This window comes from Manis javanica, chromosome 4, assembly GCF_040802235.1.
Source record: "Manis javanica isolate MJ-LG chromosome 4, MJ_LKY, whole genome shotgun sequence".
In the NCBI taxonomy this organism is placed as follows: domain Eukaryota; kingdom Metazoa; phylum Chordata; class Mammalia; order Pholidota; family Manidae; genus Manis; species Manis javanica.
In genome coordinates this window covers 9,741,633-9,813,536 of record NC_133159.1, presented here as the reverse complement: position 1 = coordinate 9,813,536, position 71,904 = coordinate 9,741,633, and the positions used below count along the sequence as shown (strand labels likewise).

The 71,904-nt window shown below is 45.2% G+C and overlaps 1 protein-coding gene and 1 long non-coding RNA gene across 3 annotated transcripts; one reads left to right on the top strand and one right to left on the bottom strand.

Annotated features, from left to right (window-relative positions):
* Positions 1-19,935: 19,935 nt before the first annotated feature.
* Positions 19,936-45,087, bottom strand: PDPN (podoplanin). 2 transcript variants are annotated; one of them, XM_073233229.1, is made up of 6 exons: positions 44,793-45,087; positions 27,972-28,105; positions 26,375-26,507; positions 23,191-23,229; positions 22,517-22,622; positions 19,936-21,700 (listed from the first exon to the last, which is right to left on the bottom strand). In XM_073233229.1, exons 1-6 carry the CDS (start codon positions 44,857-44,859, stop codon positions 21,694-21,696), a joined length of 486 nt encoding a protein of 161 aa, XP_073089330.1. In that variant the 5' UTR covers positions 44,860-45,087; the 3' UTR covers positions 19,936-21,693. The 2 variants fall into 2 exon arrangements, with proteins under 2 accessions (XP_073089330.1, XP_073089329.1); XM_073233228.1 differs by having other exon boundaries at positions 22,511-22,622; positions 44,793-45,082.
* Positions 45,088-45,134: 47 nt separating this feature from the next.
* LOC118968610 (uncharacterized) lies at positions 45,135-54,776 on the top strand. Its single transcript, XR_005056339.2, has 4 exons — positions 45,135-45,268; positions 47,526-47,819; positions 49,383-51,316; positions 51,702-54,776. It is a non-coding gene; the product is annotated as an uncharacterized lncRNA (long non-coding RNA).
* Positions 54,777-71,904: the final 17,128 nt, after the last annotated feature.

The window sequence follows — 71,904 nt, the reverse complement described above, 5'->3', positions numbered from 1 at the left end:
ACAGGGCGTGGTGCAGTGGAGGGATCAGACCACCATCACCTGATCCCAGGGACCAATCTGGGCATCACTACATAGAGGACAACCAGATTAGGTGCCCTTTGATGAGATGCCATGGAAAGTACACCTATAAATAGAAAACAATAGAAAGAGCCACTGTAACATGCTCTTGCTGAAGAGGCTAATCAAGCCTCTAGACCTGACTTCCAGTTTCCAGGAGAAGCCAGGGACAAACCAAGTTAAATGACTGCAGAAGAAAATAATGAAACAAATGGAGAATGTGGGTCATCCTGTACAAAAAATTGCCCCAGTTTCCAACACAAGTCAAGGCCATGAGGAACAGAGGGTGGAGGGGGGCATTATTCTAGATGGTGAAAAAGACAAGCCGTAATGATAATTAATAATTCTAAGCAGAATAATAATGAATCATTCTTATTAAGGAATTCTTACTTTAAGTTTGATGAGAATGATCATAATGTAGAAAATGGCCTTATGTTTTAGAAATACCTACAGAAGTATTTCAAAATGAAATGGTATGATATTGAGATTGCTGAAGGAAAAAGAAGAGAGGAAGGAAGGAAGAGAGGGAAAGAGGGGTAAAAATGGTTAAATAAAGCAAATGCAACAAAATCAAAATGTTGAAAATTGCTAAGTCTGAGGCATGGGTCCACAGGGGTAAATTATCCTGTTCCCTGGACTTCTGCAATAAGACTGTTTTTAATAAAACAGCAATCATTGAGGCACTTTGCCAAAAATATTTCAGAGGACCGATGTGTCACATCTGGATAGACCTTCTGGTCAGTAAAGTTCCTGCACCCTGGTGCTGAGTGACCTTTCCGGGTGGACCAAAGAAGGGAGCCACGCAACGCCAGGGGTGAGAGGTGCTTCAGCAGGCCACACAAGCTGCTGTGTCTTCACTATACAGTAAAGAAACATTTTATTTAGGAACTTCCCTTTCTTTTAACTAAACAGACTGATTCAAGCAGTTCATTTAGCAAAAGTGTCCCACAGATCCCAAATATACAATGTGTAAAACCAGGAGATGAGGGTCATTCTTTCCCAGAAAGGAATGTTTCTTTAGCAAAGGCACGTAAAAAGGCAGATGTTTTTATAACCTGGATTCAAAAAAAGTTAACGTACAGAAGTGAGGAAACATATTGGACTGGAAATGAGAAGAGCCAGGTAGTACAACTAATGAACCGTGTGGCCTTTGGCAGGTCTCGTACCAGTGTGTAAGACGGTGTCCAGAGGACCCCCAACTTCCTGCTTCTTTAAACACACTGTCTCATGAGGTAGCGAGGGTCCTCTCACAGATGGTGCATGAACCAAACGTGAACTATGAGACAGAACATGGAACAGAAAGATAATGCTAAGGTCCCTTTGGACTCTGAGATCCTGCGATTCTTGGACTCAACTCAATAGCCAGTTTGATACATGCATTGCTGATCAGAATGTCAAAATGGATATTTCAAGCCAAAGGGCAACATGGAAGTGTGTTCACAGGTAAATAAACAAAGCTTCAGGCTCCTGTTCTCTGACTGGCTCAGCCACTTTACCTGTGCCTGGAGTACATCTTCTCTTATGTGGGTATATATATATGTGTATATGCATGGATGTATCTCCTATGTATTTATCTCTTCTATGCAACACAGTAGCTTGTCTCTGGACAGCCTGCTCAATATTTAGTTTTCTAGACAGCGATTCGAGAGTGCACTAGAGAGTGTAGTCCAAGAATTCCTGAGGGATCCTGGAAACCCTTTGGGGGGCGCCTCCTTTTTCCAACCTGTGTGTGGCAGGCAAGATTTTCTTTGTATATATCAACCAAAAACCGATGGAACGGATGCAGAAGCAGATTTGAGAACCCCGTTGCCCTCTATTACGCCAAACATTTTGCAAAAATATACAAAGCAAGCCACTCTTCTCACAAAATCGCTCTTGTTTCGGAATATATAGTTATGTTTCATTTAAAATGTGCTGCTTATGGTAATGTGCAATGCGTTTATATTGTATTGGAGATGAATAGACAAATAGTTTCTAAGTTTTTCCAATTTTTATTTCTAATATGGTCAATATTGGCAGATACACCACATAAACAAAAGCTCTTTGTGGTCCAAAATAATAATCGAGTGCAAAAAAGTCTAAGATTCAGAGAAAAACAAATACCATACGATTGCACTTATCTGGGGAGTATAAAAACAAAGCAAAACAGAAGGGATAAAAGAGCAGTAGACTCACAGAGACAGAGAAGGGACTAGCGGTTACCAAGGGGGAGGGGTTAGGTAGGTGGGGGAGGGGAAGGGGATAAAGGGCCCAACAATTCCCAATCACAGTATGAGTTGGTCACAGGGACGGTAGCACAGCACAGAGAATATGGTTAATGATTCTGTAACATCTTACTACATTAATAGATAGTGACCACACTAGAGGGGGTGAGGATTTAATAATGCAGGTAACTGTTGAACCACTGTATTGTGTATTTGAAACCAATATAAGATTGTATATCAGTGATACTTTAATGAAAAGAAAGTCCTGAGATCAAAATATTTAAGAACTGCTATTCTAGAGAAATCTGACCTCATTGTACTTCTAGCCTATTCTTAATAAGCATGGAACGTGATCCTACAGCAGCTCTTTACGGAAGCTGCAGATGAAGGAGGTCTCAGAGGCAAAGTGCCTTGTCCAGAGGTCCCCAGCGCCAGCAGGCCTCTGCTATCTTTGAAGCAGACAGGATTAGTTTCCATGCCTTTTCTAAATCAGTCCTGGGTAAGGAAATGGGATCCATGGTTGATTTAGACCAGTTGCTTTTAGGGATAATGGATACTAAGGAGTCAACCTCAGATTGTCCATTCTCTCCGTAAATGTCCAGTCCGTACAGTGACAATGGCCAGAGAAAAGTATGGTATCTCAATATGCATCGGGCCATTCTTACCCACGACAGCACTGCTCACCCCATGAGGTTGACTCTCAGTGCCTGGAAACGATCACCAAAGAGCTGGGAGACAGCACAGCAGCCCAGATGCCCACAGTGCGACCTCTGTGTCCATCTGCCCTTTGACAGCCAGGCTTGGTGCTTTAATGACTGCTGCTGGTGTCAAAGTCCTTTCAGTACAACTTGAACTGATTTCCTAATGACATTGCCCTGGCAGGCAAATCTATAGCTGTTGACTATCCCCACAACAGCATAAAATGTTGTAATTTCCAGAGCAACAGTTTAGTGGAAAGAATGATCAAGTTTCTCCTTCCTGAAGGTACATTCAGAGGCAAGAAAACCGTGTTTGCTTTGAAGAAAGTTTAACATCAATTGTAGGTTATATTAAAAGTCGCCTGACAAATTTAGGAAAGTTAATTCACTCAAATATTTTTTGGGTTCTCAGGGCTCAGTGCAAGGCCGTAGACACTTAACTTTTATTCTAAAGGACCCTCTTTGGATTACTGATAGATGTACTGAATTTCATCCAAAGCTCAGACCCAGAGCAATGCTGCCTGGCCACAAATTGCTTCTCCCCGACTCCTCATGGTGTTATTTCTGGAGGAGTGGTGGGTTGGCAATTCAGAGCACACGCTGACCTGTAAGCAAAAATAATGAGGTGTCCTTTGGGGACCTGGTTCTATTCCCATCAACCAACAGTCCTTTCATTTTACGACGCAGCTGATGTCCCAAGTGGATATGTTACCTTGATAGGAAACAAACACAAAATGAATGAGAAGATCAAGAGAAAGCAGTGAATCGGTATTAATGGGGTCCAATGGCAGAACCAGGAAGCCGGCTTCCCACTGACTCCAGAGTAAAGAGCCGTGGGGCCTGGCCCCAACCGCCAGCCCAGCCTAGCCTTCCCGCCTCAGCCCCTTCCTGCACGCTGCTCCCTTCTCCAGGATTCTCCTCTCCCCTGGCCCTGTCTGACGAATCCTACTAGTCCCTCAGACCAGACTAGTTTTCAAGTCCCTGCGATGTATTTCTATCTCCTTCCCTTCAATGTACTTAACCCGCCTGCACTGCCTAGTTGGGAGTGAGATTATTTCTCCACTGCCTGTCTCTCCAGAGCCCAGGACAGAACTACCACACAGACAGACGTCCAGGCTGTGTGGTTTACTGCTCAATTTCTAGTATTATCACAGTATACTTGGCACATAGCTGGCTCTGAATGAATATTTTTTGAATAAGTGAATGAATGACTGATGTCGGCTTCACGTGCTCCTGCCCTATCTGAGAAGGCATGGATTATTTCCTTTTCAGAGACTATTTTACTTACAGCAGGAAATGGATCATCACTGGACTATGCCAAGTATTTCTTGTGACAGCCAGAGTGTGCCTTCTGCTCCACCTCCCCTGGTGCACCTTTCATCCTTTCTAGAACTCTCACTGACACGGGTTAGGATTAGCATCCTTCTCAAAACACTTACTAGTCACCTTCATGTACCAGAAAACTGCTTTTTCAGGATCCCCTATCCTTCATGCTGCTTTGATAAATTAGTCTTTGAGATTCCAAAAATGTTCCCTGTATTAGTTATTTATTGTTGCATAACAAATTACTTCAAAGGTTACCATCTTAAAAGACCCATAAATACCTACTATTTCATAGGTTCTGTGGATGGGGCGTTTGCAGCAGCTTAGACGGGAGGTTCTCTCATGAGGTTGCAGTCAATATGTCGGCCCAGGCGGCCGCCCACTGAAGCACTGGCTGGAGCTGGGCGCTCCATTTCTGGGATGGTTCCCTCACACGACTGACCAGTCAGTGCTGGCTGTTGTCGGGGGGACTCAGTTCACCAGCACACGGACATCTCCATAGGGGTGTCTGAGCATCCTCGTGACATGGTGCTGACTTCCCCTGGGCAAGTGACCCAAGGGTGAAAGCAAGAAGGAAGCCACACTGCCTTTTGTGAACTAGACTCTTCCATTTCCAGGATATTTCCCCTGTTACACCAGTCAGACTGGTTCAGTGATGAGGGGGTCCACACAGGGGCATGACTATCACAGAGTCAGGATCATTAGGAGCCATTGCTATAGACCTACTCAGCTCTAACTGGACCCCACTCCGTCTTTGCACATGAAACTCACTCCCCTCCTCAAAACGCTCCTTTATTCACTTCATGTAACACACAGCCTGAAATCTAAAGTCCTCACTGAACTTCTGACCTCAAGGTCTGACATGATCTAGCCCCTCCCTCCCTCTCCATCCTCACGTAACTCCTCTCTTCTACTCACTTCTCTCCAGCCACACTGTCCTTCTTCCATTTCTCCAAACCCCAGACTCTTCCCCCTCCCAAGGCCCTTGCATTTGCTGTTTTGTCTGGAAACTTCTCCCAGAACCCCTCATGTCTCCGGCCCATGCTTCATTTCATTTCTTGGCTCAGAGGCTCACCTCCTCCACCTCCTGAGAGAGGCCTTCCATGGCCTCTGCGATTCAGACAACACCCCCACAACACTTCACTCTGTACCTCTCTCCTCTGCTTTGTGTTTCTGAATAGAAGTTGTCCCAACCAAAAACTATATTGTGTATTTGTGTTTGTAATTTGTCTCCCCTACAACAAGGTCAACACTATGAGGGTAGGGACCTTCTCTAAAGTATTCACTACTGTAGCTCCAGTGCCTGGTATGTGCTTGACACTCGACTGCTGTTTGCTGAATAAATGATGATTGAATGAATAAATCTGTAAAAAGAGGGCATTAGACTAGATCTGTTTGTGGACTGGTGTTAGTCAGAGAACTGCTACTGGTCCATGACCAGAAGTACAGAAATTGAGACCAAACATTGAGAAAGCTTTCTGGCAATTTGACATTGCTGTGACATTGAAGGTCATGATCAGTAGAAGTGAGTAGGAAGCCCCCACTACAGACCAGTTTGGTGGTGTTGAATTTCCACGGTGAACCGCATGTGGCATGTGCCATAACTAGTCATTTCCGGCCAGACTGCTTTCAAGCGGAGGGCATTTTAAAGTTAGTTTGTGAACTAGGATCCAAATGCATGTAAAATTCAGATTTCACTTCTTCCACTGAAAAGCTATTTCAGTGCAATCATAGCTTTTTAGGATAAATGTGGCTGATGAAAGCTTGAAGATAAATTCCGGAGAAAAATTCCAAAAATACAGCATCACTTGCTTTATTTAAGTAATATGAGAAGCTTGCATCTTCACATAAAATTGTGTGCTCTGCAGACCTCTGCAAGGCAGACCCTGACTCTCTCAAGACTCAGGCCATGGCTTTGTTTTTCTTCCCAGATAATGCTAAGGCATAATCCGCATGAAAAAGGATACAGTTGGAGAGCCCAGAAAGCAAAGTCCAAGCTTCAGTGATGGGTCAGAATTCATTATGAGGCATCAAAAGAGGTTTGGAGATACCTCCTGGGACTACTGAACTTGGATGCGAAATTGAATTTTCTCAAGTTGCTATTTAAAATGGGGTTTTGCTGTATGTGGGTAATATTTTAAACACGAGTTTAAGTCTTTTTGAAGCCATCGAAGAGTCCACCCTATATCTTATGATCATTGGCTTTTATTGAATCTCTTCCATTCATAGGTTAAAACTGGACAGTGTTTATCCTTTGAGAACTCATCATTAATGTGAAACGAGGTGCTGAGCTCTTTGCATGGGGGCTCCTGCCTGATCCCCATGAGGCAGGGGACAGATTCTTTATCCTTTCTTGCAGCTGCACCTTGCCTAGTGGATGCCGAATGTCCTGCTTCTTGCTTCTCTGCTCCCAAGCGTTCAGAGCCTTAAGAAACCCAAGTACTGACTCCGCTTGGGTGGTAGTCTGGTTCATACCCTGGGTGGTGTTTTAGTTTCCATGACAAGTCTTCACAGTGAACTTCCTCAGCAAACAAGACTCATTCAAGCCTTGAAGAAGGGACTTGGTTGGCCTGGAGGTTCTGTGGAAAGGAGTTGGGATTGAGGAGGAAGGGAGAGCACCTATGTGCTTCTGGAGGGGGGGTGTAAGGAAGTAAACCCACATCTCAGAAGGGGTTCTTTATACCTGCTCTGGCACAGGGTCCCAAATCTTCCCAAATGCCCATCAAGTCTGGAAGCCAGCAGCTCATGTATCCACGCCAGGGCATCCCAACCATACAGTGCCTGGAAAAGTTGCTTGTTCAGAAGGCACACTAACATCACTCTCTGTGATGCTGGCCAGGGAGTCTGGGAGACATGTGGTCCTGAACCAACTCATTCTCCAGACACCCTTCCTGGGAATCTGGGGTCTTCACAAATACACACTGACTCATGGCATGCAGCAAGGAGTCCTGGAGTGGAGTGACTTTCCCCACTCCCCTTCCATGCAGGAATAACTGCTGGAGATTCAGCCTACGAGGGCTACACTAACAGCACCAAAGACACAGAAAAGGAGAATTTTCACATGCTGCGTCTTGAATGTTCTTCACAGAGGGTGTGGAGGCTTCTGCTGGGCTCACAGAAATGCCCTGTGGGGACTCAGAGCCCCGGGGGAGCCTCCTCCTCACTGGGGTACAGCTGGGGATGAGGTGCACAGTTCCTGCTCTTCAAGAATCAGTGGGCTAAATGGTAGCCCCTCCCTTGTCCTAATCCCTGGGACCTGCGAATGTTACCTTATCTGCCAGAGGCATGATCAAGTAAAGGATCTTGAGAGAGGAGTTTATCCTTGATTAGCCAGGGGGCCCCTAAATGCAATTGCATGCATCCTAAAAAGAGAGGCAGGGGGAGTTGGGGACAGACACACAGAGAAGGGACACACACAGAGAAGGCCATGTGAAGACAGAGGCAGAGATTGGGGTGAGGCAGCCCCAAGCCAAGGAGGGTGACAGCCATGAGAATCTGGAAGCAGCAAGGAACTGAATTCCCTGGAGCCTCCGGGGCCAGGGGAGCAGCCCTACCAAGACTTAACCTTGAACTTGTAGCCTCCAGGTTGGGCTGATCTGTTCCACCAGCCCTAGGAAACTAGCTGGAAAGTTTCCAGCCCAGCAGAGCAGATGGGCATTGAAGAACATCATCCAGATCATTACTGGTGCCCAACACTGATGACTGCGATCAAGAGGGAAGGGCATGGGCAAGCCAAGGAAGGGCGACCTGCCCTAGTTTGGGGGTGTTGGGAAGGCTTCCCAGGGATGTGACCCTGAGTGGCTAAGAGCTCAGCTCTCAGCTCTGCCACTTGGTGTTGAGTGCCTTTAGGCTATCCGACTGCCCTATGCCTCAGTTTCTCTTCTATGAAACAGAATAATAGCACTCACCTCCTGGGTTGTTGTGAAGACACATGAGGCACGTAGAAGGATGCTTGGCACATGCAAGGGCCTGTGTGTGTCTGCTATTATTATTATTTGCCATTGGAGTCTAGACCTACAGGGTGGGTAGGAGGCACTGGCCATACACAGTGGGCAGCTCGAAGAGAAGGAAAGCCCCCGGTCTGTCACTCTCCTATGTGTATCTGTGCTGCCCACGGCGGGGGCAGGGCCTGATAGCGTAATAGGCCTGAACACATGCTGATGGAAGGGAAAGGTGACTGAAAAAAGAAATGTGAATTGCCATGGCCTTCTAAGAACGTCAGAAAACTTGTGACACTGTAGGTTTTCCCAACACAGATGACTTTAGCAGTGAGCAAGTAAACACACCCTCTGATTAATACTTACATCAGATAATGTATGAGATGGAAAGAGCCCAGCCTATTCAAATGCCACCCCTAATTTGATATGCACAGGAGTTCTAAGTGTTGCTCTCCTCAGCAGGGAGAAATGAACAAGCCAGGAGTTTGAATGGAGAGCTTTGTACTTTCACCCAACTGTGTTTTCAAGAGGGTCTGTGGGTTTGGTTCAATGCCTAGATCTACAGATGCAGACAAAGAGAGACACATAGCTGGTGCCATGCAGGGTTTATTTACTGAGTGGGCTTGGGCCACGGCTGGACGGCAGGACAAGCCTTTAACTCAGACCCCTGTAGCTGTGGCACCTCCTCCGGGTGGTGCCCTGGGGTGTGCAGTCCGCATCTAGTTCACCCTGGCAGCCCTTCATGACCCATGGGTGGATGACCCAGGGTGAGCTGGATTAGGCAGAACTGATTTCAAGGCTCACATCACTGAGGATGACCCTGTAAACAAAGCATTTCCCCATAAACAGTCATGTTTTACTACTATTAATTAACATGGGGGAGGGGACAGCAGGCTTCGGTCAGAGGTTTGCGTGTTGTGATGAGATGACCACACTTGAAGAGGCTTCTAGAGGATGGCTTGTGGGCTATCCAAAGATGGGTCTCCTCTCCCAGTTTTATGCTAATGTGGCAATGGCAGAAATGCCCAGCACAGGAAGCTGAGGGATATTTGCCCAGTGCATTCATTTCTGTGGCTGCCGTAACAAAGGGCCACAAATTCAGTGGCTTACCTCCACAGAAAGTTATTCTCTCTCATGATCCTGGGGGCTGGAAGTCCAGAACGGAAACATCTGGAGACTGTGTTCCCTCAGGGGCCGAGAGCAGAATCTGCTCTTGGCCTCTCCCACCTTCTGCTGGCTGCCGCGCTCCCTGGCCTGGGGTTCATCACCCCATCCCTGCCTCTGTGCTCGCATCGCCTCCACCTCTCCTATCTGAGTCTTCTCCTCTCCTGTGTCTTATAAGGACACTTCATGGGTTTAGGGCCCATCTGGGTGATTCAGGATGATCCCATCTCAAGATCCTTAACTTAACTTCATCTGCAAAGACCCCTTTTCCAAACAAGCTCACATTCCCAGGTTCTAGGGAGTTGGATGTGGGCATATCTTCTTGGGGGCCATCACTGAACCCACTCCACCTAGACACACGTTCTCTTCCCAGTGTCGTTGGTCCCTTGAGGAAGGCTAGAGACCACAACGCAGGGAAAACAAATCTAACTGCTATCCATCCCGTGGGACAAAGGTTTCTGGGAGAGAGTTAATTCTCTCATTAAGCTGAAGGAGAAGGCTCAGTCCTGGCCCTGTTTATGGTGGTGGGCTGGCTGGCTGACCCCGGGTGCATGGACAGGCGGTTCCTACCATCCCTTAGCCCACAAGGCCTCCCACGCTTCTGTGATTTGATTTGGTTGTTCACCTTCTCTGAAACACCCTCACCTGGACCCTCTGTCTAGGCAATTCTGCCCATTCTTCAGGCTCAGCTCAAATATCCCTTCTTTCACATCAGAATGCCTGCAGTACTTCTTCATCTACACCAGTGATCTCCGGAGTTGGGGGACAGACACAAAGATCATTTTGGGGTACAAGAAGATTTGAAAACTCTTCTTCATATTTATTTTGTTATCTTCAAAAAAGAAATAAAACCAGCCTTTCTAACATACAATATGCAAATTGGCAGAGGCCCATGTACAAGCAATTTATAAGCATATACTGCGTTACATGTCAAATGGTCAGTAGTAGACTATTTTTTTGTCCTATAAAAATGCAAGTTTCACATGGTTCAACCTAATGCCTCTTTGGGAGTGAGTGCTGACAGCGTTTTTACTGCTGGGGATCAAAAGGTATTGGTCAGTATCATCAAATCAGTGCTGTCTTACCTTGCTATTGATTCCCCAAACCCGATCATAAGCCCCGAAGGTGGGAAATGGAGCCCTTAAGGCCTCCCGTCTCCCTTCCACTCCTAACCGTGGCCCCAGGTTAGTGTGGCCCAGGACAAGGCAGAAGCTTGGTAAGTTGGCATTTTGCTCCTTGCGTGCCTCTGCGAGCCTTGGGAAACAGGCGTTATCGTAATCACAGGCACCGGGCTGTGAAGCGTGAATGGAACCTGAGCCCAAACCTAGCAACGTGAGCTCTCCTCCCCAGAACCTCCCTCTACCAGACCCTCCCGCCCCAATTCCCCACCTCCTTCTGGAGAAGCCATGCCACACCCACCAAACAGGGAGACCGGAGGCACGTCAAGGGCACCCAAAGCCCCGGCTGCACTCCCCTCTGAGCAGCGAGGGACGAGCCGGGCAGGCGTCTGCGCGCTCCTGCGCGGCACCGAGGCTGTGCGCCTGCAGAAGGCACCGTTGCGCCAGCTCGCCCTCGCGAAACAGGAGAGGGGGCGGTACAAGCTGGGCTGCAACAAAGAGTGAGACTGACTTACCCCGCAATCCCGATGGGTGACACAGACATCAAAGTGCATGCAGGGGGCAGGGGGCTGCTTCCCTGGCATCATTTCGGGGATGCCGGCAAGGCCTCTGTTCAACAGACCTCTCACCATGGGTGCTTTCCCACTGATGCTGGGTATTTTGAAAAACCTTATTTCTCTAAACGGAACATAAATATTCATCCGAGGGAGCTTCTCCAGATCTAAGAGCTTATGTGTGGGGCACAGTGGCATGGTGAGAGCCGTGTGCCTGGGACTGCAGCTCCTTCCACCTGTTATGGGGTGGTCTTGGGCGATTCAGCCACTCCAGTCTCTGGCTTCTTCAATTAAAAAGGGTCAACAGTAATACCCACATTCCAGGGCTGCTGCAATTGGTGCAGACAGTCCAGCATGTGTCTGGATATGGTGGTTACCAAATAAACAGCAACTCCTATTGTTGTCGTATATTGTTTTATAATTTATAAATCACTTTCACAGGTACTAGATATTCACTCCAGATGCAATCTTATGAGCTGGGCTGGACTGTGTTACTATTTCGATTTTTACAGGTGAGGAAACAGGTAATGGCCTGTATGTGAATTCAAGCCAGGTCTTCCCACCCTTAACTCCATGTTCTGCCGATGTTCCATGGATTGTTCCCCTGCAATGGATCAGCGGGCAGGTGAGGACAGGCCCCTGGCAGTGGGGCACAGTCTGGGAGGCTGAGGAAGAGGAGTGAACCAAGGGGAGGTGGGAGGCGGCCAAACACAGTCTTATTTTTGCCACAACCATCTCTGAAATGGTGTTGCTGTGTTCAGTAATCTGACAGCAATCCGTAAACACCGTTGCTATTGTAAATTAGTCCCATTGGAGATCTATGAATGAAGAACAATCCTTGGACCCCAAATAAATAGTTTCTCTTCTAGGCACAGCCCAAAGGGATATATTTACTGGCACACTTTATGAATTATCAGGATAATTTCATCTCACTGTTCATATCTATGGCGGTGCCCGACTCGCAGGCGGCGACCCGTGAATATTTGCTAAACGCTCCCTCCATAGACATTGGGATTTCAGTCTCAGCAGAGTGTTTCTGACCCCTCAAGGCGAGTGTTGAGTGAGGAAGGCATTTCAGGTGAGTCACCACGAAGGGTGGAGACATCGGTGCAGCCGTGTCTGCCTCCGTATTCCGTTCGCCATGTGACGGTTGGCTGTATCTATTGTTCTAAGGCCACATTTCTGTCACCACGGATTCCTTCAACATTAGTGAAAACTGGAATGACAGCATGGAAAGGGCTAGTGACATGTGTCTGTCACAAAGGAAGCACGGTGGCTGCCAGCCCATTGTTTGGAGGAATCAAGGGAGAGGAGGTCAATGTTGCTTTCCATCTGGGGTGAGCTGGAGGGGCAGGGGGTGCTGCCCTCGGAGATGGGTTATGCAGAAGGTATTTTCCTAGGGCGGCTGTGACAAATCACCACAAACTGGGTGGCTTAACACCACAACAACATAAATGCATTTCCTCACAGTTCTGGAGGCCCCGAGTATAAAAGGAAGGCGTTGGGAGACGCAGCTCCCACTGAATGCTCCAAAGGAGACTTCCAGCCTCTCCCAGGTCCTGGGGGTTCTGGGTAGCTCTAGGCTTGTGGCTGCACCCCCCCACCTCTGCCCTCTGCTTCTCCTGTTCTGTCTGTGCGTCTTCATAAGAACACTTGTTTGGACTTGGAGCCCACCCAGTTGATCCAGGATGAGCTCAACTTGAGACTCATAACTTAATTACAACCACACAGAAACTGGGGATCAGGACTTGGATATATCTTTTGGGGGGCCGAAATTCAACCCACTACTGATGGAGTTGTGTCCAGTTGCTTTCTGCAAGTGATGCTGATAAGGTGATATGTGGAGAAATTCCCAGTCAACATTCAGCATATTCTTTATTCTTAAAAGAGGAAAATGTTGACTTTCATTTAGTTTGCCTAGCAATTCTTTTTTACTTCAGAGAAGTTGCTATTATGAAATCTTTCCGTTGTTGACATCTTCCCCATAAATATTTTGGACTCTGGATCACTGGAAGGATTTTTCTCAGAAACCAGTTTCACATCTGTAAATCCTTCTTTTTCTACATATTGGAAAACCTGTTCCAACATCTGATTCATCACTTTGTACTTAAAAGAAAAAACTTGCTGACTCCAAAATTCTATTTTTCAAATAAGCTCTATTTTTGTTACAAGCAATTAACTAGTTCCAAAAATGTTTTCATGGAATGAAGACATTTCTATAATGAGACATTTCTTTCATTTTGAAAAGAAACAATAAGTGTAGTTTATTAAAATGTTTTCATATAGAAAAAAGATTAGGCGGTCCTCTGAGGGCAAATGGGTGCATAAAAACAAAGGCTCATTGTGATGTTTTGGCTATTTAAATCCAGTTAATTTAGACCTTCTTTCTAGGGGCATCACACACATAAGAAAGATGCCAAGTAATTCGTAAGTAAGCCAGGAAAATTTAATATTCAAAAATTAACTCATTTTTACTTTTATCTTTGCTAGGGAACAAATTCCTGCTCTTTAGAAATACATCAATTCTTTCATCAAGACCTCATTTGTTACAACATTGTTTGAAATTAAAAAATTTAGAAACATCCTAAATATCCATCCATAGGAAAATCATAAGTAATGGTGGCATTGTCATGATCTAATATTGTGCACCAGCTATATAGATGGATTAGAGCTCCATGTATCAGTGAGGATAAATCTCACAAAAATGTAATGTGGATGGAGAAAGCCAGTTATAGAGAATGAGTCCATGCAACTTAAAGCTGAAAACATGTAAAACAATGCTATGTCTTGATTATGGATACATACGTGTAAAATAAGAATAGAAGGAAAATATGCATTTCCAAATGAAATGCACGTGATTCAGGAGAATTGTCCCTCTGGGAAGGGAAATAGGAAGGCACTGATGTCAGGAGGACACCCAAGAGGTGATATGTGAAAGTGTTTATTTCTCAAAAAAAAAAATTACATAGAAAATAGAAGAAAATGTTAGGGTTTGCTGGGGAGCTTTGTTATTACTGTCTGTATTTTTCTCTATGTTTAAAAACATTTGCTTCAGGCAAATCATAACTCTAATTTTAGGCATCCCTTTGAACCTCAGATTCCCCATCTTGAAAATGGGGATTGTCTCTGTCTTGCCTACTTCACAGGGGTGCTGTGAGAGTAGACGAGGCTTGGATCACAGAATAACAAGTGGTTGTTGGAATAATTGCTACTAATTATTGAGCAGTTACTGTGTTTTCAGTCCAGCAGGAAACATTCATCATTTACTGTAAATCTGATAACAATTCTATGATGTTGGTATTATTTTCCATTTTTTCATGTTAAAAATAGTAAGGCTTAAAAACAGGTGGTTTTCCCATGCTCTTCCTTCCAGAACCAACCCCTGCCAACAAGGAATGGACAGGGACTTGGAGGTGACGGTGTCTCCAGTCATCGGTGACCCACGTGGCCCGGCAGAGGGAATCCTGACCAACATAGACCATGGGGAATAGCCAGGCAAATCAGATTCTCTTGGACATCAGAAGTCATGGACATACAGAGTGAGTCCGTTCAGTGGTGTCAGAAACCAAAGTAGAGAGAACATGGAAAACGGGGCCACTGAGGCGGTGGGTAGGTGTGTTTAGGACACACTACTGGCCCATGTGTGATTTAAGTTGTGAGTTAGTGAAAGTTACAAATAAGCAGAAGCCAGGAAGCAGGGAATAGGTAATCGATTTGTTGGTTGGTAACGGCAGGAACCACAAAGGGAGGGAAAACGAGGCGTTAAATTACCCTAATATTTAGCATCAACAAATGCCCATGTGGGAGTGCCAGTCACAGTCCCTGAAGGAAACACATGGCACCCTCGAAAGAGTGATTAAAAATAATTGGATGAAGGGGCAGTTTACTAAGGGCCGTGCAGAGCCAAGGACACCAACAAGGGCCAGCAAAGCCCCTGGGGCGAGCCACCGTGGAGCCCTCAACACCCATGGTCCTAACGAGGAGGGTGAGGGGTTGGTTCCTGGAACTTGGCCAGTTGGACGGCTGTCAGAAAGGGTATCCACAGGAGCTGTGGCTTTTGGTAGAGAACTACAACCACTGGCAATATGTGGCCTGGCAGGGAAGGAGCTGGAGGAATACATACCCAAGCCTGTCCCTACTTATCCTCTCTCGGTGCCTCCCATTGGCCAAACCCACCAGAACCCGGAGAGAAGAGAACTTGGTTGATGTAGACCATTAAGGCCAGCCTCCTGGGTCACAGAGCCTGGTGGAGGAAGGAGAACAGACTCAGGGGACAAATGACAACTGTTCAGCACAGTGGCGGAGGTGTCAAAGTAGTCCGGGATCCAGCACTGTTTATAAAATGGTCGGCTCCTGTGGCTGAGCTGTGCCACTGCATGGAGCTTCCTGCATGATTTGTTCCCCTTGTTTTTATATATCCATGGAGTACACGGCACTGTGTGAGGGCAACCGCATAAGTCTCTGTTTCCTGCAAACAAAAGAACCTAATGACATGAAAATGTTATTTCCTCCACGTTGGAAGTGGGAGACCCTTGGCCGAAGCCACAGCCATCTGGGTCAACAGCCATGCTATTTCCTCTCTAAGGTACTAGATGTACAAACGTGATATAGGTCCCATGATAAAGTATAGAGGCCCTGAGCAGCAAGTTATTTTGTAGGGAACCACTGGAGCATTTTTAGAATGTGGTGGTAACATGTACCAAAAAGTATTTTAGGAAGATCCCATTGGTAGGGTATGGATCAGACTGGAGCGGGGAGAAGCTGAGGGTGGGTGTTTAACTTTGCAGTCATGATAGGTTTTGCTTGAGGACTGAAACTAGAAGGGTGGTGATGTACATGTAAGTGAGAGACTTGCTCACTTGCTATGTGCCAGGCACTGCTCCTGGGGCTGTAGATGGACCTCACAGATTCCTGCCTCCCTGGGGCATCTCCTTATTGAGGCTGCGAGAGTAGATGAGTTCTCCAAGGAAGAGGTTGTAGAGAAGCGGAAAGTGAGCCGTAGGTATGCCTGCAAGGAGAGAGGGGGAGGTGCCGGCAAGGAACAAGGCCAGCGGAGCAGCAAGCAGAGCCAGGAGGGTCAGCCAGGGTGGGAGCGCGGCAGACAAACCAAGGGAGGGAGGGGGGCTACCCGAAGGGAGTCAGCAGGGCTGACTGCTGCCGACGGTCACCGAGGGCGAGACCGGGAAGAGGCCCCTGGCACTGACAAATGGGAGGTCATATGGAAGCTCAGGTGGAGCAACTCACTGGAAGAGTGGGTGGAAGCTAGCTTGGGTCACTGCTGGGCCTACAGCAGAAGTGCTGCATGGGAAGGTGAGGTGTACGCCCACCACAGCTGCCATAACCTGATGTGGTTATCATTTTCTTAAGAGCTGGTCCTCAGACTTCTGATCATGAAATCCTAAGTGCATAAGAATTTGGCAGGGTCTAGGGCTTAACTCATGCCAGTCAAACTCATCAGAAACTGATTTACAACCTCACATACCAGGTTGGTCATTTTCAACACATGAGGTTCTTTTCCAGCAATGGGAATATTTGTGTCTATGATGAAGGGCACCCCAATCCCAGCATTAAGCTCCTTGGAGAGCTGAGTTATTGATCAGAAGGTCATTAGATGGCACTGAAGAGAACAAAAGGGCACAACTCATCCTAAGATGTGATTCATCCCAGCCATGATGGAAGGAAGACTCACGGGGTGATTCTCCCGCGTACCTCTGGCCTCGTAACCTTGACATCCACCAGAGCTCAGCTCTTGGATTCGTCTTCTCCTGTTTATGTTCATGTCCTTAGTGATCTTGTCAGTGTTGCTGTTAGGTACTGACGGCTCCCACACTCCCAAACTGTGTCTCCAGCCAGATCTCCCACTTAAGCTCCAGGCTCACATGCCCAGCTGTCCCCTCGACACCTCCACCTGGATCTCTAACAAATGTCTTAAGCTGTACATGTGCAACACAGAACCTCTGCTCTTCCCTCTCAAAACCACCCCACTCCATTTTCCAGTTGCTCAGGTCTAAATCCTTGGAGTCATCCTGACTTCCCTGTTTTTCTCCTAGGCCATGTCCAATCCATCAGATAATTCTGTTGACTTCGTTCGAAATATAACCACCTTACACCCTCTCCCCGGCTGTCATCCTGGCCTGAACCACCAGCATCTCTAGCTTGGATTATCACACTGGCTTTTTAATTGGCTAATTCCCAACCAGACGAGAGAGTGGTTTTATTTGAAATGTCATTCCTCTGCTCAAAACGTTCCAGTGGCTCCCCGTTTGCAAGTGAGCCACTGAGGACGGGACATGAAATGTTATGAAATGCTATTTCATCTCCAAACCTTGGCCTTCATCTCCTACCACCGTCCCTGGTGCTCACTCTGCTCGGCCTTCTGAACGTCTCTGTGTGTCCCCCAAACGCACCAAACATGCCCCGTCTCAGGCCTTTGATGGCCCCTTTGCCAGGAATGCTTTTCCCCAATGTCTGTTCGGCTCACCCTGTGGCCTCTTTAAAACCTTTGCTCAAATCGCGGTGAGGCCTTCCGACACTTCGGTTCTTCTCCGCTGCACTCTTCCCTGCCCAGGCTGTTTTCCTCCTCTGCCTCCACCACCCCCTAATCTTTCACAGACTCGGTGACTCATTTATCTGGTGTAGAGTCTGTTTCCCACACTAGAATGTAAGCTCCATGTGGGCAAGGGTTTTTGCCTGTTTCTGTCACTATGTCTCCTCAGGACCTAGAACAGGGCCTGACAATGAATGTTTGTTGAATCAGTGAATGAGTGAATGAACAGATTATTCCCATCCCACAAGAGTGTCTCTCGCCAGCAACCCAAAATATCTTTTTGACCCAAGGGAGTGTCTTTTGCCACTGGGTCTTACTAGACAAACATCCATGCCATATATTTCCCCTTGTAACTGGTCTTCTGCCCTCCCAGCCTCATCTAACAGGGTGGGGATGGGCAGCAAAATGTCCCTTCAGAGGGAACATGCTTACACCTTCCTGAGGTTACAGTGGTTACTTTAAGGGGTTTTGGTCGCTTAAGGTCATATGTCAGACAGCCTCCTCAGTAGCATCCGTTGGGTAATCGTCACTTCAGCAACAATCCCCTATGGGGCTGGCATGAGATTTTTGTCTGTAGGATTTGCATCAGTGGGAAATTAGAAACAGTAGGAGAGAAGCGGGTAGGCAAGAAGAAACGGGAGGAACAAGATGTCAGGATTATGTACGGGATGGTCTGGGTCATGGCCTGGAGCCCTGGGATGTGGAAGGACGACCCAGGATGCCCTGCATCAGTGTCGGCTGAAATGACCCCAGAGAGAGCAGAAGTGCCGAGGAATGGTGTTTGGTGAATCCAGGCTGCACTTGGTCCAACGTGGGCAGATGTGCACTGGGCCCATGGGCCAGGAGAGACATTCTCCACACCAGTGGGCCACTCTTCCGATTTTAAATTTATCCTGCACTGTTGCCCACTAACCGTGGTGACAAAATTTATGTATTCAATTTAAAAAGCTAGCATCGCTGATACATTCTAACCTAATTTTAAGCTTCAGGAGGAGCCACGTCCTCCCACACAAGAGAACAGCTCTGTATTCCAGGCACATGTGTCAACCTCCTGCTGTACTTCAGGGAAATTCTTCCACATTCCCTGGACTTTTAATCAGCAAAAAAAAAAGCCTTAATGTCAGAATATGCATTCTTCCTTATCATATCGTTGTCACAAGCAGCCCCACACCCTGAACACTAAATAAATATGAATAAAATAAAAATGGAGGGATAAAGTTACTTGTTCTGCCCCTGTCATTAAAAACAGCACATGAAGTAGAATAAAGTCCTGGCTCTCAACTGGTTCTCCCAGGTTGAAAGAAAAAAAAAAAAAAACAGGGGTTAAAACAGGGCTTTATTATGGTGCCCAATGCCTGGCCAACCCCCCAAATTCCCTGACAGAGAGTGCGTGGGGCGCTTCGTCCAACTTCCAGAGCCCTGGCCGCTCCATTAGTTTCCAGCCACCTCCCGTGAGTAGTGCCTCAGGGAATATGATTTACCCCTGGGATAGCTGACAGCCCCGCCTCTCTCCCTCCTAACTTTCTGCTAGAAAAGGGCTGCCTTCTGAACCATCTCCTGGAAGTTCTTAAGAAGAAACTGCAGCCCAAAGGAGCTCAATGACTCGTCTGAGGGATTATCACTCCAAAAGAGCAGAATGGGACTCGAATCCTAGTCATTTCCACTGGGCTTCACCTGTTAGGACACAGGAACCCAGGACTCCTGACACCTGGCAGATTCAATAATCCTGACTGAGTGAGAACTGGGTATTACCTGGAAGGCGTGATGCTCACAGCACTCCTGCTCCTAGCGCCCGACCTTCCTGAGCGGGGATAGGTTGACAGAAGGCAGCCCAGTGTGTGGTGCTGGAATCCGTGTGGAGCAACTTGGGCGGGCATGGACCAGAGGGACGGAGGCACAGCACTTGGCCTTTGCAGTCTCCAGACCGGCATTTGCGGCTGACGGCTGATGTCCCAGGACGAGGAATTCTGGAACAACATGCAGCCTGGGCCCGTGGGCAGGTGGGCTTCTTACCTCCTTTTCTTGTGTGGTCATGCCCTACACACCCAAGATCAAGTTCACAGTGCAGACTGGCAGGAGCAGGGTGTAATGGCTCCCTCATCTGGCTGCTCTCTCCAGTGCAGAGAAATCAGGAGCCAGGCAAAACCTGGAAAGCCCTTTGTGACTGGGGTGGGGGGCATAAAAGTCCCCAGGTGCCACTTATCTGTCCCATTCTTCAGCTAGACCTTCACCTCTCCTGCAGCAGAGCCTCGGGTGAAGGACATGGTTACACTTCTTCCCATGGCTGTACTTCCTATGACCATTGATAATTTCCAATCAAAGGTCTGACTCATTGTTATACGCAATCATCTGTTTTATTTTAAAACACGTCTACACCGCATTGAGCTCCAACACAGATGTGAGCAAGACACCCACGGTCCTGTCCCAGCAGGAAGCGGGTCCAGTGTCTGACTTGGGGTGGGCTGTGATTTCTCCCAGTGAAAGAGAAGAGAAAGGACATTAAGACAAAATGGACATTATTCCAACTCCTGTTCAGGAATCCAAGTGATGAAACAGAAGGAAAAATTTAAGCTCATAAAGATTTCTTCTAAACCCCCTGCTTTTAATCGGTTGACGTTCAAATATGGAACCTGGGCTGGTGCATGGCCTAGACTTGGGCAACAGAAGGGCACACTGGTCATAATAACATCCACACATCACTGCAAAAATAAAACGGAAGAATGGACTCTGCTTTCCGACAGTTCATTTACTTTTTCCTGTTTTGTAAACTGCTACAAGTTTAGAGGATATCAGAACTGCACAACCACAATCGTGACCCAGCCCCTGCTCTGCACAAAAACTTTTGGTTTGGGAAAAATAATTCAGTTGACCCCAGGGAGAAATGCACTGTGCTGGACAGAGTGACAGCCCCGGGCTCCTTCATGACCGTATTTTCAGTTATGATCCCACAGACATATGTGGCATGTCATGAAGACTGGGAATACCTTCTTTTTAAATCAAGTATTTAAATCCAGCTGCTTTTTAAAAATTAGTATTTTACAAGGTTATTTTTGCCTCCCGTATCTTTCCTCTGAGGCAGAAAGTAAACGTCAGAAAACTGGTGGGTTCTGTTTCCCACCAGAACAGAGGCGCACACAGAATTTCCTTCTGTTTGGGGACCACTGTGGTTCTTAGTTTCTGGAACATTGGAGCCTCAGGCACCAATCGGCCTCCAGGAACCTCTTCGGCATCCAAGACTGACACCTCCGTATTCCAGAACAAAATGGCCCATCTGAAGGACTTGCGTCCTGGGAATGAGAGAAGGCTGTTCCCCTTAACTCTGGCTCCCCATGAACTAAGGGAAGAGGAGGGGGCAAGTAGAAGCAAAGGTTTCAGTCACCAAGTCGTTGCTGGAGAAGGCGTAGAGCAAGCCAAGAGCCTGCCCGGTGGTCTTGCTGTGAGAAACAGAATCCCTTCTCCAAAGTATAGACTTCCCGTTTATGATCTGAAATGGATGCCTTTGAAATGATTTATCTGGACCGGTGAAGAGCAGTTGCTCATTACAAATGATCCAAGTTTAGATTTTTCTACTGGCTTATTCACATGAAATCAGGCCTTCAAAACAGACCAAACTAGACTGGAATGTGCACATTTCAATATCAGAAATTGCAAAATGCTTATGCCATTTACTGACATAGCACTAGACCCAGGGACTCCATTAGTATAAATATTTCCGGAGTCCTGTGCATTTTAACAATAACAGAATGATCAGAACAAACACACGATTACAGCTTCTAACACTGAATGATACTATCTATCTTACTTACAAATCAGTTTATGTAGTTTTTGCCCCATTTTCTATGCATTTTATATCTTAAATAATCCTTTACAAAATTTATGTGTAAAATATTTTTTCAAAAGACAAAAGTTTAGAGGAGCAAGTCTTGTGAATTATCCTTCCTTTGGTTATTTTTGGCAAGCGGAGGGATCGCCATGAATTTCTGAGTGGGGTGGCCAAGCATTTCCATGGGTCATCTTCTCCCACATGCTCAGGGATGGGGGAAGTTGGAAACTCTCTTTTTTGAACATGCTGGCACAACTCTTCAGCTCTTTAGGGCCTGGGAAAACAAAGAGAAAGGTGTGTGTCACTTCTTTTACTGGCACTGTGAGCAGTAATCCCATGAGTCACTGTTCCTGTTGTCCTTGTGTCTCGGTCCTCTTCTCTCCTTGCTCATTCCTCCTCCGGGCCTGGTCCTCACACAGCCACAAATTCCAGACATTTCCAAGCACTGTACTGCCATTTACGTCCCTCAATTCCCCAGCGGTATAGCATTTGCACCTCCCGGTGCATATATCATCTCCCCAACGAAAGTAAGAAAAAGGTTTCCTCTGGTTATGAATCTGCATGTTCTGAATTCTTAAGGGGTTTTAACATAAAGAGAGTGAATTCCTTGTCCTCGTTAATAGTCCGTGCTGGGAGCACGCTAGCACGTGTGTGGCTGCCTGCTGGGTGGGCGTGGAGGGATCAGGACCCCATCGCCTGGAGAGATGCTCGTCGGGAAACATCCACCTCTGATGACTGCAAACAGGGTGACTGGGTATCAAGTTAAGACTTGGTTCGGGTTCTCTTTCAAGTTGATCAGTTGGAAAATTAGAACAAACGGTCTAAAATTTGGTTGGATCTCAACAAACTAAAGAGCCACTTCCGGTTCTGACTCTTTTTTTTTTTTTTTTTTTTTTTTTTCTTGTATACTTACAAGGCCCATGTAGACACCTGTTCTTCTGCGGAAACTTCGGAGGCTGTTATTGTGGAGGTAGGGGGCTTAGGAACACGATCTTTATTTAGAGGTGTCTATCAGTTCAAAGGATGGAGCTCTAGAAATGATCCCCTTCATTTGCCTCTCACACAGCACAAGCTCTTTACTTACGAGTACCTTCCCGACATTTTTCTCACGGCTACGATGATGATCCCACCAATGATTCCAATGGCTAGTAAGACCCCAACTATGATTCCAATCAGGGTCACGGTCGCCAAGCCGTCTGAATGAGAAGGGGAAAAAAAGCATGAACCCTAGATAAATGATACACCTGCAACAAAATGTGTCATTTATAAACAACACCGCCCCAGTGTAGATAACAAGTAGTGTTCTCTATATTGTTTCTCCTGTATCCGGTGGGAGGTGACTTACAAGAAACTTTGGGCTATTTTAACCCCATCTTTTGAATGGGAAGATTTCTGGATCTCAGGAGCTATCAAGCATAGCTCTCATGGGGGGGGCTTCATTGTTAATTATTGGGTGGTGAGTGTGTATGGCTATTAAATTAGTCTCTATTTTCATTCTGAGTAACAATAAACTGCGATAGGACACCATTCTCCATAGCTGTCATTAAGTGAATAGACTCATTTGTGACTTGCTTATTTTCAACTGAAGGCAATTCCCTTTTCTCTCCTGAAAGAGGTTTGAAATCTGTTCTTGAAAGGTTCTGTATTTTGCTCTTGTTGACTTCAAACCAGGAAAAAAATGTAATTCATCACCAAGATTAGGTTCAAAGACACCTTTTTTAAAAAACTCCCATAAGAATATTTTGAAACCCAAATCTAGCCTACCTTTTTCAACTGTTATCTGTGTGTCTCCATCAGCTTTCTCTGTAAAAAAAGATGCAATTATATAGAATTATTAGGACTTAATTGCTATAATTTAACAATTGGCGAAAGATGAATTTACCCATGGAAGGTAAAACACAAGCAAAGAGGATAATTTCATAAATAAATTGGGTCAGAGGATTTTAAAGCAATCTCTGACATGATCCTGTCTTCAAAACTATTTTATTGATTTTATGAACACTTCTTCACACCTATGGGTCTATAGTACTTTTGTGTACATTAATTTTTTCTCATCTACCTAAGAGAGCAGAGTCAAGGAGACTGACCCACAGAGATCTTAAATAAATGATCAAAACGTTTTAGAGGTCAGTTTAACAAAAAATCCAAGGCTGTTGATTCTCGATCCAATGTCAAGATCATGAAAAACCCTCCCACTGTGAGGAGGTCTCTTTTGAATGATTTTCATTTTGAGAGCAAATATACACTAGTTTTGGAAGGTGTGGCCAACACCATGATTTGTCTTGTAGTATCAATTCCCTGCTTTTTCTTTAGTAGCAAAATCCGCATCTTACAGGGTAAATATATGCTCGGCTAAGTTTAGTGAGAGAATAGGCCTTTTGAGTTTATGCTTTTATTTTAGGATTTCTATCTGTAGCCAAACCTCATCCAATAATTACAATGTGAATATTCTCACTTACCTATCATATGGGTGTAAGTTATTAACTTATGGTAAGTCATAAAACTGTGGGTTTCTTACAGATTATTTTAAAATAGGAATTGAGTAAAATTAAGATTTTTTGTTTTGTCTTGTTTATCCCATCAACCTCTTTATATACTGAGTCCTTAACTCATCTGGGTAGTTTATCTAGTTTTCAAATAAACAAAAAGCTTTGATGTAATAAAACAGTGGAGAGAATTCAATCAGTCAGACCCTTTCTTAAAACACTAGTTTACAACTTGCAAAATACCACAGATAGGCAATAATAGCTTTCCGAGTCAAGGTGAAACTGGCCAGCCATCATCTGTAAGACACTTAACTTTTTCTAACGGTTGGGTTTGAAAAGGCTCTCTTTTTAAAAAGTCACCTTTTCTAAATGGCCACACAGTAGGGGTCCCCGAACCCAACTCTCCTTGGCTGAACCCATGGCTCTGACGCACGGAGCTCAAGCTGACAGTACTATCCCCCCATAAAAAAGTGGCTGGGAGACTTCTAGGTTTGAAGCCTGCCCTAAACAAAGGTGTCATGGAATTAACTCCCAGAATGTCATCCCACACTGCCAGCCACAGTAGAGACATGTCAATCATTTTCTTGTCATGTCCTGACGTGGTGGCTGTGCTCTTAGCACACCATTATCACCATCACGACACCATTGGTCAGAAAATGTATTACCAAGAGTAAAGTGTGTGGAAGACTCATTACTAAAGTAGAGCTTATTAGTCCTATACTCCTGAGCTTCCGCCTAATCACGCTGTGATCATGAGTGTGTCATACATGTGAATGCCATTGCACTTGGGCATTTCATGGGAAACACACCCACTGCCTTAATAAAGGTACCTCTTAAAAAAAACAAGTGCTTATGGAGAAGACGAGTAATGACTCTATAGCATCTTACTACACTGATGGGCAGTGATTACAAAGGGGTGGGGGTGACTGGATGGTATGGGTGAATGTTGAAAGCACAATGTTGCTCATGTGAAACCTTCCTAACTATCTGGGAATGACCATCAGGCTTTATTTTCAAAGCACTTCATGAAGCTTTTTTTTTTTCTTTCCTATTGTGGTAAAATCTACATAACATAAAATTTACTATCTTCACTGTTTTTAAGTGTACAGTTCAGGGGTATTAAGCACATTCATGTTGTTGAGCAGCCGCCACCACCATCCACCTCCAGAATACTTTTCATCCTGCAAAACTGAAACTCAGCACCCATTAAAAAATAACTCCCTCTTCCACCCCTCCCCTCGTCCCTGGCAACCACCATGCTACTTTGTGTCCGTATAAATTAGTACTCTAAGTCCTCATATAAGTGGAATCACACATACTTGTCTTGCGGTGACTGGTTTATTCTACTTTGCATAATGTTCTTAAGGTTCATCTGTGTATCATGTGTCAGAATCTTGTTCCTTTTAAAGGAATGTATTCTGTTCCGTTGTACGTAGACACCGCATTTTGTTTATTCATTCATCTGTTGATAGACACTGGGTCGTTCTCTTATGTATTAGCTGTTGGGAATGACGATGCTATGGACATGTGTGTACAAATACAAAGCATTTTTTGAAACTCACAGAAACACTATGGTTTCTAAAACCAGATTGGCAACTGGGTCTAGAAACGTACATTGAACAATAAAGAAAAGCTTTTTAGGTGTTTGGATATGCAACTGGTTTGAGGAATGATTGCTTTAGAAAAGCTCTATGTCTACTTTCACTGAAGGAAGGAAACACCTATCTGGATAAAATGATTTGTATAAAATCACTCAAGTCAGCAACCAGTCATTACAGTTATTGGAGGATTGAGTCCTCTTCTCTCCCACCCCTCTCTACTATAAAATAAGGCATATTTTTAAAAAATCTCAAACAACTGAATTTCTCTTGAAAAAGTTCTAGAAATAGGAGGCTATCTCTTGCATTGCTAAATTGTAAATGGCAATGATTTTTCTTATTCTCATCAGTGATGGTCTAAACCTCATAATAATGGCAAAGACCCAAAGTCCTCTTCCAAGTTTCTCCCCAAGGTGTTCCAGTCACACTGCTGCACAACTCCAGGTCCTGATAAGACTGATTTAGAAAAGATTCTTGCTCCATGAGTATGAGTATGAACTCAGTGTATGATAGTGAATAATAGTATAGAATCTATTAAGATTTACATAGGCTAGCTGAGTTCTCTGCTCTTGGGTGCCAACACAAAGTTCTTAGCACAGGGTCAGCCACCTGACACTACTAGCTACTTAACTTGCCCTCGTGGGGACATTGTTGCAAGTTGTTGTTTAAGGCAGAGAGCTATGTTCAACAACCCAATAAATCAAATTCAACTTAGCAACCCAAGAAATCAAACTCTGAACCTACCACATAAAGCTTGGGTCAGAATTCATTTCTGCATTCCAACATGTGGCCTATTGATTATTATATTTGTTCAGGGATTTCTGGAATAAGATCGACGCCTCTCAGGAGGACTGGTTTTCCTACCCGGGGAGTGACTAGCCACCGCATGGGGTGTCGTGGTGCTCCGCTGGCTGTCTTCTTTGTCACGGACTGTGCTTTCTGCCGTCGGCAGATCCTCTATGTGAATGTCTGGTTTACTCTCTGTACTTGCTGGCACCTATTGGAGATGTAAAAGAGGCAAAACAGAAATAAAACCTAATGTTTTAAAATAGATACTGTGGCTTATAACAGAAAAGGATTTAAGGTGGCATAAATATATAAAATTTATGCTGACATAAATTTAAAGTGGAAACAAGAAAAAAAAAAAAAGAAAGAAACAACAAGAGTGGAGATGAAAATAAAACCAAATCTACTCCTGAAATGAATGCCAAGTGTTTAGCATGCTGACTTCCCAGGGTCTGAATTCTTCAGAAAACACTGGATCACTTGGCTTTAATTCCCTCTCCCTTGAACTTGAATGGCACCTTTTCCCTGTAACATTTATTTGGTACATGTTATGTTGTATCATACGTCAACACCTTCCCTCCCCCAATTAGAGTGATAGCTAGCCTTTATTGAGAGCTTAGTATGTGCCAGGCCTTTAAATAGCCTCTCATTTACTCCATGAAAAACCCTATGAATAAATCCTATTATTAGTCCTACAGTGTAAACAAGGCTTAGAGAGATTAGATAATATGCCCAAACTCACACAGCCAGCATGCAACAGAATTTTGACTCCAAAATTCATGCCAGTAGAGCATCAACAAATAGGCTAGTGAGCGCAGCCAACAAAAACAAAAATAGGTAAGTGGGACCATGCACAAAGGACACAATCCAGAGAGTGCAAAGGCCATCAGCAGGATGGGAGGAAGTATTTGCAAATCACGTATCTGGTAAGGATATAAAGAATTCCTACAACTCGATAGCAAAAAACACATCAAATAACTTGATTACAAAATGGGTAAAGGGACTTGACTAGAGATTTCTCCAAAGATGATACACAATGAACATGTGCAAGATGCCCACTAGTATCACTGATCTTCAGAGAAATTCAAATTAAAACCATAAAACTATTGCTTCACACCTGTTAGGATGGTTACTATCAAAAGAAATGAAAAGAATGTGTTGGCAAGGATGTAGAAAAATTGGAACCATTTTGCATTGTCAGCGGGATTGTAAAATGGTCCAACCACTGTGAAAAACAGGATGGAGATTCCTCAAAATATTAAAAATAGAACTATCGTATGATCCGACTATCCCACTTCAAAAGAATTGAAAGCAAGGTCTGGACGATAGAGCCGCACGTCCATGCTCATAGCAGCACTGTTCACAATAGCCAAGAGTTGGAAGCAACCCAAATGTCCACTGACAGGTGAAGGGATAAACAAAGTGTGGTATATACATACAATGGAATAATACCCGGCCTTTAAAAGGTAGAAAAGTCTCATACATGCTTACAACATGGATGAACTTTAAGGGCATTATGCTAAGTGAAATAAAACATTCAGAAAATATCCTTGCATGTGATCACATATATATATATATAAGAAGTATCTTTGTATGTGATCACATGTATGTAATGAGCATGCTTGCATTATGATCACAAGCCTATGGAGCAGATCCCTCTTCCTGTGATACTCACCAGAGTTGTCAAGCCACCAGATTCATGGGGCTCTTCACTGGCACCTGTAGTCACCATGTCATCTTCTATACCTAGGTTCCCTATGTTACCCTCCATACGTGTAGTCATGTCATCTTCTGGCCGAACTGTGCTGGCTAAAAAAGAAAAACTTGAGTCAGGACGTAAGGGGGAAATCACGTGGGCCAACCCGACTGGCCAGCTGCAATCAGACTATTTTCTTTCCCATTTCTTTTGGGGATTTTCTTCTGAGGGGGGGTCATCTTTTAAGTTGATCACAAACCATTCGCTTGCTGCACCTCTGTCACATACAATGGCCTGGCTGTCTCTATAGCAAAACAAAGGAAGATGGAAATACAAAAAGGTGAAGCGGCCAGCCCCTCCCCACTGAGGTGGGCTGGACAGGGGGTGGACACTTGGCCTTTTAATAATGAACCAAATTCTTCCTGATGCCCTTTCATATGATAAATCAATGAATTCAGGTTACAAAAATATTTTGACCTGGAAAAATTCTAAATTAGAGTCATCTGGAAAGATTTCTAAATATACCAATTTGTAGGCTCTATCTCAAATCTACTGTATCAGAATGTGGAAAAGCAGGGTCTCTCCACCTTCTTAAAATCAAGCTTGGTCTCTATTGAATTTTGAAGTTGCTGCCCACTTGATGATTAGAGCCATTGGCTTTGACCACAAACCTTACAGATTTGAATACAATCTCTTACTTTACAGTGGGGGTTAACATCCGCAGGGAAGGGTCAGTAATATACTTAATGGTGCTGAGATAACCAACCGAACTTAGTGCCCTGAGAGCTACACTCATTAGAGACCTTACTGCCCCCAGAGGTGCTTTTTCTGCATTAACATGGGATGAATGACCCTGTTGTGCCAATGAGAAAGGTTTCCAGAGGAGCAGAGGATGGGTGGGATGGGGCAGCAGGTTGAATTCCACGACGGGGTGGGGAATAACAGTGGTGGCCTCTGTAACCTCCTGTTGCAGTGATCCAAACCGATCCTGACCGAACTGCCTCATATCTCAACTCATCAACTAACCCCGTTTATGAGTTAAAAAATCTCACTCATTGGCCACAGTTTCCCTCCCCAGACCCAGAGTGACTCTGGAAATTCGGTAGCTAAATTCAGTTGCAAAATAAGCATTTCCAGGGAAAAGAAGGGTTTGCTTAGAAATTTCTTAGTATAATTAAAGAGCAGATGTTTGCATCTGGGCAGTGACCAAGATAGCAATACGGTCCTTGCCTTAAGTCTCCCTAAGCTGAGCCCAGTCAAAGGCATAGCTAACAGATATTCTGTCCTAACGTCTTTGCTGCTGCATAGAGAGAGAAAGCATCTAGAGTGAATGTGCTCATTCTATGAGCCTTCTCTTTGTATCTAGAGTCTTAATCCAGTGCTGACACATTCATAGCTTTGGATGAGCCCCCCAGAATATGCATTTGTTTTTCATCCGGAGGGGAGAAAAAGGCTTTCATCAGTCAGCAATAACTGAATACCTCAATGCATGCAAATAGTTTGCCTTCCCCTCCTGACTGCTTGCTGGGATTGGGGGGTGGGTAGTGATTGGTTCCCACCAGGATTTATGACTCTGTGGTGTAGGCAGATGCTAAAGGTATTTATCAAGCTCAAGGGGAAATATCCCTTTGCCAGGCAAGTACCCCTTATTTTTAAAAACTAGGCATCACATTTTTTTTCTTCCTCTCCTGATTTAAACACAGTTTATAAATCATCCATTTTCATAATACTTTCTGGAGCTGTTCAGCAAAATCACTTCACTGTAGGCATCCTCTCACTTTAAAAAAGCCAAACCAAACCACCCTTGCTTTAAAAAAAAAAAAAAATCAGAATGTGGAAAAGCAGTTGGTTTGAATTCTTTCATAGAAACTTCAGTTCATTGAAAGCGTAGCTTGATAAAAATTCCTTCTTGTTCTTTTCTACTCTTGGTCCACAGAGCCAAGTACTAAAATCGCTCTGAATAGACAAAGGGCATTTTATGAATGACACTCATGATTAAGATGCATGTCTTTTGTCTCACTGCCTGAGCATTCTTTTCACTCCCTGGGAAAGTTGATCTTTAACAAGAGATCTTCAATTGTCCCTCTTCTTATTTCCACCGAAGGCTTTCCTGGGGGAAGGGTTCCTAGGAGGCCAGCGGCTGAGTTTCCCAGCCAGCCCTCAAGGCCCTCTTCCCTTGAACGGTGAAATTCAAATCATGTTTTGGTATCTTTGCTCTCCAATCCTTTTCCTCTCCTCAGACACGTGTGTGCACAGACAACACACACAATTGTTTTTGTAAGCACGGGGATGAACTTGCAATAACAGAGTCAGTTCTGGAGCCGGGAACCCACACGCTCACACGAGCATCTCTTCCTGCCTCACCCAGCCTGTGGGTCAGAACCGACGGAGGTTCCCAAACGCAGCAAAAACTCATCCATTTACTTTGTAATTTTTGTACGTGCGCTAATCTTTAAAAAGCTCATCAAAAGTTACATTACCTAAGAGAAGATGTTGTGATAAATCAGCTTTTACCTTAAGGTTCTTAAGTTTGAAATCAGACAAGAACTGAAGAGATGCTTATTGGTAGGAAAGTGTAATTATATATAATTTTTATGCTTGCACTGAAGCCCAAGATGTCTAAAGAAATTATTCTAGCTTCCATATGTTTATAAGATGGCATTTCTTTAACAGTATTTTAGAATGTATGTGCGAAGTCAAATCATGCTGTAATTTAAAGTGCACTTATTATTATTACACTGTAATGTAAATTATTGTAATTGAATTGTAATAATCCCAAATTCTTGGTAAAAATCTGACTAAGTGTTTTCAGTCTTCTGGTTTTATTTACATTTCTTTGATAAGCAGTGGTGAGTGGTTCCATCTGTTGGGCATTAGGAATGTCTTCTTTTGTGACCATTTTACTACTATGGTTTTCATCTTTTTTATAGCTTTATAGGCCCTCTTTATTCTTAAGAACATCGTCTTTGGAGTGGAGGCTGCAAACACTTTTATAAAACTAGTTGGCATTTGCAACTCTCTTGTAAGTAGTGAGCTCTGTCACTAATCAAACTTATTAAGCTTATTTTGTCCCTTTGATGTCATACATACAAACCCCACCTCAATATTATGTAAATATTCACCTATATGTTCCTTATGGTTATGCCTTTATACTTTATATTCATCTCATGTTTGTTTTGAATTAGGATGTAAAATGAGGAAATAACTGCATTTCCCCTAAAAGATTACCCAGGTGTCCCAATAAATGTGTTTTACCCCACTGCTTCAAAACCGGCTTTCACGGAGGCAGATGTCACTTTCAAATATTGTGTCACACTCATGGGAGAAACCTTTCAGCACAAGACCAGCATAAATGGCCTGGGCCTTACCATTGACCCCCTTACATACCACCAACTCTTTCCAGAACCAATTCCTAAACCTATGCCCCCTCTCATCAGTTCCCTCTTCCTCTTTACATCACCTGACTGCTGCCCAGTTATTCAGCACCAAGGAGTGGCCAGAATAAAACTGGCACAGAGAGTGAGAAGGAAGAGCAGGCTACTCAACGGAAGGGCACCGAGATCTTTCCGGGGTGTAGGTAGGTTCTACTTAACACAGAGGCATAGCTTTACATCGAAACCCTCCCTCAGGTTTCTCAGCCATGCAGGCAGCTGTGTGGCTGACTCCATTCCAAAGTGGCCCAATGCGTAGGTTGCCTGCATTATCGTCCCCATTTATCAGATGAGGAAAGTGAGGTTGACAAAGACTTCTCCTTGACCAAACTTTAGTTAGGTTCCCCTGAGCTTTTTCCTCAATCCCAGAGGCCATGACCCTGGGAGTCTGTGTCCTTCCTTACAGAGTCTAGTTTCAACAAGAACCCAGCTAAGTCAGTTTAGAGAGAATCTCCCACACTCTGTATCTGATCAAGTCCCCCTTTGATGTCAAAGTCCTTGGCCTGCCTTTAGCAAGATTCCTGTTAGGCCGGTTTAACAAGAATCCCCCTACCCTCTGATGTCTCTTCTTCACAATTTTCCATTTACTGACTCCCACACTCTCTGCTCCTTGGCTATAAATCCCCAGCAGTCTGTTGAATCCAGAGTTGAGCCCTCTCTCTCTCTCCCTTATTGTGATGGTCTCAAACAAGATCTTCTGTTTCAACTGTTGTCAGAATAATTTTTCTCTAACCACACTAGAAGTTAAGTGATTTGCCAAGTTCACCTGCTTGGTGAGTAGACACAAAGCCAAGCGTTTTGACAGTTCATCCGTGTACCCACCAACACAGGCCCAAAGAGTATCTCTGTGGCTCCGTGGCAGCTGTGGGCTGGAGAGCCTGCTGCCCCCTCCTTGGGTCCTGACATCCTTGCACTTCCCTTCCCCAGCCCTCCTCACCCCCTGGTAAATTATAATCCTGGGGCAGCAGAAGCAACTGCTTCCTCTGATACCTCACCTGCTCTTAGGAAATCTCATCTGTTTAGAATCTTCCAATCAAATAATTTAGGGACAATCTCAATTTCCTGAAATAAGTCCCCTCCAGGACTAAGCTTTCAGAGATAGATTAGAAGGAGGGTGTGATCTGCTTTACAAAAGGGTGTAGCTCTTGCTCCACAACTTAAAGCTGCAGCAGTGATCAAGACTGGATCCCGTGTATCCCCATTCCTGTACTCCTGCCACGTGCTGGGCCCCGTTCTGGGCCCTGGAGACGGAGGAGTGGACAAGGCGAGGTCTCCACTCTCAAGGACTTGGGTACTGTTGGGGGCGCTCCTAACAGACAAATGTGGAGAATCTCCAGACAGTGGTCCTGCACTCCCTTGAGACCTCTGCTTCTACTTTCCTGGGGAAGTAACCTCTGCAGTTACCTTCCTGGGGAGGCCTATCCCCCAAGCCCCACTGAAGTCAGTACCCCCTGACACACCCACCCACAGGCCCAGTACTTCCCACTAATGATCACATATTCTGGCTGCCCTACTAGCAGATAAGCTCCATAAAGGCTGTTTTACCAATGTCCCCTTGCCTAAAACACTTGGCACATAACAGGCACTCAGGAGGTGTTTGTTCCGTGACTGAGTGAAAGCCAGGTAGGTGAGGAGCAGGTTGAACTAACTCTGAAGCCTACAATGGGCCTGGGCCACTGCACACTTGACAATGGGATGGTCAGTGTGGCTGGATGGTAAAGAATGAGATTGAGCTGGTGGAGGGCCGGGCTGGGGGAACTCTGTGAGGAAGGGGCTTTGATTTCCACTGGGGTGTGAAAGGAAGCCAGCAGATGCTCTGAGCAGGGGAGTGACCTTGCCGAAGTCCAAGAAGCCACCCTGAGCACCCTGGGAATGGGGTGCGCATTTCAGAGGTGGTGCTGGGATCAGACTGAGGCAGGAAGACTGCTTAGACCATTTCTCTTGTCCAGGTAGCAAGGGGTGCTGCTTGCTCCAAGACAGTGAAGTGGCCAGGGAAAGACCTGGACAGGTAATGGCCAGGGAGCATCTAGAGTCATACCTACCATCAGTCAGAAATATAATACAAAACCTCAGAGCTGGCAGTTCATTTTACCATCGGTACAGTTCCATTGAGAAACAGCATCTGCATGTGAATGGATGTACTGAGTGAAGTTGGCCACCCCTACGTGATGCCGAGTCCCTTCCGAGTCCCTTCCGGGACTTCACCTTGCTTTATTAGGGCAGCCGCAAAGCCCCGCACGTGGATGTAGGTAGGACTTCTGACCCCCAGAAGGGCTAAGTTCCCTGCAGTCCTCTTCCGGCTGCCCTGAAGCTGCAGAACAGCTCGGAAGAGGGTTCAACAGGGCTTTGTCCTGAAATGGGAAAGTTGATTTTCAAAATAAAGAAGTCACAAGCTGAGTTGCCCTCCGGGTTTTCAAAGAAAGCCTGTGGTGTTAGCCAACAGATTAAAGCACCTTTCATGTTGTTGGGTGTTTTCTAGCATCTTGAGCTGCTCCAGCATCTAAATGTGCAAAGGAGCCTTTGAAGATGGATGACTACATGGCCTTGGAATGATTTTTGTGGCCAATGAGAAGCAGAATGCTCTTTTTTTTTTTCCTTATGACATCCTACAAAGTTCTGGTTTTCCCCTGTAGGGGAATCTGTAGGATGATTAATAAACAATTAATTCTGGCTTATCTCCCCAATTACATTTGAGATGAAGCACCACTGTCAGAGGGAGGTCAAAACATCTGTTTGGAAAACAAAAACAAAACACCATCTTCTGTTCCTTTGCCCAAACACAGGCTTTTGCATTATTGTTTTTCTATCGTGTCTCAATATTGTGCTCAGAAGCCTGAAGACAAATAAACCCAAAACTGTAGAAAGGTGCCAACTTCCACCATCTTCTAGTCCTTTCCAGACCACCCACTGTGATCGCGAAGACTCTCAGATCCGTGTACACTCCTTCATCTTGACTCAAAATGTCCCAAATTTAGCGTTTGGTGGTGTTTCCTTACTTCCCATGAAGTGGGTCTCTGCAACTGGAAGAAGAAAGGTGTTTGGGACTTTTTGTTCTCATTTACCACATCTTGAGTTACATGTCACATCCTATAGGCTGGCCCATCTCCTAAGCTTGTGTAGAAGCCTTTCTTTGGAATATTGAAAGCCATTCGCTGTCCCGGAGCTGTGTGTGGGGCACTCAACTCCTGGCAGACATGGACTTGTGGTCAGTATTATCACCGATGTGGCCCTGGGGTCTCCCCACACTAGGGCGTGGAAGACAGAGGTAACTCCTAGAGAGCTTGGCCCTGCCACTCAGTATCCCATAGAAATGCACACTCACTTTTCCTCCAGGCATGCCCAATGCTACCGAAAGCTCACTGCCCTGTATTCCCATGTCTGATACCACAGTAACTATTTAGCAGATGTTTGTCGAGTGACTGACTGACTGAAAGAGTATACTTGCAGCCAAATAGGAAATTTCTTTTGAATTATCTCTCATATTATAATATTCCTGCCACTGTCCACTGTTAAATACCTTTCCCTGATGAAAGAGACAGCACAGCTAAAACCAGGACAGTTCATCCAGGGGATGAACTTGCTGCTCTGCCACAGTGATGAGCAGCACCTTCTGCTCAGTGTGTCCGGTCCTGTCAGTCCCTGCAGGCTGAGGCCAATGGTGACACTTGGCAGCCCATTGTTGGCACTGGGGACACGTGCCTCTCCCATAAAATTTGGCAAATCTGAACAGCAGGGTGGAGAGTTTGGGAAAAACTATGCATCAAGGCTGAGGAGATCAGACAAGCATCAGCAGTTCTTCTAGAGAAATCAGAAGAAATGTCACACGTTAAGATCTGGAGCAGCGTCCCCTGACTTCAGAGAGGGGAGCGAGCGGTTATGCACAGTGCCCCAGAGACGCAGCATTCTGACAGCCTGTGCAGCGGAGCATGGGCAATAAAGAAAGGCAAGGGGCCATGAGGCCTGGGGACTCACTTCTTGTTTCAGTAGCAAGGACTCACACCAAGGCTGTGGCATAAAATTTGGCAAATCTGAACAGCAGGGTGGAGAGTTTGGGAAAAACTATGCATCAAGGCTGAGGAGATCAGACAAGCATCAGCAGTTCTTCTAGAGAAATCAGAAGAAATGTCACACGTTAAGATCTGGAGCAGCGTCCCCTGACTTCAGAGAGGGGAGCGAGCGGTTATGCACAGTGCCCCAGAGACGCAGCATTCTGACAGCCTGTGCAGCGGAGCATGGGCAATAAAGAAAGGCAAGGGGCCATGAGGCCTGGGGACTCACTTCTTGTTTCAGTAGCAAGGACTCACACCAAGGCTGTGGCAGGTGGAGGGAGCAGGACACACGGTCCCTAAGACACAGCATCAGGCTGCCCGACCACATGTGTTTTCTCCCGTTTGGTGGGGAAAAGGAACCAAGACCTACTGTATATGCTTCACAAATATTGGCAATTAATTTATGGCCATTCGTGAGGTAGGTATTTTAGTCATAGCTGCTAGTGATTGAATTTATAGGAGAATGTACAAATGTGGTGCCAGACACTCTCTCTTAATCTTTACCAAAGCCTTACAAACTAAGATCCCCATTTTGAAGATAAGGATGGGGAGGCTGAGAGTAAACTGCCCATGAAGCCAGCAAGTGGCGATGGTGGGATTAGACATCAGGATCTGTGGACGCCCAGAGCCCGGCTCTAACCACTGTGTCACACAGCCTTCACGTGGATTGTTCACTTTCCTGCAGTTCCCACTCATTTCCTCTCTCCCCTACATAGAAAGGGCTGGAGTAGGACTGAAGCCGCTCTGGCTGTGGCCCTCAGGATGCCAAGGGCACCTGCAGGTTCATCTTTCAAGTCCCTCGGTGCTCACCCAAACCCTACCTACTCGTCTACCTGGTCCACCTCTTCCTTCCAAGGGGCCAGGGAAAGTGATTCCTCTGAACTAGGATAGGACTTGGTGACACTGGCGTTTATGACTTTTTCTCTACTAACATCTATAGTTGAGAATTCTGGCAATAACATTCAACGTGCCATTCTGCTGAAGGCTTACAGGCCAGCCACTAGCAGAGTTGCTGAGAGCTGAATCAGTGAGGGGACGAGTACCACACTTTTCAGGGTTCACGGGAGTGAATCGCTTACCAACTCACTCCCGACGACAGGCAGGGCTCAAACCCTCAAGTGTTAAAACTAGACGCTGTTGTTTATAACCTCAACCAAGATTACTCAACCTGGGGAGAGAAAGGTTTTTCTGTTGACCAAGAGGAGAATGTTCTCAATAAAAGAGGAAATGGGTTCACAAGTTTTGCAGACCGGAATCCACACCTCCAGAATAACTTCTCTGGAATAATCGAGCTGGGGCTGGTGTCCTGTTTGGAAGGCCACCTCACAGGGAGGACCACTTAGTATTTGAATAAGCAAATTACTAACACCTGCTTCAGAAGTGCTGCCCCCACCCCCACCGACCCGCCCCCGCCCCAGCATCTCAACGGGGTGGTGGGGTGTTGGGGAAACTCACCATCTGCTGAGAAACTGAGCTTCTGATTCACTCAGGGCTGTCAGCTGAGTAGGCCCTGATTTTGCAAGAGGTAGAAGAGAAAGAAGCCTGTAGATCTGACCTTGCCATCCACTCATGAGGCTCACAGACGGCCCATCTGCGAGCCCAGGAGGATGAGGCCCGGCAGGAATGTGCAGAATGTTTCCACTAGCTGCCCTTGGCCTTGATCCTAAGCCCAGTTAGGGAGTTGGAAGTGTGCTTCGGTAGATTTTTTTTAATAATTATTTTTAGCTAGGAGGATCCTTCTTACCCTCCTGCCTTCTTTCTCCCTCGATTCTGATGAATGGAGAATTCAGGCAGCAAACTGTCTCCAGGGCTCACCCCCAACACCATTTTAGTTGAGTATCTCTCCAGGTACCCATCAGATGCATCCACTTAGATGTCTTGCTATTACCTCAAACTCACTGTGTCCGTAACAGAGCACATAAACTTCTCATCTTCCTCATCAAATTGGTTCCTATCTGTCATCTCTCCTGTCACCTGCCTTCCTGACATTCTTGTTCTCGAATCACTGTGTTTCTGCCTCCAGCCAAATGTTTACTGTGCAAAAACCGTGTGTTCTTTTAGGTGCTAAGTAAGACATGGGTCCTGCTCTCTTCTCTAATGGGCAAGAGATGTACCCAAATAATCAAACCACAGTGACAAGAACAGTCAAAGCAATCTTGAAAAAGAACGAAGGAGGAAGGACTCAACACCTCCTGACTATAAACACTTCCTGACTGTAATCAAGACGGTGGGGGACTGGCATTAAGATAGATGTATAGATCGATGAAATGGAATTGAGAGTCCAGAAATAAACCCACACGTTTATGGGCAATTGATTTTTGACAAAGGTGCCAAGATAATTCAATGGGGAAAGAATCATCTTTTCAACAGATGGTGCGGGGACAGCTGCATGTCACATGGAAATGAATGGAGTTGGACCTCTCCTCCATGCCACACACAATAGCTAACTCCAAATGAATCAAAGACCTAAGTGTAGGAGCTAAAACTATACAACTGTTAAAAGAAAACATAAGAATATATCTTTGTGACCTTAGATTAGGCAATGGTTTCTGAGATGAGACACCAACAGTGTAAAAACAAAAGAAAAAATAGGTAAATTGGATATCATCAAAATTTTAAAAAGAAATTGTAAGGACAACCCATACAAGGGGATGAATATTTTCGATTTACATGTCTGCTAAGGGTCCAATATCCAGCACATATATATAAAATTCAACAATAAAAGGATAACTCAGTTTTAAAATGGGAAAAGGATTTAAATAGACATTTCTCCAAAAGGATATATAAATGGCCAGCAAGCGCATGAAAAGATGTTCAACATCACTGATTACTAGGGAAATATAAATCAAAACTACAATGAGATACTCCTTCATATCCATTAGGATGGCTACTATTTAAAAAAAAAAACAGAAAATAGCAAGTGTTGGTGAGGATGTGGAGAATTTAGAATCCTTTTTCATCATTGGTAGGAATATAAAATGGTGCAGCCACTTTGGAAAACAGTTAGGCAGCTCCTCTAAAACTTAAACAGAGTTATCATATGACCTGGCAATTCTACTCCTGGATATATACTGAAGAGAAATGGAAACATATGTCCACACAAAGATTTGTACATGAATGTTCATAGCATCATTATACATGCAGCCCCAAAACAGAAACAACCCAAACATCCATCAACTGGCAAATGGATGAACAAAGTGTGGTACATCCATACAATGGAATATTACTCAGCCATCCAAGGGAGTGAAATACTGACACATGCTACATCAGGGATGAACCTTGAAACATGATGCTAAGAGGAAGCGTCAGACACAAAAGGCCACAGATTGTATGATTCCAGTTGTATAGACTATGTAGGACAAGCAGACTCACGGAGAGAGAAAGCAGATGAGTGGCTGTTGGGGGACCCCAGGGAGTGGGGAATGGGAGTGAATGCTGACGGTCTGGCGCCTTGGGGGAGGGGGTGATGAAAATGCCCTAGAAAACACTGACACTGGTGATGGTTGCACAATTCTGTGAATATACTAAAGATCACTGGATTATTCCATTTAAAAGGGTTAGTTTTATAATATGTGAATTACATAATAATAAAAATATTTAATATAGTAATAAATGTTGTAAGAGGTGAATAACAAGAAATCAGGAAATAGGGAAAGAATTATAATTTAAAAAATCAGGAAAAACTAAACTGCAGGTCTTACTGGCTCTCATTCCCCCAAATCTGATCTCATGCCTGCTTCTCCTGACGCGGAACTTATCTCTTTAGTTCCTGACTGCCCCCCACCCCACCCATAAACTAGATTCAATCTCATATGATTCCTTCATCATTAAGTTTCTGATAACCACAGTTCATGGCCCGCCCAGCTCCCATTTGCTATTATTGCCTATTGTCTGTGAAAAGACCCAGCTCTCCCACTCAGCATAAATTCATCCTTCTCCCTGGCTTCCCTGATGCCACTCCCCAACTCTCCCCCACACCCCCAACTCCAGCCAGCCTTCACGCCTCTTCCCACACAAACTCCAGATGTTCTCATTTCTGTGCATTTGCTCAAGCAGCCTCTTGTGCTTGGGTCGCCCTTCTCTGCCACCTTGTCCAACCAACCCCACCAGTTTTCACAGCCAAGAATCAAGGCCCATCTTCCCCCTAAGGATTTTTCCAGCTCCTGACAGTCCCATGAATCTCATCTGCAAACGGAGCAGCAGATAATGGTATGTGCTGCAGGGGACACGCCATTTTATACTGCCTTCTGTGTTCTTTTACATGCACCATCTGTCTTGCTGCTCTTTGTGAGCTGTGATACCTTGTTGTGCTTCCTGAGTTCTCAGTAGCATGTGTGCTCTGCAAATGCTTAAGGAGCCAGGGACCACCCCACCGCCCACCTAATTCTTCAATCTGAAATATGTATTAACAAATAATAATGAGTGTTGCTGCTCAAGAAATCTAGAAATCAACTGGCTGACTTATCTGAGTTTCCTCCAAGCATAGCTGGCTGTTGAGCTCAATGGTTAGGGACGTGGGCTCTGGGGTTGGGCTGCCTGGGTTCAAGCCTCACCATTTTTATTTTCTAGCTCTGTGTCTGTGTGTAAGTTCTTGAACCTCTCTGAGCCTCTATACTCATCTATAAAATACAGAAAATTCCTACCTTTCTGGTCGATTGTGCAGATTAAATGAAATAGTGCTTTGAAAGGGCTTGACACATGCTAAGTGCTTGGTAAATGTTGGCTGTTGCTACATAGTTACTGCTATTAACACCCACCCAGAATCTGTTCCCTTAGCTTTGGAAATTCAGACATTTACACTTATCATGGGGTGATCCAACTCATATGAAACTGTTTTACATTAGCCAATTCCACAAGAGGCCAGGAAACCAGTTTATTTGGAACAGGATGGAGTTTTCCAGTGCTTCATACACATTTGCTATCCAAGGCATGCCCTGCTCAAGAGCAAAATACCTGAGATGCTGTTCTGTGCATATAGAGCAAAGGTAAAGGGAGGGGCTCTGGGATGGAAGACATTTCCACATCTTGATGAACAGGGATCCCTGATTCATCGCAGAACCGTAGTGATTGGCATCAGAGTGACCACAGCCATCGCTCAGGACATATCACTTCCTTCCCATACGTGGGGATGGTGTCTGCCTGGTCTGACTCACAAAGCAGTTACTCAATACGTATTTGTGAAATAAGTGGATTCCTTGGGCAAGGCAGGTTTGCCGTCATCAAATTCTTGTTCTTTTTCTCTCCCTTTCTAGATTCCAGGCAAACTGCCCCCCTTCTCCTTCAGACAGGATACTACTCACTGGATCACAGCTTTGCTTATATTAGTTGTGTTTTATTCTCCTGGATGAAGACCCCTTGATAAATTGTGGGAAATGCCTCCTTGTCATCAGTAACGTGTCTCTGCACCTTCTAGCTGCGCCGTCCCCACTTCCCACACATTCTCTAGGTACCTGGCCGTCCACCACGATGTTCTCTCCACCGCCCAGAGCACTGGCAGCTCTATCCCTCTGGACATATCTTCCTCGGGAAAGTGATTATCTTTTGCGTAGGTTTGTTTTTTCTTAGTTGTCCCCCGACTCCCCCATTTCATGAAATTTCAGTTCCCTTTCCCCCAAAATTTTAAGAAATCAGAAAGGAAAGGATTCAAAATCCCAGTCAAGAGTTGCTTTCTTTCTTGACCACCCCTATGGGAATCCTGTGACTTATCTCCATAACTGTCCAATTGGCTTTAGAGATGCCCCCCACCCCGTCCCCGTTCCCCTCAAAACACTGGATTCTCTTCCAACAAAACACTCACCCTGGTTATTTCCATGAGAGGTTTCAGGGTGGCAGGAATAGCAAGGCTTTCTTGGAGAGCCTGGCCGATCTTACGTGGATTCCTCGAGGAAGTTTCATGAGGGTGGTGCTCGGTAGTTGATTCTACCCTCTATGTCCTCCCCTATAATATTCCCACTGGTTGTAACCTGGCCTGTCTGTTCTTAGAAGCCAGATATTCAGATAAGGCAATGGAATTTAAAGCACAGGTTCACTGCTCCTCTTGGGATGTCTTTAGCATACTTGATAATGTTAGGCATACCTGTGTCAGAAATGCATATAGTGCAAATCCTGCATCTAGCACAGTGCCAAGCTCTCAGGAGATGCTGAATTACCATTTGGGGAATTAATTAATGAATCCTATTCTAATGCACTGTGACATTTTCATTCTTAAAGAATATTATGATATTTAATGTAAATGACTTTGTATTTTGTATTTTTAATACATTTTACTAACTGAATAAGCCAATGTTGGGGTTTACATTTCCATATGTGTAGGTCATTAAGTCCTCAATTTTGTACCTTTGAAAACCATTACCAAAATTATTTTCCTAACTCCACTTGAAGAAAAATCCAGTCTTGACGTAAATAGCATCAAAGCATGCTACTGTAATGCTTAAGCAAGTTGATCCCAGAGTCTATAGTATTAGTGTGTTTTGATATTTTTAGTTTACAGACAGATAATTACACATATGCATACACACAAATCTATGCACATATATAAAACAATATTTGGACTGTAAATGACATTTCAGTTACCAAGAGTTGACCATATCATTGAATATTTTTAAATAGGCCAGGACTTAGAATAACTTTCATATGTTTCCAAAGTAAGTGATCTGGAGTTCCCCAAAGACTGATTGGGAGTTTTGTAAAGGACTTTTTATGCCTCTAAAAAATGTTTGTTTTCATGTGAAAGGAGCTTAAGGGGAGGTTGACCTTTACTTTCAAGTTCAACCTTTGGCCTTTTGGTGGCAGAATCTTGAGAAAAGCCTGAGGTTTAGAGTCAGACCCATTTTTGGATCTGAGTTCTGGCATATTCTGAGGATAATAGTGTATAATTTAAGGAGTTGTGATCATTAAATGAGGTAACTGACATTCCCAGCATGAGGTGGGGGGTGGGAATGGGAGAGAAGTGGTGTCCTTCCTACTTGGCTAGACCCGTCACACCCAGGTTTGGGGTCTTTGTAATTCCCTGAATCAGAGTTACTCATCGGCTGCTCATTTCAGAGGCCAGAGAGAGACTAGGAGCCTCTCACCTCCGCTCAGCCGGGATTCTGCCTTATTCACCACGTCCTGGCTTAGCCTTCTTAGGCTCGACTACTTTTTAAAAATGTGCTTTTCTATATCAAATGTGATTTTGGAGCTCGTATGCCTGCGTAACGGATAGGCTTCCCTCACGAAGGCTCTGACCGAGCTGCGCTTTATTCAGTGCTCGGTAGATGACTTCAGTGCGACAACTCTTAGCAACTCAGGAAGATTTCAGGGCCTCTGAAACTGCCAAGAGTTTTGGGAAATCACAGGGAAATTCGCTGCATGATTAATCCTGGGTGGGTTGGTCCCGGAAAGGCACATGCGGGTGTGCAGCAAGCAGCAGCCTGCAGAATTTTACAAAATAAACTGTCTCACGGAGAGGCTCTGAAGTCCGTGTTTTGGATGAGGGCTCAGAAGGAGGGTGGGGCCTGACAAATGAGGAAAAGGCCAGATGTGGGGGCAACAGAGCCCCTCTGAATCCACTACCTTCCAAAGAGGGGATCAGATTATAACACAAGAGGCAGCCCAGTGGGGAGCAGGATTCTAGGATGTGGATAACAGTTCATGTCCGTAATGAACCCAGCCCAGCTCCCCAAAAAGAGCCAGCAAAGCTCAGCTCAATGAAGTTATTCATCCACATTCAAGCCTCCTCTCTCATTATCCTCAGACAAAAACCCTCCTGGGCCTTAGCTCCTTGCCAGTGGCTCAGCCACTCAGCCTCTGCACACGGCCAGTCTCCTACCCCACACAGGCCCGGGGAGGCTCTGTCTTTAGCAGTGAGGTGGCTGGTTTTTTTTTTTTTTTTTTCCAAACAAGGTTTACAGCTTCCTTTTAGGAATACCTTTGACATTCAGGTACTGGCTTAAAGATAATTACAGCTAACCCCTCCTTGGGAGACAACATAGGATGCATTCCTCTGGTCCCAACCCTAGCAGAGCTAGGATGGGACCCCGTCTGCGGGCCTCCTACACCTTGTCTCGGTGTCATCCGCACTCTGACTCGCCAAAAAGGAAGTGTGACTGAAATGCAGAGCTATCTATACTCCAGTGGAAAGAGAAGTTCCAAAGATAGCCCACGGCCCTACACGAGAGTTGCTCCGTCTCTCAGAAGTAGACAGTCCCACAGGGCAGTACACCCTCTATCATTTCACCAGGGCTGGGTATCATCTTTGTGTGGAATTGTAGATGCCTGAGTCAGGTCCACTCTCCCCTCAAACCACTCCCTCCAAGAAGGCCTCTGGCACTAGGCCTACCTTGACCCTCAATTTGGAAAATGTAAGGGTTTACCTTTCAGCATTCACCAGCTCTGACGACCACAAGTTAGCTTACAATTCCTTCAGCCAATATTTAGTGAGCAACTACTATGTGCCAGATACTGTTTGGGCCCTGAGGATACCAACCCCTCACACTGGACAGAAAAAGGCAAGAGGAGAAGAAGCCGGAAGGGTAAAAAGAGGGGAAGGAGGGGAAGATGCAGATGGAGGGCAGACAGTGCCCCCAGCATCCGATCCACTACGGCTGAAGTCTAAGGAGTCACTGCCTTTGGTGGCCAAGTTCAACACACGGCCCCAAACCACCTTAAACCTGAAGGCACCCAGCCCACCTCCGTGCCCCGACACTGCTAGGAGCCCTCTGCGCCGGTCCTGTACACACACACTATCCTCTCTACAGCGGACAGACAAAGCCTCTTCCAGCCGATCCCACTGACGGTGTCCCGAGTGTGTCCAGTATATGGTGCACAGGGTGGAGACCTGGCAGCCCCAGAGGAACACCCGGTACACAGGGGAGCCCGCCCCACCCAGCACTCCTGGGTATCCCTCCTGATTCCACAGAGCCCGTTTGTTCTGAGGCCATGGACATTCTTCCAACACACAGCCCCGCAGGAGAGCCTAGGCCCACCAGAGCATCTCCTTACTGCCATCCTTATGCCCTATCTCTTGTGGGCCAAATGGGGTGGCAGGAGGCGGGCTGCCCCAGAGGGAGGCCCCCGCTGCTCCCCAGCCTAGCCACCTGTGGATCGGAGGCTCCTCCTCGCAACCTGCTCATCTGTTTCTTTGGGATCCGGCACCAGCTGTTTCTTTGGGCCCCACGTCCCCACGTCTCCTTCTGCCGGGTTCTGCAGACAGACACACACACACTCCCAGCTCCCAGGCAACCTCAAGTGCCTGGCCCAGGCATTCCATTCCAGCAAGTCCCGGCTCGCTCGCCCTCTCCAGCAGTTGCAGGGAGCCAGCCACTCGCGCTGTGTCTTACCTCCTTCTGCCAGGACCCAGAGGGAAGTGCTTCCCCAAACCAAGAGCAACACCGGCACCTTCCACATCTTCACTGGTGATTTGTTCTCTCTGGGGCCCCCCGAGCAGCTGGTTTCTGTGCTGAGGAAAGGTTCAAAAACTGCAGCCACAGGCCCTCGCCCTGCAGAGCCCGAGAATGGAATGAAGGGAACAAAGCCCCAGCACCCGAGGGGTCCCCAAACTTCCTTTGCCTGAAGCAGCCGGAGGAACAAACTTTCCAGTTGGCAACTTTGAGAGCAGTGTCAGCATTTATCGCTCCCGATGAGGGCGGGGAGCGGTCCGCTGTAAGGTGGTCCCGGTCCGGGGGCTCACTAGGACCGCCCTCGGCCTCTGTTTGGCTAGCGCGCAAATGATGACCTCAGGCCAGGTTTAAAGTTACAGGGCTGCAGCTGCGGGGCCGCCGGGACATGCGGAGAGCCTTGAGCGCTGGCAAAATTGGTTTGTATTCTGTTTCCCCCATGGAGGGAAAAGGGGTGCATGCAATAAGCAATTTTTTAAAACTGTTTTACTTTATTTGTTACTCTGTTTTCTGAGAGGAAGGTGCAAGCCTAAGATTTTCTTGTTATGAGAAGTAAACAGTCCCTTGGGTGGCCAGTAATTTTAGAATCACACATGGGATTGTTCTGGCAAATATTTAATTTGTTGGCTTTAAAAAAAAAGTGGTCCTCCTCATCTGGGGCAAGATTGTACCCTTGTCCAGGGGACCCTAGAGGGTGGGCCTTGGGGGCTGCCCGAGGGAGTTGGCAGGGAGCTTGGCAGCCTCCGTGGCTTTGACAGTTTGGGGGAAAAGGCTGAGCTTGCGAACTGCCTCTCCTGACTAGACGCAGCACTGAGAGGCTGGGGCTGCACAATTATGAGGTGCTGCACCCCCAGGATGTCAAAGGACCCCTGGTCACCAAGCCTGTGTCCATCCACCCAGGGCTCATCCCCTTTTAACCTGGAGTTTGGCCCCGTAATCCCCACTTCACTGGGTTAAGCAATCGTGCCCTGATCTCAGGTACCAGATGTTAGCAACAGGAAAACTTATATTTTTTGCTTCATTTCCTTCTGAACTGCTGGAATTAAAAAATAAAAAAATACATTTTTAAGAAGAGGAGTTGCAGTGCCCACGCCCAGATGCCATAAATTCCATTCATTCAACAGAACCTGAAGACTAATGCCCGAAAGCTCCCAGCTAGGGTGAAATGGCTTGTTTTCAGATCCTTACCCTAGACCTGATTCCAACTTTACTCATCACAGCAGTCAGGGGGAGATGGCTTTAAAAGCTCAAATTCATGGCTTCTACCCCCAGCTCAATAAGTCCTTTGGAAATTCATATTTTAAGCCAACTCCAGGAGACCTTTTTTAGTAAACTGCCCTTGGGTGGGTTCTCAAACAGCAGAGCAGAGCCTGTGAATCACTGGGGGCGCCCTTGACAGATGTGCAGCATCTGTGGGTCTGGGATGGGCACATCCTGCATCTCCAAAGATCTCCCAGGTGACGTCTTGTCCTATGGCTACAAAGTAGGAGCTGATGCCTGACCTAACGCCAAGGGGTTGAAACTAGAAAGGAGAAACAGGACAGAGAAGATAATCTGAACTGACTTCCTTTTCTTGCCAATACATTTGATTATTATTACTGCATCATCACTAATGTTTGTTGACAGACTGAACAGTAACAACATCATCTGTTGAGCTTGCTAGATGGAAAAAGAGATGCAAATTTACTCCAATGTAAAAAAAAGAAAAAGACCGTCTTCACTTGGAAACAGAGTGAAGGAAACCTGGGTGGGGGAGAATGGGTTAAACGCAGCAGATTTAGAGGGGTGCTTGGAGTAGGTTATTGTTCAAGGAGAAGCTCCTCTATAACCCTCCCACAGCCCCTGCCCCCAGCTACAATGTTGTCTACCTGAGCTGGTGGAGGATGGAGGAGGGAGAGGAAATGGAGTTGCATCCTGTTGGAGCCCATCCTGGGGAAGGGGAGAGGGGCGGTACCAGGGGAGTCTATGGACAGGGTTCAGGGGCAGTTGGCTTAAGTATCTGGGGGCAGTGACTGGGGACATTCCTCAACAATGCAAACAGCAGAGGCTATGCAATGCTGTCCCCGGGGCGCAGGATTTGGAGCCAGGGTGCACCCGAGTGACTCAGGGTTAGCCTAAAGGACAGCCGTGACGCACAGGGGATTTGGAAACCTGAGACGGGCCCAGATACAGCAAGAAGGAAACAGGTAGGGTACGTGCCAGAGTGCCAGAAGGGTCCTCTTTCCTGGAGCGGCCTGTCCTCTTAACCCAGTGACTGGTAAGGTAACAGTGACATGTGCCCTGTAGCCAGGAACTCCAGCACTATCTCATTTAATCCTCAAACAACCCCTGGATTAAGAACACTGATAATACCCGTTATGTACATAAGGCAACAGGTTTCCAAAGCAGTGTGATTTCCAAAGCAAGTGTGTATCAGATTTGCCTGGAGGGTTGGCAGGTTCAGATTAAGACATTGGTCTGGGCCCGGCTCGCTCCTGAGTTGCTGATTCCAGAGGTCAGAAGTGCGGCCTACTAATTTGCATTTCTAACAAGCTCCCAGGTGATGCAGCTCATGCCCGCTTTCTCCTGGGTTAGAGACCGCACAAACCGTCTAGGATGGTCCAGGACCGAGGGGTGGGGCCACCGTCCTCCTGCTGCAGGACTTGAGCCTGTTGGCTGTGCTATGTTGTGTTCAAGGACCCAGAAGGAGAAGTCTGCAAGCTGCATTTTAGGGAGCGGGAGGCGCCCCACCCCGGAAGCAGGGGACCAGGCTGCAGATGGAGTACCCTCCACCCTGAGGGGTGCTGGTGAGTGACTGTTAGGATCTCACCTGCTGATCCTTCTCGGAGCCTCAGCACCTCCTGGCTTCCTGGGAAGACTTCTCAGCGTCTTCTCTTTTTGCAACACACGCTACTCCAGAGCTGATAACCACCAGATTCAATCTCCAACTCAAAGGCACCTCCGTGATGCAGGGTAAAATAGTGCACTTAGGTGAGTTGGCCCAATGTATTTAGCAGGACCGGGAATGAGGCAGGAAGAGGGGGCAGTAGGTAGGGGGTGATGATGGGATTGAAGGAACCCACCGCAGCTTGGTTTGCTGGAAAGAGCCTCAGAGTTTTGGAATCAAAATTCAGCTCCATGGTGGCCTCGAGTAATCCCAGCCTCAGTTTCTGCTTCTCTGAAATGGGCATGTTCTTTCTTCTTTGGAGGGCTCTATGCACATGAGGAGTAGACCTATGATCGCCGTGATGGTTGTTTCCACCAGGCACCACCTGGTTCTTAGCCTCTTGAGTCCTCTGGTACCCACCTGTGCCCACCTGAACACTCAGCAAGCCCCAGCCCCTAGGGCAGAGGTTCTTGACATGGGTCCAATAGAACTGGTTCCTTTAGACCTTAGGAACCCAGCAGGACCAGCACACCACGTGGAGCTCACTATTCCACTAGGCGTCAACTGATCCTCTACGAGGTCCACCCCTCACCTTGGGCCTTATTCCTAAGAGCCCTCTTGGACCTCTGTCCAGCTCCCTGGGCCCAAAAGCCCCTCTGGGAAGCTGCATTATCTCCCAGTTCCACCCTGGAACTAGCGTTGTGCACAGGGATCCTTTGTGGAGACTGGCTCCTGCCATTCCACATGGGGGACCTGGTTTGGATTTCTGACCCCTGGCCTGCCTGTTTGCCGGAGCACCCTGTGGCTTCCCCAGGGGTGTCTCCATTGCTGACTGCCCCCTCCTGTTATCAGAGTCAAATTCATGCCCTATTTCAGTGGGCTGCACAGTTTTGTTTGTGGACACCCTTAAGGAATTTTGAAAAACTGGGTACTAATTTATTTTCATCATAGAATTAAAATAATATATTTTCAATGGTAGGTATAACATTAAACACTTTGCAAAAATAAATAAAATAAAGACTGGTTATAACTGGGAAAGATAATTCATGATACAATTTGATAACATTGACTAAGTACACTGACCATAAAAAAATTACATAAAATTTTTATCCATGAATGTGAATCCATACATCTTGACATTTTTTATAAAAGATCTGGAAAACTTTCTAGTTACACTTAAAAGAGTCAGCATCACTAACATGTTCTCTTTTTTAAACGATGTGCATTTATTAATGTTTTCATTATAAAATATACATTCATTAAAGAAACGTGGAAAATAGGAAAATAGAAAATTATCATATGCCAGCGTGTTTGCAACTTTTCCTCTTGACATAATTTCAAATTGGCAGAAGTGTTGGAAGACTAGTTCAAAGCACCCCCATACACCCTTTATCCTGACTCCCCAGTTTGTTTATATTTTGCTCCATTTGCATCATCGTTCTCTGTATTTGCATACAATGTGTACTGGTTTGGAATCCCTTGAGAAGTGTGGAGATGCTATGCCCCGAGACCCTGCACCCTTAGGTGTCAAATATCCTAAAAGACATTCTCTGCCGTAGCTGCAAGAGGCATAGAGAATCACAAAACTTGATGTTAAAACAAGACTATTGTCTAACCCACAGTCCATATTCCAATGTTGAATATTGTCCCAATAATGTCCTTTACAGATGTTTTTTACCCCAGAATCGAATTCAGCACCACACATTGCTCTTCGCCAGCGTGTCTGCAGATGCCGGAACTCACCTTCAGCCTTGGTCTTCCATGAACTTGATGCTTGCTGAAGACCACAGGCTAGTTATTTTTAGAGTACCGTTCAGCCTGGGTTTGTCTGCTCTCTCCTCTGGATTAGATTCAGTTTATGTATTTTTGGCTGGACAACACAAGGGATGCTGTGCTTTCTCAGAGCATCTCCTGGGTAGGCCCAGTTTCTAATGCCCAGAGTGTCAACTTCCATCCCTCCGCTAAGGTGTGCTGCTCCAGAATTAGGACCCCCCCAGCACGGCCAGACTCACTCTAATACTGTGTATGCACAAAGGGAAAAACCAGTGTTTACTTGGCTACTTGGCACCCTGGGGCTAACGAGATTTTTTTTTTTCATCTCAGAAAATATTTCATAATAAGATTTGGGTTGAATAAGGAGCTGCATTTCTTTTGTAAATGGGAGAAGAGTTACTGGGAAGGTGTTTCCTTCTCCCACTGTTTTCAGAGGAAGGCTTCTGAAGATTTGAGACATTCTGAAGATTTGAGACATGCACCCCCAGATCGAAGACTCCTGCCCTGTCCACCTGCCTGGCTGGATCTCCTCCCAGCATTGGGGCCATCTCACCCCATCCCACTAGAGCTAAAGGACTGAGCCCAGTGTGTTCCCAGCTGTGGTGTCTCCCTGCCTCCTCGGAAGATATGTGTGCTCCCTGAAGCCAAGGGTTTATTCATCTTTGTAACCCCCCTGCCTCTGACACATGCTCCGTAAATATCTATGAAAGGAAAGCTTGTGGTTTTATCTGGCCTGCTTGAAGAGCCTCCCCACAGAGAAGAGCCCTCCCCACCAATCTCCCCTGCTGCCCAGCCCAGCCCAGAGGCTGAGTCACTGGCACATGACATCCCACCAGCCAGCCTGACTGTGCAAACGCAAAGTACATGAGTGGCTTCTGAGATTTCTGTGACGCAACTCTCCAAATCTTGGCCCATGCCCCTCTCCCGTGCAATCTGGCTGGGGGCTAAAATCCCACAGATTCATCCCTTATCTTAAAGACTTGATCCCTTTTAGATGCAAGTGTACCTGAAAAGGATATACTTAGCTCTTCAGCTTGCAGAATTTGATGTGGAAGGGTTTCTCCCCCTTCCCCAAGGGTAGATTGTGATCAGGTGTCAAGGGGATTAGTTTCTTGGGTATTGTCAAGAAGGAGAAAGCGCACAAATTAGAAAGCTCTGGGAAGCTAAAGACACATTTACCCATTTCATCATGTTGTTTGGTCAAACAGCAGCTTGGGATTCATGCTGTGCTCCATTCACTATTGTAACCCATTGACTCATTCGTTCAGGAGCCATTGCTGATGCTCACCGTGTCACTCAGGATGCAACAGCAGCTGTGACATCTGGGTTTGGCTGGAGCTGGCCATCCTCTATCTGACAGACATGACATGCTGTCAGCCCCCTGGTCAATAGGTCCACTTTCCCCCCTTGTCTGGTGGAGGAAGGTTGAGTCTTCATTGCCGAGGTGAGGCCCTGTGGCTGACTTGGGACAGGGAACAAGACATCGGGCTTTTGCTTGAAGCAATAAGGGAAACATTCAGCTCTGTGGATCAACAGGCTTCTGTGCAATTTGCCATCCTGGGGAAGCCTCGGGCCGCTCTGTTGGACACAGAGTGAGATCCGCAGACTCTAGAATGGAGAGCTCCTTCCTTGGCGGGGTGCGATGCCCCACTTTATAGACTCTAAATCTGGTGTGGACTCCACATTGCCCCAGAGAAATGCAAAAAGAACTCCCTCGGGGCACTGGTAATCTTTTCTCTCAACAATAAATCCCTTAGGTACACACTGTCCTTCTCCCTGGCCCCCAAAAGAAAAAGTTGGCTGAATGCACCCGTGGATTTGAATTCAGGTATGCTGGATCATACGGGAGCACAGGGTCCCTGACTGCTTTAGTGGGTTGGGAACACAGTCAGTTTTGTGTTTGTTTGTTTGGTTTGGGTTTTTTGGTTTTTTTTGAGTCGACACTGAGCTTTTAATGGACAGACAGGCATGGGGGAGGTCGACGTTTTTTACAGTTCAGACTGATACACACAGAAAGCTCCTTTCATTGGTGAGTTCAGAGAGCCCTTCATTAGGAAGACTCGGCGCTGCTTAGCAAACAGTCTGAATGAATGAGGCCCAGTGTGGGGGGCTGGGATCCGGTGGGGACCAAGCTGGGAGACTGGTGTTTATCTTGCTGCTCTCTTGAAGGGGGTGGGCTCAAGGACGTCAATCCTGGCCTTTCTCTTCCTCAGTTTCTCTGGGTGGAAACTGGCCTTGTGAAAATGGTGGTGGTAAGGCCTCCCTCTGAACATCAGTGAAGAAGGCCGGCCCCCAGGCATGACCAAGTGCCGAAGGCTTGAGCGACTTCATCCCGCGTTCCGCCAGCTCTGGCCCACATGCTGAGGGTGATGACAGCAAACCTCGGCCACAGCCCTGGTGCCATCCCAGCTTGGAATTCCCTGCCCAGGGCAGACGGCGCCTTCCCCGGAGATGAGGCCAAGACACCGGCAGGATGAGCCCTGCCCGGCCTCCCTCCACCAGGCACAATCCCTTTGATAGAGTCTGGATTTGTTAGTATTTTGGAATCTCTTGTGAGGTCCCAAATCTGTTTAAATCACTGTTCGGGAATCTAATTCAAAAACTTAGATTTCAGTGTCTGCCAAGAGGTGGGTTTGGCCGTGATAGCAAAGCAGGAAATGGCTTAAAAGTTAATCAAGCTGGAAGAAAACAGCTTTAGTGTTAGCAGTCCAATATCCAGAGCTACCCCTCGCCTCCATCCCCGTCTACCTTCAGGGAAGGCAAGGACTCTTCTTGCATCGGAGCAGCGAGTTTGAGGGTTTCTGGGCATGGGCCAGAGGCACAGAGCAGTTTCTGGAGATTATATTGGAGAGATTTAACTGTTTTCCTTAGCAGAGCCAGAAAACCTGCTCACTTTCTTATTAGTGGCACGAACAGCAGGGAGCTACACTGTGGATTACTTATTTTTTCATTCAACAACCATCTACTGAACATCCCACCATGTGCCAGGCAGTGTCCTGGGCTCTCGGGGCACGGCAGGGAACACGGCATCCGGGCAGCTGCTTCTGAGCCTCTTACATTCTGTGAGAAGACAGATAATAGGTACAAAAATAAAGGAAGTATGTAGAGATGGTGCTGCTAAAAAAAGAGTAGCAACTTCTTCCAAGTGGGATTGCACACCACCAAGGGGACCTTGACCCTCCGAGGGGACACACACAGGCGCGGAAGCTTAAAGGGCATCAGTTCTCAAATTTACGAGTAACCCATGTTCTCTTTGCTCATATAGGTCTACCTCTCCTTTCACAATTGTTTTCCTCCCACTTTGCTGTAGAAAGACAAACCTCTTAGTCACCCTTAATCCCACAATGGCACATTGCCTAAGGGATGCAAAAACCCTCCAGGACAAATAACGTTTGATGTGGACACAGCCTTCTTTAAGCAAAGCCTGCAGGAGAAACTGCCTTGTCACAGGGATATTCCTGTTAAGTATGAAATCGAGCTTTAGAATTGGGATATTTTAACCTGCACCCGCATTGGGTTATTCAGAATTCGGGTGGCAAGAGAGATAGCAATTAACTGATGACCTGACCCCTTCCATCCCCAGGCTCTTGACCCAGGCACATGGCTCGGAGGGAGAGCCCTGGGAGGCCAGGCCCAGAGGAAACGGAAAGAAACAGAGGCTGCAGCCCCTGGTTTCAAACAGGAGGCCAATGCGTGGTCCAGGTCCCCGCTGTAGCCATATACCCTTGTTAGAATTAGAATTCAGAAGAACCAGAATTCTCAAGAAAGTGTACAGTAACATGTCATTTTGAACCAAAACAAAAGTTAGACTCTCGACGGAACCAGAGTCTGAGTTGGTTAATTAATCTGATAATGAACACTGGCTTTGACGAGTAGGTTTCATGGCAGAGATTTCCCTGAGCAATATTCAAGTCTCTATAGGTGTTTGTGAAAATGAGTATAAAGCGTGTCATAGGATAAAATCAGTTTACTTAAATACATCAGCAAAAGTGTCTCAAAATGAGAAATGTTTTTATTTTTCCAACTGTTTTTTGAGTATAACCAATTAAAGGGCCTCCAAGTTGAAGAATAACAGGCCAAATCAGTAGTCATTTAATAGATGTTCGTAAATATGTTTTTTGGTGCGCTTTCCAGAAACTGAAAATGGCTCCAATGACTCAATGGCATATATTTTTGCCAACCACTGTCATCAGAATTATGGTTCTTAAATCCTGACAACTCCCAGATTTATGTCTTTGGCCAGATCTCTGCCGAAGCTCCAGATTCGGGTACTCAGCTGCCTGCTGGGCCGCTCTCTCCTAGGGAGGAAGTGATGAATGTTTCTGAGAAGGAAGAGGAAAGGAGACACTGGGGAGGGCGGAGGGGGCAGAACAGATGCTGCCTGGGCGTCCTGGGGCTCTGTCCAAGGTCTGGTGTGATGGGAAGAAGACAGAAACCCCAGATAGGTTGAGGGCCCGTTCTAAGAACATATGGGCTGACCTTCTGCTTCCAGAAACATCCAACATGGTGAGGAGGAAGAAGTGCAGCACAGTGGAGGGAGGTCCGTATAGGTTCTGAAATGGCTCTGCTGGCTCCCCACAGTGGGAAATCCCTCATGTACCCCTGGGGGAAACAGATGCTAAGAGGACCAGTGGTCCTGACAGAAGCCTGGCTCAGGACAAGGAGACCTCAAGAGCAGTGACCTTATGACCAGAGCAAATAGCAAAGCTGAGAATCAGCAGCAACAGCAGATGTCAGCTCATGGCTTAAGAGCAGGCAGGCCCAGTGACATCACCAGCCATTTCAGCAAGGACAGAGGCCAATGCCCACGGGCAAGCCAGAGCACCCCCACCATGTTTAATAACCATAGCCTCTCACCACTGTGCCCATGAGACGTGAAAACTTCCCCTGCACCCAGGCATCATTTAGGGAGAGAAATCTGAGAAACTGAGCATTTCCCGGAAAGAAAGAATGGATGTTATGGGACTGTTATAAGCCAGAAGAGATCAAGTTGGTGATAACTAGAGTGTTTAAGTTCCTCTAATACCCACATCTCGATCAAAGTGAGAATGTCTCCAAAAAAATGAAGAAAACTTCCTTCTCTTTCTTACCTCCAAAGAAGTGTTTAATTTTTTCCTTCGGCTACAAAGTGTTTTCCATTACATTAAGTACTGATGAATTGCAGTGAGAAAGTTATTCTTTTCAATGGTCTTGTAGAAAAAAATATTTAATAATTGACACATGCAAAGACTGTATAATAAATTATAAAGCACCATAGTAAAATGAACACCTGTGAATTCACCAAGTAACTTAAGAAAAAAATACTACCGATGCTATAGGAATTTCCCCCCCAAGATTCTCTCTGCCAGCCTCCAGAACTAACACCATCACAGATTTTGTATTTATCTTCCTCTTGATTTTCTTAAAATTGGTTTACCACATATGTGCGTATATATTTAATCAATGATTCGTTTATTTGCTTGTTTTCAAACTGAAGAAGTTTTCTGGAATTTGCTTCTTTTTTCATTCAAAATAAGTCGCTAATATTCATCTCTGTTGTTGCACATAATGTAGGCCATCCATTTTCACTGCTGTGTAATATTCCATTGTGTGGAACTACTGGAGTTTATTTTACATCTCCTGCTGATAGACATTAGGGTTGGATTTTTAGTTTTTTGCTGTTATGAGCAGTGCTGCTATGAACATTCATGTTCAAGTCCCTTGGTGACCACTTTCAAGAATTTCTCTAAACCAATCATTCTAAATTGTGGTCTCTGGACCAGCATCACCATCACCCAGGAATTTGTTAGAAATGCAAATTCTTGGGCCCCACTCCAGACCTACTGAATCAGGAACTCAGAGCAGGACCCAGTAATCTGTGTTTTAACAAGTCCTCCAGACAATTCTATACCCACTAAAATGTGATAACCATGAGTATAAATTTAAGAATGGAATTGCTAGATTATAGGGAATGTGAATATGAATATTTGTGTTTAACTCCCAGAGACTAAATGTCTCCCTAAAATTCATATGTTGAAACCTATTCCCCCTATGTGCTGGTTGGACATGGGGCCTTTGGGAGATGATTAGGTTGACAAATAGTCTTAGTGGCCTCATGAAAGAGACCTCAGAGTCACCACTTCCACCATTTGAGGGCACAGCAAAAAGACGGCCACCTATGAGTCTGAAGCAGGCTTTTACTAGACAGTGAATCTGCCTGTGCTTTGATCTTGGACTTTACAGCCTCAAAACTGTGAGAAATAAACTTCTGTTTATAAGCCTGCCAGTTTATATTTTTTTGTTACAGCTGCCAGAATGGACTAAAACACTCACTTTGCAGGATAATGCTAAATTGTTTCCCAGGGATTCATCATCATAATTGACACCCCACCCCTGAACCCTAACAGCAGTCAAGTTTCCATTACTCCACATTTTGTCATCACTTGTTAATGTCAGACTTTTCTATAATACTATGGTTAATTCTTACATAATACTATGTGTCAGGCACTGTTCTATGTTTTACAGATACTAATTTTCACATAATACAACAACCTTACAAATTAGGTATTATGGTAAAAATCTGCCATAATTTTATAAATGAGGTCCAAAAACCACAATTGTTTAAGATATTAGGTGGTACTATTTTGGGGCTGATGGAATGAAGACAGGGGCTGGGTGGATAATGGGAAACCAGTTTTCAATGAAGTTTTACTGGGTTAGTGTCTCATTTTCCATAGAGGAAACTGAGGCACAGAGAAGTTGTTGCCTACCCAAGGCTTGGAAGAGCCAGGTTGGCAACCAGTCAGTCTGGTTCTGAAGTCTATGCTCCTAACTCCTGCACAATGCAGATCTAGAGGTTGTAAAATAGTACACTTCATTCAGTTTCTTTATCAAATTGATAGCTAATTACTAATTGGTAATTATTGATTATTGTTCCATATGTTTACCCACCACATACATTTTATCTTCTGTGAAAGTCCTGCTTGTATCTTTTACCCATTATTAGATTACCATTATTACCAGACACTGAATTAGATTGTCTTTCTTCTTACTGCTTTGCAGGAATTTTATATTCCTTACATGCTACCAATCATTCGTGGTTATATGTCTGCAAATATATGTCCCAGTTCATGGCTTGTTTTTTCTTTCAGTGTCTTTTGATAAACAGAAAGCATGGATTTTAATGCAACTCACTGTGTCAAGCTTCTCTTTTAAGCCTTACATTAAAAAAAAAATCTTTCCTTATTCCAAAATAATCTCTCATATTTTCTTCTGAAGCTTTAAATTTCTGCCTTCCACATTTGAGTTCTCAATCTGCTTGGAATTAACTTTGTATGTGGTGTGAGGTAAGGGTTCCCCCCACTTCCATCCCAGGGTGATTGACAGTTGTCTCAAGATCTGTTGCATCATCCATCCTTTACTCACAGTACTGCTTTATCTCCTCTACATGTATCAGGTTTGCAAATAATTAGGGCTCTGTTCTGCCACATTGATTACTGTATCTATCATCGCATCAATATTACACTATCTGAATTACTGTGACTTCATAATAAATCTTGAGACAGGATTAGAATGATTTCTCTACCGTCACCTCCCAGGTAGGCTTTCTTCACTCTAATGTCCTAAAGCACTGATTCTATGTAAAGAATTACTTCTCTCCTAGGCATCTAGGATGGTACTAGTTACCCCCATCCTTGGGAGGATTGAGAAAATAATCACTAAACTTATTTTCTGTGTTCTAAGAGGAGTGACTCAATTGAGAAAGGTTCTGGATTATTCGGGGCCCATTACTCTTTTTTCATATCCATTTTGGAATCAACTTCTCAAATTCCTCAAAAAAACAAAAAAACAATCAGCAAACCTATTGGGATGATGACTAAAATTACGTTGACTTTATAGATCAATTTGGAGAATTGATAGCTTCATATTGTGTATTTATAACTGTAATACAGTATTTATTTAGGGTTTACAGCAATACTTTTCAAAAATTAAAAACTTTCTATCTGTCAGCTTGCTCCTCTTTTGTGATATTTATTCCTAGGTACCTTTTATTTTGTTGCTATAGTAAATAATATCTTTTAAAAATTAATATTTTCATTTGTAGCTTGCATATTATTGGCTTATGAATATTGCTCTCATTTTACCCACTATGCTAAACTCTTTTATTAATTCTAATAATCAGGTGTGAAAATCTTCAGGGCTATCTCTTTGCAGATAATCATGTTCTCTAGGAAGACTGACACTTTTATTTCCTAACCCTGAGTGGCTCTTATTTCCTTTTCTCCTCTTGTCCTGGTTAGTATGTCCAGGACAATGTTGAATAGAAACAGGAATGGTGGACCTCCTTGTCTGGTTCTTAATTTCAAAGGGAATGTTTCTAATGTGTCTCCATTTAGAATGATGCTTGCTGTCGGCAATTCCTTTCTATTCTTATCTGTTAAGAGTTTTTAGTAATGAATGGGTATTAACTTTGTCAAATGATTTTTTGCATCTATTAAGATGACCATATGATCTTGTCCTTTAACTTGTTAATGTGACAAATTGTGCTTTTACATTTTTCTCATGTTAAATTACCCTTGCATTTTTAGGTTATGCCCCATTTGGTCTATCTTACATTTCTTATAGATCGCTGCTTTGAGTCTGGTCATCTCCGGTTTACAATTTTTACAGCGATGTTCGGAGTGAAAGTGACCTGTAATTTTCCTTTCTAGCATTATTCTTGTCTGGCTTGAATATCGAAAGTTTTGTTTGTCTTATGGAATAAATAGGGAAATGTTTCCTCTAATAATCTGTTCTTTGGAAGCTTGGTGGGATTTACCTGTAATGGTCTCTAGGACTGATGCATTCTCTTTGGGTTAATTTTCAACTATTAATTCAAACTTCTATATTCTTAATGGTGATAGGATTATTATAATTATCTATTTCTCCTTTAGTCACTTATGGCAAATTACATTTTTCTACCAGCTTGTCTATTTCAACTATATTTTCTAATTAATTGGCTTAAGGCTTATAGTTTACTCTTACTATCTTAATCTCAGCTACATCTGCTGTTTGTTTTTCTGATGCCAGATTTTGTTTATTTGGGCAGTTTCCTTTTGCTTGGTTCATCTTGCCAGAAGTTTAACATTTTTTTCATCAGCCTTTTCAAAGAAACATCTGGCTTTGTTGATAGTAGTTGCCAGGCACTATTCTAAGTGCTTTACCTACATTAACTAATGTAATTGGGTGTATATGACACTTTCTCATTATAATTTCCTTATTGTTCGTGCTTTCTCTCTCCTGGTCTCTGCTGTGTATTCTGGACACTTTCTTCAGATCCATCTCTTAGTTCCCCCATTCTCTCTCTAAGCTGCTACCTAACACTTCCACTGAGGTTCAGTGATGACAGTTTTCATCTCTAAAAGTTCTATTTGGTTCTTTTTCCAATCTGCCTTGCACATTTTTATAGTCTCCCATTTGGCTTTTTGCTCATGTTTTAGTTACATATATTTCCTACAAACTTTTTATACTTTGTATTTTGTATCTTACAATTCCAATATCGGAAAGTCGTACGATCCTAAATGTGTATTGGGTTAATTCTGCCAATCTCACTCACTGAAGCTTGTTTCCTTAAGCATTTGGCAATTTTTTACTGTAAGCTTGTATTTGGTTAAACATAATCTGTAGGGATCCTGAGAGCCTGTGCTGGTGATGCTTTCTTCCAGGGAAGATTTATGTTTGCTTTTCTCAAAAGCCAGAGGCTGTTACCATGCTGGGCACACTTGAATTCCAAAGAATCAGGAGTCTCGAGTTTAATCCTCCCCTCTTGCAGAGACTTCAAGGCTTAGCGTCCTGATCCCAGGGCTGGTACTCAGGCCATCTCCTGCCATCACATTTACTGATGATTCCCAATCTATTGCCATTTTAGTATTGTCTTCCACTCCCCGCTCCCATCAACCTGGGAGATGGCCCTTATTTTCGTACAACCTAGCAATCATAGAAGTATGTTTATTGGATTCTTCCTGGGATCTAGTTATACTATGGCAGGAGGGCTCTTCAGGGGAAAACTGATTTTCCGTATTCCTGCGAGAGAATTCTGTTCATTATTAATCTTTGGGTTATATCAAGGAGAAAGTCTGAATGAAGTGTTCTTGTGTCTTGGCATCTCTGGAAGACCTGGTAGCAGTCAGAGACTTCACCAGCAATAGTATCTAGCTAGAGTTTAATACCATTGTTTTGTTTTCATTATTTTTATCTTATGTTATGGAAAGTGATACAAAGTTTCCTTTAAGGTGGAATTAATTTGTATATGAAAAAATGATTCAACTGAAAAAAAAATGTGAAATAAACAATAGTACAGGCTGTAGCCAAATAGTGCACAAATCATGCGAGAATGAGGTTTGGGAAACACTGAACTGTATCTTCCCAATTCCTTAGATCCCATATCCATCCTAAAAGCTTCCCTCCTCAGCCCAGGCCAAGTGCTCCTTCCTCCTCTGAGTAACTAAAGCACTGTGGCCAGTGCCTCTCAGACTCTGTCCTGCCAATCACCCCTTTATTTGGTGTCATCCAGACGGAAGCAAGCTCACAGAGGACAGTCAAATAAAAACCCAAACCCAACTCCCCACAGGGTAAATGCTCCCTTGCACTTCTTTATCTCCCCATGAGACCTGGTTTCTCCATGTTTCCCCATGAGCCTGGCCCTGTGCCTTCCATGTAATTGGTGCTCTCATGGCGGTCAGTGAACTCTGGTTTTGTTTGGACATTAAAATGAGTTGGTGTAGCCAGAGGGACACAACTGGGGCGGGGGGCAGTAGGGAGCATAAGCAGTAGGCGAGACACCAGAGGCCCACGCAAATGGGCTGCTGCTGTCAGGCAGGCCAGTGATTTGAGTAGAGGCACTAAGACCCTAAGCAGCTTGTCTCTTGGTCTTTGTGTGTTTGTCTCATACATAAACAAACTTCTGGGCTTCTGCTTCTTGGGAAGTGCACTATGAACCCGTTCCCATTTCCTGGTGCTCGTAGCCAGCAGGCTGTCTCCACTGCCCGCTGTGCCAGCCTCCGGTGGGCACTAAGGCAGTCGAAGCCCCTACTCCTGCGCTGCTGAGGTCTCACGCACAGCCTTGTTTCAATCACGGAGGCATCCGCAGAAGTGAACTGGACGGAGAGAAGATGCTCTTAGTGGACAAGAAAATCACTTCCTGACTCATGTTTGTACCTTTTGGAAACTAATTATTTATTTTGCAAGATGTTTTTTTTCTCAGCCTTAACTTTTTTCCTAAGACATGGAGAAAGTGGGTCTTTTTCTAGGACTTGCTATGGTCCAAAAACTTTACTTATTTAGGTTCTCTTTCCTTTTTGCAAGTCATCCTTTATTTTTAAATTCATCTGTTTCAAAAGATATATATTGACTTCTCTGGCTTGGGGTTTAAGAGCAAGACCGTAGAGTCAGAATGCCTGGCTTCTAATCCCACCTCGGCCATCTGATAATTGGGTGACCACAGGCATGTAAAGTTCTCTAAGGCTGACTTGCCTTCTCCACTAAATGGTGAGAGCAGCAAGTACCTGCTGCAGAGGGTTACAGTGATGGAATGAGATTATTCCTGTGAAGGAGTCTGGACACTGCTTGGCACATGCTAGGCACTTAATGATGGATGGTGGTGGTGGTGGTGGTGGTGGCGGCAATGATGATGTTGGCACATGTCATGCATCATCTCAGGTTCTGGGGACACCAGTATCAGTGAGGAGCATCCCTTGCCCACAAGGGTCCATAAAACATCCATCAGCTATAGCAGGCAGCGGTGGCCCAGAGAGTTGACTGGACCAGGGATGGTGTTAGTGAAAAACCATCCCCTGGCAATATGTTCACAGGAGGGTCAGTCTGCTGGAGGGGCATTCCCAGCCTCTTGGTAGTAGAGGAATAACCTGGGTGGGCAGCTGGGAGACGCTGCAGACCCTGCCCATGCTCTTTGGAGAATGGCTTGTTCTGAATGTGTGTTCTCCATGTATGAAGCCTCCTTGGCCTACTGCGCTTCTGCATGGGGAGCTGTGGTTCCCCAGCCCCATCTTTGATCAAGTGGCCAAGTGTGCCACTTTAGGCAAGGATTAAGAAGCCCCTGTGGCCACACATCTTATGCCACATGATTTGATGAGGATTTTTTACTTTTAAACCAAAATGGCACCCAACAGTTCCTATCCCGTTTTTTTTGTTTTTACTCTTACATAATGCCACATTGTTTCAGGGGTGGTCTATGTGTCCATTAGCAGATGGAAAAAATGGTAGTATGTCACTTTGGGTCACTCACAGCTCCCTGTCCCTCCATCTCTTACCATTTGCTCTGGGAGGAGTCAGCATCCGTATCGTGACCTTCCTCTGGAGAAGCCCACGTGGCCAGGAATGAAGCCTCCAGCCATCCAGCCAACACGGATGAGTGAGGCCTGGCTGGCTTCTTGATTGAAGCCTTGCTAAGAGTCCCTACCCTGTGATCACGTAGTGAATCTGCTCTCAGATTCCTGACCCTCAGAAACTGTGAGATGATTGATCTTTGTTACTTGAAGCTGCTCAATTTGGGGAATATTTGTTATGCGGCAATGGCTAACTAACACGGTCTATCTCTCAACTGTTTGTATACGCCAAAGGGAAGTACAAGGTGTTCTTGATTGGCTCCTTACTATTCCAACAGACGACAGGATCTGAGGTCTGACACTTGGTAGGCTCCACTATCCTGCAGGATAAAGTAATACAGGGAGCTTGAGCCCGGGTCGGGCAAACCGGAATTTGAATCCCGGCTCTGCTGTTACTTCCTCCTGGATAATTGTGGGCAAGTCATTTGGCCCCTCTAGGGCTCAGCCTCTTAAATGGAGATAATATCTACCTTGTAAAGTTGTTGTAAGACTTCAATGAAATCATGCACGTAAAGAACTTAAGGGTCAGTGTTGCCCCTCGCATAGCTATTAATGTGAACTTACACCATCTCTTTTCTTGTTGTGAATTTGCCAGAGATGCCGAAGGATAAGCCTCTTCATTGCCCTCTGTCTACCATCATCTACCTGGTAGGTGGACCTTGGTTTTGAAAGATAAGCAGGATGTGTTTATAAAATAGCAAATACATATTTGAAATCACCCCACATCTCACTTTAATTTGCAAACCACGAGATAACCCCGCACATGGGACCTGAGTGCACACAGACAACAGCTCTGCTCACTGATTCAGTTGGAGGGCATTTGGGACAACTGGTCCCCCTCAGAGCGGGTCCTTTATTTATTATGATTATTATTTCCAGGGAGGATGGAGTCTGATTATTTTACCAATAGTCCTTCCTAAGTGATGCCTCCCTAACAGACATACAGGCGCTTGAAAGCAAGCATAATGCCCCGTATTAAGTTTACTTGGCTAATTTTATCTCTGGGCTTCCATCCTATACTTAGCTCCAAATTATATGGTGGATCTGGGTTTTTCTTAGGCCTCATCCATGCAGCAGGTAAATAAAACAGCCCTATGAAGGGACCATAAAAAGCCATGTAAAGGCTCAGTGTTTCTGTCCTTCCTCTGCAAGGGATGCAAATTGCCTGTCCAGGAGAGCGACCATCCAACTCCTGTGTAGTGTGGCAATCCTAGAATTATGGGAGGATCCAGGGTAAATAACAGCCCAGGTTAACGGAGGCCACAAGCCCAAGAGACTGTGAGCCTCCCCAGCCTCTCTGGTAGCAAATCCCTCCTTCCGACTAAACGTTCACCATCCAAACCTTCCTGTTCTTCCTTCAGTCTTCGGGGTCGGAGGGTGGTGAAAACCGCTTCAGGGCATATGCAGTGTCCGTGGCGGCCACGAGAGGGCGCAGCAGGGCAACGTGCCTGGAGGACGGCTTTGGCATGTTCCTTTCTGTCCCGCAAAGAGGACGCCTGGAGACAGGACAAATATAGCGTCAACAAAGTCGGAGGCTGCAATTTGGATTCCACAGCTTCGGATGCCAGCGTCTTCTCTTTCTTCCTTTCCTTTGACTTTTTAAAAAAATACATCTAATGAGAGGGAAACGTGCTGAGTTTGGAAATAGCCTCCTTTTCCAGGTCACAGTCTGGGCTCAGGAGCCAGGGTCTTACGTCTTCTCACGTGAATCCATCAACTCAGTCACTCACTTGATAAAACCGCCGTGTGCCCGGCACTCTGCTGGACCAGCTGGGGAGGTGGGTGCTCCTGGGGGGGCACAGGTGGGGCCAGCCTGCAGGCTGGGCTTACAGGGCAGGGGGTGGCTTTGAGGTGGGGTCGTGATGAGTATGGGTTGTGCAAGACAAAGGTCTCGAGAATGCAAGACGCACCGAGCTTTCAGACAGCGGGGATAGGATGAGTGAGGGCCGTGAGATGTGACTGTGTTAGGAGGTAGATAGTTCTCTTTTCTTTTTAATTCTTTGCGAACACTGGTGTGCCCGCCAGGCAGGGCGGTGCCCGTCTACCACATCAGCGCCGCTCCCTCTGGGGCCATTACGCAGCAGAGTCCTTGGCCCCGCCGCGCTGTGAATTCTAGACCAGAAGAGGGGAGTGAACTCCCCTGACGTCAGTGGTTGATCTGACCTGGGTCTTGAAGCCCGAGAAGAGAAGGAACAAGTGGCATTTTCTCTCCCACTTGGAGACTTTCAGACGCAACCCCGGAGACAGAAGGAGGTCTGATCATCCAGGCAGGGCTGTTTATAGCTTCCTGGCGCTCAGCAACTTGATTCGAGTTAAGTCAGGCTTAAGTGATTGCCTATGTGTTTGCGTGTGCATCTCCAGGTTAGAATTATCCGGAGTCCTCCAAGGGCATCTGGCACCGCACAGCTGCTGCCTCTGAGTCTGTATTTTGCCAACGGATGAAGTTTCTTTTCTTGAAATTCCTCCCGTGTAGAAAAAGTGACTGAATTACAGTTCTGGCTTGTGGGACAAGGATGTCCAATTGTACTGTATGTCATGTATTGTTCAGTTAGAAGTGTGACTTTATTTTTAATAAAAATGTGACCGTTATTATTATTTTATATTATTATAAATATATATATACAATATATATTATTATAATGTTATTTATAATAATGATATTATTATTGTTGTATATTATTATTGTTGTTGTTTGTTGATTTACCCAAAACTGGAGGGCAGGGCTGTCTGCCTCTTGGAGAAACAGAGCTTTTCATTCAGTTACTTCAAGAAATCCCTATTGAATATGTGCTCTGTACAAGCAGGGCGTGGGGCTTGCCTGGGGGAACAGAAAGTTGATAATAATTGCCGTTGTTGGGCCTCAGACGCTGAGCTGGGCAGTTACTATTTTTCCCATTGACAGCTGAGGAATCCGAGTCCTAGAGGGAGATGAAGCCGCATGCCGAGCGGCCCAGCTAATAACATGGACAGCTGGGACTGGGTTCGTCCCGGAGCCCAAGCTCAGGACCACCACGCAGTCACGCCCCGCAGGTACTTTCCTGAGATGGGAAGGTAATGGCCCCAACGCTTGGGCTTTGCCGGCAACCCCAGATAGGTCCACCAGCCCCGGTGAACTCATCACCTTACCACCCCCACCCCTTGTCTGTAATCTTTGGAGATGTCGCCCCATTTGCTTCATCCAGCAGAAAAGCCTGGCATTGGTGACGCGCTGGCAGGGCAGCCACATAGATCTGCGCTGGTTTTACACCCCACACCACCAGGGGGGCGCCATTCACAAAGCACTGCTGTCCCCTGAGGTCCTGCGTTGTATTCAGTGGCCCTGAGTTGAGATTCATTGCCTAAATGAAGTTATTCAAAATAAAGGGGGTGAGAGGATAAACGAGCTGGAGGAAGGAGGAGAGAAGCTGTCAAGGCTGGGTACAACTTGGTATGTATGGTTCAGTGCCACCATGGGAAGCTTTGAAAAGAAAGCAACCTGTGTAAGTTTTCTATTGCTGTAAAACAAGTCACCCCAAAACGTAGAGGCTTATAAAACAACAAATACGAATTATCTCACAGGTTCTGTGAGTCGAGAACCCAGGAATGGCTTAGCTGGGTGATTCTGGCTCCAAAATCTCTCTGGAGATGTGGGTGGGGCTGCAGCCATCCGGGGCTGGAGACTCGGTGTCCAAGCTCACTCCCATGCATGTTGGCAGGAGGCCTCAGCTCTTGGCACACTCACTTCTGTATCGACCCCTTGTGTGTCACCACATGGCGGTTAGTTTCCCCCAGTGACAGTGATTTGAGAGACAGCAAGAGTGAGTGGCTGGGAGAAAAGTTTGTCTTTTCATAACCTAGTATCAGAACTGACATACCATCAGCTGTGGGTCACAAGGACCACCTCTATCCAGTGTGGGAGGGGGTCCCCCAGGGTGTGAATACCAGGACAGCGGGCCGCTGGGGGCCTCCCGGAGGCAAACTAGTGCGCACTGTGGACGGGAACACCGGCAGCCTTAGGAAGCCAGTGACAGGGCCAGCAGCGTGGGCTTCCTAGCCTCTGCAGGCTGTGGAGGGTTTCAGCACGGAGCATTTCCACTCCTGATGGGTGCCCTACACAGGGGCTCCCCTCGTGATCCTTTCCCTCTGAGCTTTAAGGGGTGGGGTCTTTGTCTTACGCCCCATTCAGCCCCGCCCAGGCTGTGGGAGAAGCTAACTGATGGATTTCGTATATGGTTTGGACTTGCAATCTGGATAGCAAAAGGTGGGACTGGTTTCTCAGGCTCCTGAAGGACACTTGAGAGAGGAATCTGTTAGAGCCTGGGGCTGTGTTCTGTCTCGTTTAGCAGCTGAGATTGTTGGGGGTGGGGAGGCCTCGTTTGTTTGGCTTCTTCCTTTAGACCTTTAGTCCCTGTGGAAGGGGAAAGATAACAAAATTCCGAGTAAGCCAGACGTGGTTTCAACTCCAGCTTTGCCACTTCCAGTTCACCAGTGTGGCTAAGTGACTGAATGTCCTAAAATTTTATCATTGCACGCCCCTCCAAAATGGGAAATAATAGGATGTAGCTCACAGAGATTGTGGGAATTGAATTAGATACCATGTGAAAATGTCTCATCTGGTGCCCCAAACTTAAAAACTACCAAGGAAATAGTGGCCGACATTGAAACTATTGTACCCTCTGGAGAAATAACCCTACCTATTTTATTTCACGTTTTTTGTTTTTTTTGAACTGTAGTTTTTAAAATAGAAGGACATGGTCAGTTCCAGCGACAAAAGGATAATGTTAGAAGTTTGCCAGTCTTCACTGCAGCTTTATTGCATCGCAGAGCTTAAGAATATTCTCAAGAACCGTTTTTGCAAGGAAGGTAATAGAAAAAAATAATTTAGGCTATAAAAATTCCAATTTGCAGTTAACTTGTCAGGAACACGTCTCTTCCCTAAAGAGGAGGCGCCTGTGTATCAGAGGAGATGAAAAGTCCCCTTGTCCCCTAGCTGTTCATTCATTCCTTCATAATCAGACTGAGTGTCTTTGGGCAAAATAGCTGTCTGATTGCCAGTAATATTTCTCAGAAACAGTCAACTCAAAAGTTCTTTTTCTGAGAGTCTCATCTGCAAGGTGCTTTCTCATCACCGATACATTCCTATTTTCAAGGCAGCAATTTTTCTTTCTTCTTTTTTTAAATATGCATCGTCATTCCGTGCAGAGGACTCCCTCCCCAAGTTCTACACCTCAGGACATTGAGAGTCGCTGCAACTCTGAGCGAGTGTCACCCATCAACGGCTCCGGAAAAGCTAATCAGGAACGGGAGATGGAGCGTCACAACGCAGAACTCATCTTCTGCTCTCGTAGGGATGTGATAGGGATGTGATTGCGCTGAGAGAGAGGCCTTGATTCACCCTGGGTGTGCGTGTGTGCGCACGCGTGCCTGGTTTGCTTTTTCTGGGTGGAGGGCAGACCAGACGCCCAGAGGGACTTTGTCTGCAGGGCCCGGAAATAGGATAGGAAATTGGCAATTAGGTGTCATTTCCTGAGGCATTCCCCCTCCCGTCTCTCTGTTCTTTCAGGTGATGAAATCCATCCTCTGCTGAGGTCATTTTCTCCCTTAAGAATCAGGCGGCTGGGGCCTCTAATAGACCCTGGAGAGTTTCCAGAGCCAGCATCTTAAGTCCTATTTGAGTGGCTCTCCCTAAGTGCCTCCCCCTTAAAGTCAGTGATGATTAAGAGCGTCTCCGTGATGAGCCAGCCATGAGAAGATTAGAGTCTAGTGATTAAGAACCAAGGACTCATGTCTGCCACTCAGAACTGTGCTTTCCATTGCCTTCCGTGCCTCCCAAATATTAACTCAGGGCTAGTTTAGGGCTCTGCGTGCACACAGGAGGTGCTCAACAAATCCTTACTGACTGACATGATTTTTTTTTATTATTGAAGAATAATTGCCATACAATATTGTATTATTTTCAGGTGTACAACATAGTGATTCGATATTTATGGACATCATGAAATAGTCACCACGAAACGTCTACTTACCATCTGTCGCCATACAAAGTTGTTACAGTATTATTGACTATATTCTCTATGGTGTACTTCACATCCTCGTATCGCATCTATTTATTTATTATTATTATTTTTTGTATTTATTTTATAACTGGAAGATTGTTCCTCTTAACCCCTTCACTTTGTCCTTCCCTCTCTCCCTCTTCCTTCAGGCAACTGTCAGTCTGTATCTGAGTCCATTTCAGTTTTGTTTTGTTTGTTCTTTTGTTTTTTAGATTTCACATAAAAGTGAAATCATATGGTATTTGTCTTTCTCTGTCTGACTTATTTCACTGAGCATAATACCCTCTAGGTCCATCCATCTTGTTGCAAGTGGCAGGATTTCATTCTTTTTTATGGCTGAGTAATATTCCATTATAAATACATACCACTTTTCTTTATCCACTCATCATCCATGGACACAGGTTCCTTCTTTATCTTGACAACTGTAAATAATGTTGCTATGAACATAGGGGTGCATGTGTCTTTTTGAAGTAGTGTTTGTATTTTCTTCGGATAAATACCCAAAAGTGGAATTGCTGGATCATATGGTAGTTCTGTTTTTAATTTTTTGAGAACCCTCCAAAAATGTTTTCCATAGTGACTGCACCATCCTACATTCCTACCAACAGTACACAAAGGTTTCCTTTTTTCCACATCCTTGCCAGCACTTATTTCCTGTCTTTCTGATCATAGCCATTCTGACAGGTGTGAGGTGATCTCTCACTGAGGTTTTGATTGATGTTCCCCTAAAGGTTAGTGATGCTGAGCACCTTTTAACATGCCTGTTGGCCATCTGTAGGTCTTGTTTTGGAAAAATATCTATCCAGGTCCTCTGCCCCCCTTCTTAAATCAGAGTGTTGAGGTTTTTTTGTTGTTGTTATTGAGTTGTATGAGTTCTTTATAGATTTTGGATGTTAACCCTTCATCAGCTACGTCATTTAAAATTATCTTCTCCCAGTCAGGAGGCTGCCTTTGCACTTTGTTGTTGGTTTCCTTCACTGTGCAAAAGCTTTTTAGTTAGATGTTGTCCCATTTGCTTATTTTTGCTTTTGTTGTCCTTGCCTTCTGAGATAGATCCCCAAAAACTGTGGTTAAGATCAATGTCAAAGAGCTCACTGCCTATGCCGTCTTCTAAGGGCGTTAGGGTTTCAGATCTTACATCTAATTCTTTAATCCATTTTGAGTTTATTTTGTGTATTGCATAAAAAAGTGGTCCAGTTTCATTCTTTTGCGTGTAGCTGTCCAGTTTTCCAAACACCATTTATTGAAGAGACTGCCTTTTCCCCACTGTCTATTCTTGTTGACCCGGTTCTTTATACACAGTTAGCTCATTTAGCTTAGTCTATTCCTTTCCTTGAGTGACTTTGGGCTTACCTGTGTCCCCTTACCTTTCCATTCCACCACCTGGTCACCTCTGAGGTCTGCTCCACGTCATTCATCAACAGGCCCAAATGTACCTCATCTGTAAACTGCTAGGGAGAGAGCTAGTCTGATGGCCACAGGAGAAGCCATCAATCACTGTCACCTTCCAAGCTCTGATAATAACTGTATCTGCTTCAAAGAAGGGCCAGGAAAGAGCGGGAATCTGGAATGAGGCAGCCAATAAGGCTTTGGGGAGAAAAGAAAGTACTATTGACACAAAACCAAAGCTCTGTTTAGTTACAGCCTCTCAACAATGCTTCTTTGAGGAATGTATTGTCCCCACCCTACAGAGAAAGAAGTAGAAGGAAGGAGGTGGGGTTGCCCAAGGTGTGCAACTTGCAGGAGGCCGAAGCAGAGACTGCGTCCCTCCACAAGCCTGAGCGATCAGCCGCTCCAGGAATTCTGGGTACGTTCACACTGGTGATCTCCGGGGAGGAGACACCACAGGCGCATGTGCTTCCTAGGACATCTTCGAATTAAGCTTCTGATATCACAAGCAGACTGTAAACTGCTAGTCATTAATTTCATGTTTCCTGGGTTAATTTTACTAAGAATTAGAAGCCAACAAGGGTGAAGGTTGCAGTGAACCCTCTTCCGTATCTCTGGTGTGGTTTCTCTGACACCAAACAATTCTCCAATCCTCCAGACACCAACTGCATGCTCCACAGCTCAGTCCAACTCAGACACTATGTACCTAGCTGGAAGGTGGAAACAACGCAAATGTCCATCAGCAGATGAATGGGCAAATGAAATGTTGTCTATGCATATGGTGGAATGGAGTACCGATAGATACTACAGCATGGATGAACTTTGAAAGCATTATCCTAAGTGAAAGAAGCCAGACACATTTGCATGGAATGTTCAGAGCAGGCAAATCCATAGAGACAGAAAGCAGGTCAGTGGAACGGGATGGGAAGTGACTGCTTAATGGATGTAGAGTTTCTATCTGGGGTGATGAAAAAGTTCTGGAACTAAATAGTGGTGATGGATGCACATCATGGTGAATGTGCTTAATGCTGCTGAAATCGAAATTGTTAAAATGGTTTTTAAAAAGGTAATAAATAGTCAAAACTCACCATTTCATAATTATTTCATCACACATTACTATTATCTATGGTCTTGAGGTTGTTTATCTCTACCATGTCAGTGGGTATGGTAGAAATTCTATTAAGTGGTGTATCATTGCTCAATTGTCCTCAACTCTATATGCTCAGTGACATCACATTGGTAGCCTGAAATCAGCCACAATGGGAATATTTACACCACAGAAATTGGAAAACACTACAAGTCAGAGCTTTGTCTGTTGCTGTTTTTTTTAAAATTACTTAGATTTAATTATATAGATTTGAAAGTTATAGGATATGCAGGTTAAACTGAAAAGCATGTTCTGTCTGTGACTCTTACACTGAGACCAGCACACACACAAAAAAAATCTAGGGAATTTTCTGGTATTTGAAACTGCTTACCCGATTCAGCAAAAGAGATACTCACATCATTAGTGAAGTTTCAACATATATCTTCATTGTTTTATTTTATTCATTAATGCAGATGAAGAGGTCCATCAATACTATGTTGGAACTGCACTCCATAGTTAATGCTGTAAGCAACTGCTTTGCTGAATGAGAGGGTGACCAGGCACTTATTCCTGGTCTGATTTTGCCAGTTATGGTTGGATTTCAGCCATAGGTTTGCTATAGATCAAGAGTTCTACAAAAACCAGCAAAAACATTTTCCAAGAAAAATAATTACATTTTATAAAAATAATACGTTATACAATAAGGTATAATTTTTGTATGATTTATTATTATTTATAAATTGGGTGCTAAAGGTGCTTTATATCAGCAAAATTTTTACTTACTTATGTGCATATGTATCAGCATATTTTTATCTGGAGAGCAAGATGGTCAAGCATTTACCAACACATCACTAACTACCGTTCATTTCTACTATGATAGGGCCCCATTTAAATGGGTAAAATGCTTCAAAGCTTCCCCCCAAATGTGCCAATCCCACTAGAGCTGTCATAAATTATTATCAAGACCCAAAAACATAATTTTGGCAGCGTTGAGAGTAAGGGAGACTGGCGCTTCATAGAAAAAGTAGGATGAATTAGCAAGACTTCTTGCTCAGAATCGGTTCCATTTATTTCCACCTGCCAGTTGCAATGAATTCATTTTCCCCACTCAGAGACCCATTCTGTAGTGTCTTCTTCAGATACATGAAGTATATCCCTGCCTCCCAGAGTTCAGTCAGGGAATCACGTTGTTTGACGTTTAAATGAATAAACAAAATGACACTTTTTTAGAGTATGTTGCAGAAAATTCAGAACAAAACATCTTGGCCTCAAAATAAACTGGATTCCTTGTACACTTGTCAAGAGAAGCACACAGTCTTCTGGGTAAGTAATCTGGTAGGATTTCCACAATAACATGGGTATTAAATGCTTCTCCCCACCGCCAAGGAACTTGGAACGCATCTAATTTATCACGACATCCTAGGAAGAGAGCATTCTCAGTGGAAAACAGGTGTGTCTAACTTTTCTCCTCTTTCACACTCGAGGGAAGGATGAATATATTATGGTCTTCAGGGGCTTGGGAGAAAGAGGACCTTACATGTAT

Excerpts from the sequence above, each read along its gene's own strand:
- PDPN (XM_073233228.1), bottom strand. The coding sequence starts at position 44,859 with ATGTGGAAGGTGCCGGTGTTGCTCTTGGTTTGGGGAAGCACTTCCCTC. Across the intron at positions 28,106-44,792 it reads CTGGGTCCTGGCAGAAGGAG|CCAGCACAGTTCGGCCAGAA; the intron begins GTAAGACACAGC and ends TTTCTTTTTTAG. Across the intron at positions 26,508-27,971 it reads CTGGTGGCTTGACAACTCTG|GTGCCAGCAAGTACAGAGAG; the intron begins GTGAGTATCACA and ends CATCTCCAATAG.